Source organism: Homalodisca vitripennis, chromosome 7 (genome assembly GCF_021130785.1).
Source record: "Homalodisca vitripennis isolate AUS2020 chromosome 7, UT_GWSS_2.1, whole genome shotgun sequence".
Classification (NCBI taxonomy): Eukaryota; Metazoa; Arthropoda; class Insecta; order Hemiptera; family Cicadellidae; genus Homalodisca; species Homalodisca vitripennis.
In genome coordinates, this window is record NC_060213.1 from 46,139,565 (window position 1) to 46,200,512 (window position 60,948).

The 60,948-nt window shown below is 31.8% G+C and overlaps 1 protein-coding gene across 1 annotated transcript; it reads right to left on the reverse strand.

The window, feature by feature from the left end:
- Positions 1-40,923: 40,923 nt before the first annotated feature.
- On the reverse strand, positions 40,924-59,324 carry LOC124365804. Its single transcript, XM_046821828.1, has 9 exons — positions 58,994-59,324; positions 53,317-53,400; positions 51,596-51,691; positions 50,127-50,192; positions 49,814-49,880; positions 47,719-49,555; positions 46,881-46,991; positions 45,714-45,797; positions 40,924-44,633 (listed from the first exon to the last, which is right to left on the reverse strand). Exons 2-9 carry the CDS (start codon positions 53,396-53,398, stop codon positions 41,802-41,804), a joined length of 5,175 nt encoding a protein of 1,724 aa, XP_046677784.1. The 5' UTR covers positions 53,399-53,400; positions 58,994-59,324; the 3' UTR covers positions 40,924-41,801.
- Positions 59,325-60,948: the final 1,624 nt, after the last annotated feature.

Here is a 60,948-nt window from a genome sequence, read left to right on the forward strand (position 1 = left end):
TGCACTTTAGCGAAGCCTTTAGAGGGGTTAAACTAATTCATATATGTCTCTCCATCTATATGTCTTTCATATGGGTCCATAGAATTGAAATATTGCATTAATCTTTTTTCTATATAAGTAACATCGAGTTAGATTATAGTGCATGTTATTCTATAACATTCAAACGAACATTATTACATTGGTACTATAGCTAATTCTGATGATTCTAGTTGTCATCAGAATTAGCTTATTTTCGTTTGAATTGCGTTTTTCTAAACTCAGAATTTATAAATGTTTAAACAAACTGAGTATAATTATATGACATATTGACATTATGTACCCTTATATATTATCTAAAGAAATTATGCATGCAATCTCAGTGAAGCCTATTACGTAACACGTAGGTGCTTATCCGTATCTTCTTAAAATTGTATTACCACAATAAAATTCTGTATTGCTTTTAATGGAACACATCCATGGTGATTGAAATAGTTTTATTTTAAATGACGTTTGAAGTAAGGTCGCTGTGTAGATTCAGACTGTTCATTGGACTTAAATTTCATACCATTAACTATTGAGTTCTTTAAATAATAATAATTTTGATTTATTTTCTGTTTGGCGTAAAAATATTTTCTGGATTCCACTTATAAACTTGAAATTTTAGCACATTTCAGTTCTTAGCATTAAAGTAATATTTTAAAACATGAAAATGTTACACATTTAAAGAAGAATACTTTTATAAAGTATGACTATCCATAGTTTATAAGGCGTTATCAAAATAATTTCTCCAGCCACTTTATGATACCTGAGTACAGGGATCGCCTTACTCTGAATGAACGCATCACTATTTTATCAGCACAAGCCCTTGCAGGGTACCACTTAATTGTCTGGGCGAGAAATGGACCGGTCTCATTGCACTATGTTCGTTCATTTCCAACTTCTTTGTTTTTATGTACGCATAGAGATAACTTCGTACTAGTAAGTTTTTGGAAATAATCAATATCTTTTATAACGTCTATCAACTTTATTGTTAAAAGTTTATTTTTGGTGATAGAAGGATTATGAACGTAATGTAAATTTTCAAACATGTGAAATCAGTCAACGGTACAAGAAATCAGTAAAACAGGGTTTTTTTAGATAACACCTAAAGGTCTGTTCAGTTTATAATAATGTGTGATTTACTTTTAATAAATACACTTTTTAGAAATACTCTGCGTGGAGATGGCACAAGAAATGATTTTTGTGATTCCTCTTCTGGTCACAATCCTCTGGAACGATTTATGTCTTTAACCTAGATTGTGGTTATGTGTTGGGTTAGTTATCAGATTTCAGATCTTGAAACGAAGTGTTACTAATTTCTTAAATTATTACTGATTTCTCGTATTACTATAGTGTCTATTACTATATTACCGTAGTGTCCAAAAGATGTTTAAAATTTATATCAATGTTAATAATAAGCTCTAAATTTGTTTATTGCGAGTTCTGCACGCTTGTAAAAAGGGTACTTAAACTTAATATTAATATTTCAAAACTGTATTTGTAATACAACTTAAAGCCTAAAGTTTCATGTTGATTTCTGATATTCAAAACAGTTATTCTAGAAGTTTAGGCAGAATTAGTCGGTTACTATCAAGATCTAATGTAGTATTAGATTGAAGAGGTAGGGCACAACGTCCGAGCCAACTGTCAAAGTTCATATAGTGTAACTAATTTAGCTTCTAGTTGTAGTTATAACTAGTTGTTATTTGATCCCTGTTGTAGTTATAACTATAATTGTTGTTGAGCCCTATTGTCTGTGGATGGTATTACAATGAAATTGTTCAATTTTACCAGTAGATATAAAAATGTTGTGAATGGAAATTCGTTTTTTACGAACCACAAAAGTAAGAATTTGGTTGAATTTTAAACCAAAATTTTAAATCAAATGAGATATTTATGACAGTGTGATATAAATAAATGTAATTTATTGTTATTGCACATAAAAATGAGTTATAATTAAGAATAAATCTAAAAACGTCATCTAGATATGAAAAACAAACTCACTACCTCCAATAAACTACTTTCAAGAGGAACCTCTAAATACAATTCAACAGAAAACTAAAAACGTTTTAAATATATTTTAACTAATACGAAAACACAGAATATTCATAACATATAGAACCAGCAACAAATTGCAGAAAACACTAAACCGACTATTGTCAAACTAGATATTTATTCCAGTTCAGATGCTTGCATATTGAACTGCAATGTAAACATTTTTACATAGGTCAATTGGAAAGAATATTTAAACCCCGCTTTAAAGAGTACATTTTCAGCCCTTAATAAAACTTACGTTTTCAATTCGCTGACCATCTGAATAATTATAACAAATTCTTATACAAGCTGGCAAATAATATAGAAATATTACATCATTGCTACAACGGACAAAGATAAAATAGATTACATATTATTATAATACAATAAAATTACAAATAATGTAATCCTATAGTTGCAGTAAGGTTTCATGACGTCTATATTTCTCTGCCATGTTACAAAGAATATCATGTCTATTTGAGAGTAATGAAACTAGAATAACAGTGACACTGTTGGGATAAAAGCATTATAGTGTCAGAAAGTCTTGCCAACTATCCATCACAGTTTTCCCCACAGTGACCACAATAACCTGAAATATCCAATGAGTTACTTTATGACCTGAATATTTACTATTGACTCTACTTTCCTTCAAAAATAGACCATAGATCATAATATTAATGAATAATGATTCTTATTGGCAATAAATTGGGATAAAGTGAAGTATTATTTTATTAGAAATCATAATACTTAGATAATTACGTAGAATATTTAGAACTCCAAAAGTATATAAATCGTCGTTTAAATGTTCATTTCGTCATAGCGGCCCTACGTTTTTTTAATAAGCTACCCTTGTCAATAAAAGAATCGGTAGGTCTAAGAACTTTTATCAGTAAGGTAAAAAGATGGTTGTTTTCTTTGAGTAATTTGTAATTATTTTTAATTATTGTAATTTAGAACAATAACATTTAAAACTTTATTATTGCTAAAATAGTTTTGATATTTTTTTTTAAATTATTAATTGTATTGCTTTATTAAATATAACAGTGTAGTGGTGGCTGTATAATTTAATGTGTTTGTAGTGTGATACAAAGAACAGACGTCGCAGTGAGCGGCTCTGTGTCATTCAATTAAAAATCTGGACTCTAGCTTTTTGTTGTTATTTTTTTGGCAATCTGGCCACAATACTTGTAAACGTGGCTAGTTCTTATTCCGTAGAAAGAGTTTTTGTTTAGCTTAAATATTTGCTGGTATTAAAATGTATGTATATTGTTATGGCGAGAGCTTACAGAGATCGAATTCCTGTCACTTTATACTTTAAATATTATATACTTTCAAAGTTAATTGTGTTTGTTTATTTTACTATATTTTTTACTAAGCTTCAAAATTGTCACATTTCCATTCTTTTATGATCCTACAATAATATGGAACCAATGCGCATTTTAAAATGTGATATTTTAGAACTATCTCATCTAAAGCCCCTTTCAAAAAATTACCAAAGAGGCTTCTTCTATCAATTACTATTACAGAGCTCTACTATAGTGACAACGGGATGTTTCATAAAAAAATTTGTACAAATGTTGGGTTTTATTTTCCCATTTGTCAGCATTTCATACGGCTAAACGTTAAAGTGTTTTTTCTCTGTTCTTCTTTGTTCATTTGTTATTTTGTCATTTTACCTTTAGGCTTGTTGTACAAGTGAGGAAGGATCCAGATTTTAAGTTGTCAAATGTAGTTTTTTACTGATACGAGAACTACGGAAATTATTGTACTTAGCAGCCTGTTATCTATTAATATAGTAATCAATACATCCTTCTGAAACAAAGAAACAGATTAAGAAGAAAACTCAAATAACCTCCCTCGATGCGTTCTCCGTTTATTATTCAGAAATGAGCGCGTTAGCATTTCATACACGTCAGCCCCCCGAGGGTCGTACATAATTGTGCCTCCACAGAAGTAGAATAGTTCCATTTATGCCGTCTTTCATTTTACAACCCTTCATATCGTTAAATAAAATTTAATTGATGTGTTAAACTATTAAGAGAACTTTAAGAAACTTTAAATATTGCTTTAATAATCCAGATATGTTTTACAATGTTCTTAAAGCCCTTAATGCAAGAACTATCCTAGAATTTTTTTTAATTATGAAAAAGTTTATAAAAATAAATTTTTTCGTTTTCCTATTTATTTCAAGCATGTGTCAGCTTAAATAATTTATAATAATATATAAAGTTTATTTAATTGTGAAACCATAAGCTAATGCTTATTGATATGACGTGACAAACCGATTTGAGGCTTTTTTTCAGATGAGATTCGACGCTGTAGTCTGTTAACTTTGATATACATACAAAAATTTTAAGCCAGCCGTACTGGCAGCCATTTTGATTTCAACTCTATAAGAACATGGTAAACTTGAAACACTTTTTTATCCTATCCACACCTATGAGTTAATGCTTTTATAAGGGTTAGCTTTTAGGATATCAATAACATGTAAAACAGTATAAATTTATTATGTATATATTACAATATATATAAATAGAAAGGTTTTCGAATGACTGATCGACAGAAATGATCATTTCTTATAACAGGCTGTGAATGTATTTCTTAAAAAGATAACGTTTCTAAATTGTTATTTTTTATTTTGTTTAATAAAATGGCACACGTAATTCTTTAATATCAAAAGTTTAATACTGTCTATTAATGTTATATATATTATAATGATACTTTTTAACTTTCATATATTACAATAAACACTGACTTGTACATAAATGTAAGTTGATTCACCTTTTTTTATATTGAATAAAATAACTTATATTTGTGGTAGTTTCAAAGCATGATAAACGTCTCCAACAAATTAGTTCAAATTTGAAAATTCTATGACGACTTAATGTAATTTTAGAAAAACATACAATATGTATTAAAATATATAGTGGTAGAACTGAAACACGATTAAAATAAACTTTTGAAAAGAACTAAATAAGTTCATGCATAGTCATTTAAAATGAAAGTCCGGTAAATAAAAAATTAGACAAATAACTTTACTTAGCTACTAACTTAACTAACGCTCTGCATCCAATGGAGACACATGCACCATTACCGTAATTTTTTCTATGTAGAAATAAACCTTCATATAATTTGTGAGACTCTAGATAAATTCTTTTTCAACATTTTGTGACAAACAGAATTATGTATTGTATTGTATGTATTGTATTATGGAAATAAAATACATATGTTAAAACTATACATATATATATAAACTATAAATGGAAAGGCAGTCATAGGGCTGATCCCCAGAAGAAGTTATTACTTATTATAACGGGCTGTGAATATATATCTTGAAAAAATACCTCTCTAAATTGTTAAATGGTTAATTTTTTTATTTTTAAATAGTAAGAAACACTCAATTCTGTTACATATAAGTTTTTATAATTCTGTTAATTTGATACATATTTATTGTTTTAATAAAATTAAGATATTACAGTTATCAGTGACTTCTAAATAATAATTAGTAATAAATATTTATACATTTTTATTATTATCATTTGTTCAAGTTTATATAATTGGGTCAGTATTATTTTAATTTCCATCTTGTATTTCCGAAGTAATTACTTCATATTCATTGTCATTATATTTAAAACAAATTAAATTATGTGTTTAAGGTAACTGAATTAAAAAATAAAATTTCTTGAATGAAATATTGCTAAATACCTTCTAAATACAGCATTTATTGTCGTTTTTATCTCGTTTTTCATACGATTTTTAAAATGTTTTTGTTAAATTTAATTTATATTTTTAAAAGTCAATTAGTGATTCTTCAGCAAATTTTGTATTAAAATCTGTTTTATGTAACTTATTTTTGTGATTTGTAAGACCAAATGTAATTGAGTAAAGGTTATATTTATAAATACAAGGGCTAATTTCCAGGACTAAATCACACTATGGCTTTGTTAGTTAGAAAAAACCTAATTAATTTATTTTTCATTCTTTTTTAAATCCCGTCAGAACAAAACTATTACTGTACTCAAACATAAATTTTCATTAACCGTGCTAGAATTTTAATTTAAAATCCGATGAGCTTTAAATACTAATATTTAATGATGCTGTAAGTTAATAAATTTTACGTTGGATTCATTAATATATAAATTTGTAGTTATAAATTAGTAGTCCATAACCAGCCAAAAGAAGCAGCTATAGTAACTTTTTTTGCTTATAAAATTTGTAATTTTGTTACGAAGAAACGATAAAATCTATTTCTTAAAATTATTCTTATACAAATATTATTTTTTATTATTGTTACTAAAAAATTTTATAAAATCTATTTCTTAAAATTATTCTTATGCAATTATTTTTTTATTATTGTTACGATGAAAATAATAAAATATTTTGCTTGAAATTGTTTTTATAAAAAATATAATTTACGCAGGTCATGAATAAATAAAACCATATCATTCCCTGAAGCTGCAACTCAACATCTATATACTGAAACAATTTATATTTTTATCTTCAGGCATTTTTATCGATTAAAAGATTGCCTAAGTGTTCTACTTTAAATTTCAGTAGTTTTACGTAGAGTGATAAATATATTATAAATATTTTTGTATTCTGGGAGGTTAGTTAGAGTGCTCCAAATTCAATACGAAAAAGTTTCAAATCCAAACTATATTGCAACACCTCAAATGTTGAATTTTTAATATTTTATTTCATTGTTATAATAATTTTAATGAATATTTTTTTACCTCAAAAATCTTAAATGTTTTTACTTTGACACGAATACTAATTTATTGTTATTGGAAAACTAAATCTTAAAGTTATTATGAAATATAGAATCACGGATAATATATTTGCAAATGTAATCGTTATAATCGAAGATGCTCTCTATAAACCTAAGCTCTATCCAGTATATCTTGCACTGGACATAAAACTCCAATAAGTTAATTCACCGAACTTTATATACTGTCAAGAACTATATAGTAGAGATATGTCAACCGAGATTACTCCTACGGGCTGAAATATCTCCAGGAGTCTGATTTCTCTTGACAGTTCTCTGAATAAGTTGGTGGTTTTTTATTTACGCTGGTAATCTTCAACGGATATAGTGAATCTGCATTTAGAGATGCATATTTAATTTCTCTCGTAATCAATATACTTTTAATTATGGTAGTTAATAATTTTTTCTGCCTGATAGTTAGAAAGTTAAGATAATTATCTGAACCATTGTTTAGTTATGATACCTTAGGTGAACATCGGCCTGTAAATATGTTTAGACATATTTGAAAGACCTAACATATTGCAGTATTGTGAGGTAAGTGGTTTATTCAGTCAAAATGTTGAGATAATCTTCTGGTCAATAGCGGTTTCATTGTGTAAGGTAGATTTGCTCGGTGACCGGTGTTGAGTCAGATTTATTCAACTCGACAAAGGAATCTTTTTCTGAAAACGAAGTTACGATAAATCTACATAAAATACAGTATAAATACATCTTATTCCTCTTGAAAGTATTTAGTATTTATAGTAAGTATAGTATAGTATATAGTACAGTAGTATTTATAGTATATATATATATATATATATATATATATATATATATATATATATATATATATATATATGTGTGTGTGTGTTCTTATAAATTACCCTTTATACAATTTTTTTTTCGATAAACTATATACTTCTGTATATGGAAGGCAAAGATCTCTCTCTCTCCCCCCCCTCTCACTCCCTCTCTTTCTCTCATGGTTTGAACAGAAAAAACCATAGGGCCAATCAACCATTCAACCATAGGGGTTGAAATGGAGTTGCAACACCTAGATGAACTATGCTGTGATTTTTAATTTTCCCATTTGTAGAATGATTAAATTTGGTACACACGTGCCTCACGACTTAAACAGAACAAAATCCTGTGACAAGCCATCTATAGTGGTTGGGACATGTTTGCAACCATAGAAGAACCATGTTTTTTTAACTTTACGATTTGCTAAAACGATTAAATTTTACAAATGTGTACCTGGAACTATCAACAGAAAGAGACAAATTTCTTGCAGATCAATCCCCCCTATGGATTGAATTGTTAGAATAACCAAATTTTTTTTTTCAAATTTCCAGTACATCCTATAACAATGAAATTGTGCACAGATGTGCTTTATCTTCTCGATAGAAAAAGAGTGGGTTTCATGAATATCAAACAGCCATAGGATATGAAATCGGTTAAAGTTTCTTAAACTACATTTAAGTTTAAATTTTTGTATGACACGAACCATCAAAAAATTCTTATCATATTGTTAAACTATGATTACTATAGTATCAAATGAACTATAGATACTTATGAATTAATATAGATTTTAATTTAAGTATTACTGTGTTTTAAAATAATGTATTAGTAACAGTATAAGACAGATGTGGATGAATTTTGAAGTAGAATGTCAAATGTAACGCAATGAGTGGAAGATTTACACTTCGAGCATCATTTGTCGCTGCTGTTGTCTTGAGAGGCGAATGGTTGATCATTAACTCTTAGAAGAAAATATATGTTGTCCGCTCAAACTATTTTAACACTCGGCACCAAAATCAGTTGCCGAAGATTTGAATAGCAATTTTAAACAGACACTTGCTGATTCATTGATGGTAAACAGACAGCAGATGTACACAGCATACTCTGTCATCCCCTCCCTGGATAGAGACAGCCAGGTATATAAACTGGATGAGAGAGAACGGTGAGTTTGAACAGGACAGGTGATCGATCTAACCTGTCAAATTACTCTAAACACATTAATGTCCACCGATGACAACTTTCCGGGCTTGCGTTGGTGGAGAAATGTATTATCGAGTTAATCCTGCACTCAAAATGTAATTGAAAACCCAACACTTGAAGGCTGAAATTGTTATTTATTAGCTGTGCGTCAAATAGCCTATTAGTCGAGGGGCTGCAAATAAGTAATTTATGCGCCTTTCTGTTTGTCACGAAATGTTAAGAAAGAATTGATCTAGAGTCTCAAAAATTATATGAAGGTTTTTTTCTACATATAAAAATTACGGTAATGGTGGATGTGCCTCCATTGGATGCAGAGCGTTAGTTAAGTTAGTAGCTAAGTAAAGTTATTTATCTAATTTTTTTATTTACCGGTCTTTCTTTTTTAAATGACTATGCATGGACTTATTTAGTTCTTTTCAAAAGTTTATTTTAATCGTGTTTCAGTTTTACCACTTTGTATTTTAATACACAAGTTATATTTTTCTAAAATTACATTAAGTCGTCATAGGATTTTCAAATTTGAACTAATTTGTTAGAGACATTTATCGTGCTTTTAATCTACCACATATATAAGTTATTTTATTCAATATAAAAAAGTGAATTAACTTACATTTATTTACAAGTCAGTGTTTATTGTAATATATGAAATTTAGAAAGTATCATTAAAATATGTATAACATTAATAGACAGTATTAAACTTTTGATATTAAAGAATTACGTGTGTCATTTTATTAAACAATATAAAAAATAAAAATTTAACAATGTAGAAACGTTATCTTTTTAAGAAATACATTCACAGCCTGTTATAAGAAATGGTAATTTCTGTCGATCAGTCATTCGAAAACCTTTCTATTCATATATATTGTAATATATACATAATAAATTTATATTGTTTTACATGTTATTGATATCCTAAAAGCTAACCCTTATAAAAGCATTAAATCACAGGTGTGGATAGGATAAAAAAGTGTTTCAAGTTTACCATGTTCTTATAGAGTTGAAATCAAAATGGCTGCCATTACGGCTGGCTTAAACTTTTTATATGTATATCAGAGTTAACAGACTACAGCGTCGAATCTCATCTGAAAACGCCTCAAATCGGTTTGTCACGTCATATCAATAAGCATTAGCTTATGGTTTCACAATTAAATAAACTTTATATATTATTATAAATTATTTAAGCTGACACATGCTTGAAATAAATATGACAACGAAAAAATTTATTTTTTAAAATTCTTCATAATTAAAAAAAAAATTCTAGAATAGTTCTTGCATTAAGGGCTTTAAAGCTGTATCTTAAAGAACATTGTAAAACAAATCTGGATTATTAAACAATATCTAAAGTTTCTAAAAGTTCTCTCAATAATTTAACACATCAATTAAATTTTATTTGACGATATGAAGGGTTGTAAAATGAAAGACTGCATAAATGAAACTATTCTACTTCTGTGGAGGCACAATTATGTACGACCCTCGGGGGGCTGACGTGTATGAAATGCTAACGCGCTCATTTCTGAATAATAAACGGAGAACGCATCGAGGGAGGTTATTTGAGTTTTCTTCTTAATCTGTTTGTTTGTTTCAGAAGAATGTATTGATTACTATATTAATAGATAACAGGCTGCTAAGTACAATAATTTCCATAGTTCTCGTATCAGTAAAAAACTACATTTGACAACTTAAAATCTGGATCCTTCCTCACTTGAACAAAAAGCCTAAAGGTAAAATGACAAAATAACAAATGAACAAATCATAACATAGCGCTGCGACACGCTATATTCTGGAACCACAAAATCCTATTCTCATGTCATGTTTACAACAAACATTAACATCTGGAAACGCACTAACATTAACGCATTATGATCGATGAAAACAAGGAATTTATCATCTAGAGTACTGACAATGATTAGCAAATGTTTTGCTTGGAACGAAAACCATATTTACTGCCGTCAAATTCTATTTAGAAAATATTCAAAGAGAAGAAACACTTTAATGTTTAGCCGTATGAAATGCTGACAAATGGGAAAATAAAAACCGACATTGGTACAAATATTTTTATGAAACATCCCGTTGTGAATTCTATGATAGAAATGTGTAATATTAATTGATAGAACAACACTCTTTGGTAATTTTTTTGAAAGGAGCTTTAGATGAGATAGTTCTGAAATATCACATTTTAAAATGCGCATTGGTTGCATATTTTTGTAGGAACATAAAAGAATGGAAATATGACACTTTTGAAACTTAATAAAAAATATAGTAAAATAAACAAACACAATTAACTTTGAAAGTATATAATATTTAAAATATGGAGTGATAGGAATTCGATCTCTGTAAGCTATCGCCATAGCAATAAACATACATTTTAATACCAGTAGATATTTAAGCTAAAAGTGAATAGTCTACGTATAATCATACAATCCCAATCCTTCAAAGCATTTTCGTTGGATAAAAAACATCTAGATCATGTTGGCCTGTCCAGATCATGAAGAAAATGACAATTGTTATTCTTAAATACAATTGTTTTTAAAATATTAATTACAGACTAAGTTGTCAACTCCTGTACGATAATAGGCATACCACAGGGCTTGACTCTGGGTACATATTTTTATATATTTTCTAACAGCCTTCTAATATTTTCCGTTCATAATGCTTTGTGTTAAGTGTAATGGTTATGGATTTCTGTGTTAGATCTTTTGTATTGTAACCTCAATTATGTAACTGGTTAGTTACATACTAGAGAATAAAATCTGTATATGAACCGGATGCAGGCTTCTAGAAACTGAGATATCGTTTTAAATATCACACGGGAATGATGTTCTGGCACTTCAACGTTCTCATCAGCCGTTTCAAACAATTATACATGAAATTATACGTTTTATGATCTGCCTCAGTAACCTACCTGAAGAATATACATACTCCAAAAAAGTACTACGCTATTTTACTACTACGGTTACTGTTTAGATTATTTTAAACTGTAAGAAAATCTTGGACTGACTAAACTGTTTTACATATAAATTGCACAATAACTGTGCACGAATAAATTACGTAAGTGCAGATACACCAGTGGATAGGGTTTATTACAAAATCCTTCTTCATGTGAAAATATAATTATGCAAAAAGTCTCCAATTATGATTTCTAATAAAATAATACATCACTTTATCCCAATGTATTGCCAATAAGAATCATTATTCATTAATATTATAATCTATGGTCTATTTTTGAAGGAAAGTAGAGTCAATAGTAAATATTCAGGTCATAAAGTAACTCATTGGATATTTCAGGTTATTGTGGTCACTGTGGGGAAAACTGTGATGGATAGTTCGCAAGACTTACTGACACTATAATGCTTTTATCCCAACAGTGTCACTGTTATTCTAGTTTCATTACTCACAAATAGACATGATATTCTTTGTAACATGGCAGAGAAATATAGACGTCATGGAACCTTAATGCAACTGTTGGATCACATGATTTGTAATATTATTGCATTATAATATGTAATCTATTTAATATTTGTCCTTTGTGGCAATAATTTAATATTTGTGCATTATCTGCCAGCGTGTATAAGAATGTATTGTATTTATTCAGCTGCTCAGCGAACTAATAAGGTTTGTTTTAATAAGGGCTGAAATGTGCTCTTTAAAGCGGGGTTTAAATATTCTTTCCACTTGACCTATGTAAAAATGCTTACAGTGCAGTTACAATATACAAGCATCTGAATTGGAATAAATATCTAGTTATCAATAGTATGTTTAATTTTTTTCTACAATTTGTTGCTGGTTTCATATATATATATATATATATATATATATATATATATATATATATATATATATATATATATAAAACCAGCAACAAATTGCAGAAAAAAATTATATAATTAATATCCCGTGTTTTTGTATTCGTTAAAATGTATTTAAGAAGTTTTTAGTATTCTGTTGAATTGTATTTAGAGGTTTCTCTTTATAGTAGTTTATTGGAGGTAGTGAACTTGTTTTTCATATCTCGATGACGTTTTTAAATTTATTCTCGATAAAATAAATCTAAAATATACATATTTTACATTATACATATTAAAAATACATACAATACACACACACACACACACACACACACACACACACACACACACACACACACACACACACACACATATATATATATATATATATATATATATATATTGATTCATATTGTATTCATATTGTTTTTATTTTATTAATATCGAAAAAGATAACCCTTAAAAATGGCTTTTACTTACAAATATGGATAGAATCATAAATGTTTTTGAAGTTTTAAATGTTCTTATTAAGCTAAAATCAAAATGGCCGCCAGTACACCTGGCTTTAACTATTTCTTGTTTGTCTCAGAGTAAACTGACTGTTGTGTCAATCTCAAAATAAGAAGTTAAAGTAAAGAGAAAAGTTACTCTATAATGGAAATTCTCAGTCAACCAAATATATGTACATTAAACATAGGCAGTGGTAAAACGAATGTATTTTATCATTAATGTCTGGTGAATATAATATTAAACGGTGAATATCCTGAAAATCGTGGTGTTACCAAATTCCAGTTCAATATCCGGCAGAAGTTGTTCCATCCCCTTAGGCCGCGCGCTACCCCATAAATACTGTGTGGTGACAATAAAGAAAGGACATTCTTAAATGCTGAAATAAAACTAACCTTCCGTGTCGGATCATTGCATATTCCTAATATTCTTGGCTTTAGATTTGTACTATTTTACTAAAACAGAAAGCGAGAAAATACATATTGCTAATTTAATGAAACTAATCCAATTGCTTTAAGAATTAGATGTACTCGTACCAAATTTGACCGATATTTTAACACTTGGTTGTTTTCCACATGTGATTATATTTACATTCATTTTCCAGTTGGTATCATAAATAAAGAGAAATTCCTAAATTATAACAGTTTTATTTACTATTAATTCGAGATTAATATGTTATAATACTATATAACTGTTACTCCCTTTCGCTTCCACAACATAGAAGACCGTGTCAATGTTGAAGAAGGAGAAGACGAAGAAGAAAAACAATCTACATAAAATAAAAAACGAATCATATTGGTGTATTAATTTAAAGATACGTCAAAGGTTACGAATATGTTGATAACCTTACTATAGAATTGCCAATAACTATTTTACTTATAATGGCGCCCTTTTCTCAACCTGAAGATTTCCAGAAGAAATGGAATATATATATACACTTTTGCGTCATTTGCAATGAACATTGGATTATCCTGCAAGCTAAGGGAATTTTTATTTTCACGATAACATACCCATAGTGTCATCACAAATAGAAGGAAAGTTGAACTTGAACCATTGGAAAAGTTTTCCCAAGTATTTTCAAATGAGTTCACTATCTCAGGTTCTTCCAGGAAGTGGTCTTCGTCCAAAGATTGGATCACGGAAAGGAATGCTCGGAACAAACACATTAGGAGCGAGACACTCCAGTGAGCTTTCAGGCCATGTTTGTGTTGCAACGCGGGAAACAAACAAACAAAGCCGGGCTGCAAACAATGGCTTGATCTAGTGTGGTGATTAGTTTGAAAGGACTTTTCAACTGGGCGGTGGAGGCTGTTGCTATTTCGGAATAAACACGTTCAACATCGGTCATGGCGTGGCGTAGCGTTGCTATAGTTTGGTAGATTGTGTGATGATTGGTAGATATAAGCCGATCACTTAGGATAATGCTAGAGAGATAAGGAAATACAACTTTGCATAGGGAAATGAAATAGCACAAAATAGCTCAATTTTCTTTTTCGAAAATTTAATATATTATAAATGAGTATCAATTAATCCCAACACATAATATCCTGTTTGATCCAGTACCCGTCAAAAGGAAAATTAACGATCGTTTTTGTAGGCATTTATTGAAAACAACCTGTAAATGAAAAGTGTTATATGTTTTATTTATTTTCTTGTCATTATAGAATGGTCATACATTTTAGGATTTTGCTAACTTCTTATTTGTATTCAAATATAGCCATATATTATGATCTACAGAACTTTAAGAATGTATTTCACTAAACTCGTATAATCTCCTATGATCGTCAGATATACTAGGTTTTTGTAACCCAACCTGATAAAAATACCCTCTGCTCCTAAGGAAAAGAGAATTGTTATTTTTCGCATTCTCTGTGTGTTACTTCCAGCCCGTGAGATGTCCCACTAAATTGGCATTCAAGTGTCACTATAGGACTTCTTGTTCGCAACTCTGACCTCATTCTCTTTACAACTTGGAAAACTTAAGATTAAGGAAATAATCTTGCACGACTTATTGCATTATTTCTAAAACTTAGGAGCAATTAAACCTCTACTGTTTTTATGGCTAAAGAATATCACCTAACTGTTGAGCATGCATTTATACCATAGTCTAATTACTTTTCACTGTGTTTGGAATTTACTTCGTTTATTGGTATTCAAATATGCTTACGCAACATATTCCCGTAAGAAAATACAACTTGAGATATGCTTGTGATTGGCTGAACGTTAGTAAAGCCATTACTGTTGATAGAACGATTTTCTATCAGCCTGTCCGTATATCTGTCTCTCCACAATATAGTCCTATAGATTTGAATTTTTGCAAGAATCTTCATTTATACATAAGCAAAATCGAGTTAGAAGATGGTGCATGTCACTCGATGACATTCTAATGAACATTATTACATCGTTATCATTGCTAATTTGTTTGACAACTAGAAAATCGCAGGATACTTAAATTAGTAAACAAACTAAGTACAACCATACGGCATATTGACACTATGTAACCTAATGATTGAGCCATAATAATTATAGAAGCTATCTCTACAAAGCCTATTACATGCCACCTTCTTTATATTTTACTGCAATGGTAAAATTCAATATTTTTTTTTAACAGAAGACATCCATGGTGCAAATTAGGAGTGATTGAAATTGTTTTATTGTAAGTAACGTTAGAAGTAAAAGTCGTTATTTGGTCTGTTGATTGTCCTTTAATTTTGTGACATTAAATATTAAGTTCTTTAAATAATAATATTTTTTATTTATATTCTAATTGGCATAAAACTTGTTCTGGATTTCTCTTATAAACTTGAAACTTTTGCACATTTCTGTCCTTATAATTAAATTCATTCCTGGAACATTAAAATGTACGCATTCTAAGAACAATACTGTTATAAAGTACGTCTATCCATAGTTTATAAGGTATTATTTAAATAATTTCTCCAGCCACTAGGTATATGATACCCACTCGGGATATATAGGGATCGCATTATTCTATATGAACGCATCACTATTTTATCAGCACAAGCCCTGCAGGGTACTACATAATTGTCTGGCCGAGAAGTGGGGCGGTTTCATTCCACGTGGTTCGTTCATTTCCAACTTCTTTGTTTTATGTAAGCCTGAGGATAACTTCGTACTAGTAGGTCTAACCCGTCAATTGTGCTTAATTTTAAAGACAAATATGAATTTTGTAAGTCATCTTTTCTAATCCAGTATAGAAAAAAGAGGTTATTTTAATCAGTGTATTTCATATTTTTTTAATATTTCTAATATTTCGATTCCTGAAAAATTTTGGTAACAATCCTTATCTTTTTAACATCCACATTCTTCTTCGATAAAATACATGTATAAATGTCTAACAATACACTCTAAACTTGTTTATAGCGAGTTTTTCACGCTGCTAAAGAGGGTACGTAAAGCTAATGTTAAAAGTACTAAATTTTATTTTGTTACAACTAAAAACCGAAAGTCTCAAGAGTAAAAAAATGTCAGCTGTCAATTACTAATATTATAAACTCTTATTCTTTTAAAAGTTTAGACAGAATATGTCGGGATAATTTTCAAGATCCAACGTATTAGATTAAAGCGGGAGGAAACCACGTCCATGCTAACTCTCGAAGATCATGTAACATTACTATTTTAGTTTCTAGTTGTAGTTATAACTAGTTTTTGTTTGTTCCCTGTAGTCCCCTAGTATCGTTGGTAAACCAATTGTCTGTGGATGATATTACACAACATTTGTTAAATTTTATTAGTAGATTTAAAAAAGCTTGTGTATCAAAATTAATTTCTATGAAGTTAATCAAAAAAGTAAATGTGTGGTTGGAGTTTAAACTCTTTAAATCAAATAAGACGTTTATTATAGTGTGATTTAAATAGACTTAATTCATTATATTTTACTCATACAATCGTGACAAATATGTTAAAATTTATATTTTTTTCTGTCATCATTTTCTACTAATGTTATATTACAATGATTATTGTCTGTTATTATAAAACAAAGGGAATACAACTTTTTTCATTTCTCTCATGTTTAGGTTTCAATGAGAGGATTTATTGCATATTATAATGTAATAACATTGCAAATCATATGATCCTATAGTTGCAGTAAGGTTTCGTGACGTGTATATTTCTCTGCCATGTTACAAGGAATAACATGTCTCCTTGTGAGAAATGAAACTAGAATAACAGTGACACTATTGGGCTAAAAGCATTATAGTGTCTGAAAGGCTTGCCAACTATCCATCACAGTTTTCCCAACAGTGAACACAATAAACTGAAATATACCACGACTTACTTCATGACCTGAATATTTACTGTTGATCCTTTTTTATATACTATAATTTATAATAACAACGAATAATGATCCTTACCTGCAATACAGTGGGTTAAAATGAAATATTATTTTATTTAAAATCGTGATAGGTGACTATTTGCATGATTCTATTTCCCATGAAGAATAATTTTGTAATAAACACTATCCAATGGAGAATCTGCACTTTCATAATGTATTCTTACACAGTTAATAAAAAAACTATGGGATTTCTAATAGTTATCTGGGCATTATCTCGACAGCAATTTTAGTAGTAAAGTAGAGTAGTTCTTTTTAGGAGCATTCATGTTCTTGAGATAGGCTACTGAGACAGATCACTGGACACGTGATTTCACATTGAACCTGTGATTTCTTGCATAATTGTTTTATAAGGCTAACGAGGATTTTGACGTTCCAGAAAATCATCCTCGTGTAATATCTATGACGATATTATTTCAGATTTTAGAAGCCGGCACCCGGTTCATATACATATGGTAATTTCCAGTATGTAAATTTCCAGTTAATATTAAAGATTTGCCAAGAAATTCGTTATTAGTTAAAACTTTTCTAGATCAACAGAATACGATCAAAATTATTTTTCAAACAAACTCAAAAATGGCAATATTAATCACGTGTTTCCAAGAGGCATGGTCCATCGAATATACTGCCTACTCACTCAGTGTAACCCTAGTTACAACACGAGTTGCTAAAAGGCACCATATAAGTGCAGCTGATAATTCCATGTAGCTGTTTTTTACTAATTGTTAACGGTAAGATTAGTTTTGAATCAATTCAACACTACACCGTTAATTATTTATCTAATTAGTATCTGATCTTAATACTAATTAGATAACCTAACGTTGGTTTTTTACGTTTTGAAAAAATTATGAACGGTCGTTGGAAAATAAATAAAAGACTGGAGCCAGAGTCGAGCCTTGTGGCACTACCTAGTCCTTAATAAGCATATTACGTAATACTATAATGGTTTTTTGATTACACTGTATAAAAATAAAATTCTACTTTATAAGTAATTTAAATCTTCAAAAATGATGATGGGTACATCTGTCATCCTCATCATAATCTAAACAGGTCAAAATATGCTCCACAAGTTCTGAGAAATCAAATAAGATTCATATTTTGCAAATAAATGCATGTTTTCTTACAACCATAAGCCTTGATAAGTAATGAAGTTCTAAATGTCTTCGATAAATAACATTCTCTATTTAAGAATAATACTACACCTATACAGTTTTAACTTCAAATCTGTTCTGGTATAAAAGATATATGTTTTGTGTGTTAAAGTGCGTACGAAGATATCATTACATCGTACTTTAATTTTTTTATTGTTTCAAAGTTAATGGTGTTTATAATAATTACTATAATTTTTACTAAGTTAGAAATGTATCACATCTCCATTTAATCTTTTTCTTACAATAAGATGTGACCAGTATGAATTTACAAAATATGATTTTTTAGAATTATTAAATTTACAGCCCCTTTTCCGAAATTGCAAGTATTTAATTTCTATCAGTTATTATAAAAGAATTCTATTATTAAAGGCGCAACAAGTTTGGTGTATGGAAAAAATCTATGTACCAAAATTGGTTTTTATTTTCCTATTTGCTAGCATATCCTACGGCTAAACATTAAAACTTTTTCTGCCTCAATATTCTCTAAATAGAATTTGGCAGTAAATGGTTGAGAGGATTTTTTCCAAACATACAAAGTGGCTAATCTTAGTGAGCCTTGTGATCTAAATTATGTATTCCATAGCCTTCATAGATCATAACGCGTTAATGTAAATGTGTTTTTACGTGTTAATGTTTGTTGTAAACTTGGCCCAAGACTGTGTTTGTGGTTGCTCGTTAGACAAGTCTGACTAGTTTGTCTCAGCGCTATGTTATAATTTGTTTACTTAAAATATTTTGTTATTTTACCTATAGGTTTTTTGTCCACGTGACGAAGAATCCAGATTTTTAGTGTTGAAACGTAGTGTTTACTGATACGAGAAAGATAGAAATATTTCATAGCAACCCTGTTATCCATTAATATAGTAGTCAGTACATTCTCCTGAATACAAAAGATCCAGAAGAGAAGTCAAATAAGCTCCCTTGATACGTTCTTAGTATATTATTCAGAAACGATAAGCATTTTCATACAAGTCGACCCCCACGGGTTGTATATAATTGTGCCTCCAGAGAAGTAGGATATATCCATTTCACGCAATATTTCATTTCACATCATTCGACATCGTTAAATAAAATTTATATATCATTCCTGTGAAAAATTACTATTTAAAAGGTGATTTTTGATAGAACTTTTAGATCTTTCTTCAACAATCCAGATTATTCAACGATGTTCTTTGTGATACTGTTTTAAAAACCTTGATGCAAGAAGTCTTCTAGAAGCTTGTTTTAACTTTAAATTTTTATAAACTAGTTATAAAATTTTGCACTGTTCTATTCACTTTCAGAATGAGTCAGCTTGAAGGATTGTAGTTAATAATAATAATTATAAGGTCAATGTGACTTTTTTATCCATATGCTACGGTTTATTTATATGACGTGATCAAAACTATTTGAGCCACTACCAGTAGTTAGGTATAAAGAGAATGGTCACAGCTAAAATAAGTATAGTAATCATTGTACTTAGATTCATACAAAGGTGGTAATTCGACGACGTTGACACAGGTCACCTACAGTGTTAATAACAACACAGATAGTTAATTTATCTTTAACCTTTTCGCACTTTAAACTGTTCGATTTTCCAGAGGTCTCTTGCCAACAAGATGTCTGTGAATCCTACTATGATCGATTTAATCACATCCGTTAGTAAGATTTGTGAAAGCGGAATATTATATGAATAAGAGTAACTTAATTGTCTCAGCGTATATCATGCACTTGTGTTAAAGTTTGGACACCATAACCATATGAGGAAGAGTGTCTAGCTTGATTGGCCTAGTCAATTGGACCGCTGTTGGAGAGTTGATACGGATGCACTGATCCTTCCTCGCAAATCTCTTGTTTGCCAAATTTTAGAATACGTCTTTTGGTAACCAGAAAACTTTTTCCCATTAACAGACACATACAAAGATTGTCTGTAAAATCCCTAGATCGTTCGTTTCTAAGCGAACTACTTCCAAGAATGTCATGTCCTTCAGCTCTGACATAAAAATATCAGACCTGACTCTTCCGTACAGTCTGTTTAACAACACAGTGAAGAATTCTCCCCATTGGATTATTACGACTGTGTATTATTATTTTTGAGATTTCATACCTTACTGTTCTTACCACCGCTTAGAATTCGTTTCGTGTGCATTTTCTGTAATTATATTTTATTCTAGTACTCTACATTACAGTATTTCTTTTGTCACGTTGTATAGTCTTACACATAATTTGTTAGTTACTTATTGGTTATTACTACATTATAGGCCATTTTGTACTGGATTCAGAGTATAATTTTGGCAATTCGGATATCATTCATAACAAGTTAACAAACACAATTATAAATTCTAAGAAGTTTGTACCCATTACTGTGTAGGACCAGAATTCAAGTTGTGATGTGGCAAACAGAATTCACAAATCAGGAAGCAATATTCAAATTAGGAACTGGACTGGGAGTACAAATATTCAACCCACTAGAGGTCCGACGTGTATGCAATACTAACACGCTAGTTTCTGGATAACAAACTTTGTATGCATCGACGACCACCTTTAGCACTTCGGGAATTGTTCTCAACTGTTTATTTTTAGAAGAACACGACAGTTAAAAAATTACTAACTTCTCACTAACTTGAAATTGGCATTTTTAGAATCATAGCAACAGGCTTATTTTTGTCAATGTCTTGACAAGTATAAATTCTACAGGTTATTTATTTTTGTAGCACAAACTGCTGAGGTTTGGAGAGTGTTCGAATGGTGCTACAAAGTCAAAAGAAATTAATTGAATCTGCAAACGAAAATATTTTAATATGTTTTAGCAATAATGTTCCGCAGAATTTCAGTAAACGTTCTTTGGTTAATATAGTATAAACCCTTCTGCCAACGTCGGGTAAAACTGATGACGTGAAAATTTTATTGAAACGTTGGCAACACTGTCACATTAAGAGCTTATAATTTTAACGTCTCATAGATTAGCTTTATCTAAATTCAAAGGGAAATGTATCTAAATTCAATTATTGACAGTTCAGTATTAAATAGAACCTATAATTTAGAGGTGTCAGGTTCACGTGGTAAGAAGTGCCAAAACTAAAATGTTCAGATTCACGCCGTGTTGGGTGTTGTTGTTATACGGTCTTATTATATTAAACTCCGATTATTTTTCTAGCACTAACAGCTGTTTCTATGCTTAAAGAGAAGTTAAATACGTTTTATAATGCTCGACATACGCGCTAGTTCTCGTTGCGTTTTAAGTAACTCAGAACACAGAGTAAGAAACTAGTTAGTAACATATCTAAATCTCACTCAGCTAGTACACATACTAAAAGGGATCATTATATTTATAAATGTAGATTTTTAGATTTTTCTTCAATCCAGTTAGTACCTGTTAAATTTTCAAAATATTTATTTGTATTTATGTGTTGTTTTATATAGGTACTTAAAGTTATGATATCGTTGTTTTACCTCTAATAAACTTTCTACTGACTTTTTTATATTTATACTTTGAAAGGTTCATAATGGCAGTATTTTTCAGTGTTACCTCTTTTATTTACTTTATTTTTATTTATTTCTTAAGAGTTGAATCAGTTATAAATTCTACATATTTATTATTATAGTCTACTCTTTAGCATACCCATCGGTAGATGAAGCTATTATTCATCTTAGTTATTCACAGTCAAAATAAAAAATCAATTGATGAATTTATTATTTAGTACGTTTTATTCCTTTGAAGTTTCATTGTCATCGCAGGATCCCAGAGTAAGAGTGAGGATTGTAACGAACTTGCTGACTTATTCACTGTAATATACGTGATTCATGATAAAAAGGTCTGGAAACCCCCATTGTTCTTGGCCCTTAAAGGACCTTTACGTTTGCTTCAGGAGTGACCGGATTTTCAGGGTACACAAGGTTGGTGGTATGGGCTTTCTTTCGAGATCCCATGAGGAGAGAACAAGCTTTATATGTTAAATACCTTAGAAGAAAGGGATGCTAGCTCTAGTCTGGCCTCTTCATGTCGAAATGTGCAGTCTGAGAAATGTACAGTACAATATTGCGTGTTTGTGTCAGGCAAGAGGGTAGCCAGCGAGGTGGTCCATGGGGTCTAGACCCCCCATTTTGTTTCCCTGGTGACGTTCATGGGGTCAGGCAATCTATTTGTAATTTGTATGTATTATTTGACATTTATATTATGTTATGACAAAACTCTTTAACAAGTTAAGCGTCAAGGAGACTATAGATGACCATGAGTCTATAAGGAAAGAAACTCTGAGTGAAAGGAATGTAGAGGACGAAACAGTAAAACGCGCTTGTTTCAGACGAGCTGTGAGCAGGGCCATGTGTTTCTGTGCGAGACACTAACACACTCCGGCTACAAACAATACCTTGATCTACTTCTAAAACATCTGGCCTACAAGGTCTTGTTGGTGCTATGGGAATACCTCATAAGGAAACCACAGTTCTCTGAAGCATTAGGCTATGCTTAAATACAATATAAACTCATCATTAAACATTGCATTATCATACTTAGTAATGCAAGAGTTTAGGTCAACTATTTTGAAACACTATTTTGTAAGTACTGAGGATAGGTATAGTACGTATAAACCTATATACGGTGCGGTAAAGCGATGTCAGTTGGTAGAGTAATAAACAGTCCAGCGCACAATCAAGAGTTACGAGTTGCCGCGCTATAGCGCATAGAGTGAGCGTATTATGAGCCCGAATTCCAACCACACCATTGACTTTTATTAGCGGTGATCTGGATCATAGCCAATTGGGACTCTAAAAAAGTTTTATGGAGGAATTTTTCAAGCTATTTCTTCAGGCTCATCCAGTTACAACAAATAGTTATAATTATTAGCTTGCATTCGTGAAATAAAACTAAATAAATCGATGGTTAAATGTTCCTCGTCAATTAAAAATTGTCAACTTGCAAAGCACACCGATGACTTATGCGGTCAAACTACACGTAATGGGAATATCCGTTTTAAAGAGAAAACTAATTCCGTTAGCAATTTCACATCATTTGACGTTCCAACATTTTTTTTATGTTGGCAATTATGTTTAAGACCTATGCAACCATAAGGAATTTAGATCAGTTGTGTAGACAACGGGTTTGAGTTTAGAGTGTATCCCTATTAGAACCAATTATTCATTACGATGAACAAGAATTCGCCATTTAATTGTATACTTTAGGTTTCATTGGTGTTTTAGCAGTCGTGAAGATACACAGATTTAACGTGATGCAGTAATGTTATAAAACTAAAAATAATATCTCCAAACTTGAGAATCAGCATGTTTACAACAGCAGTGACCCCAAAAGATGTAATGACCGTGTTAAGTCAACAATGGTGAAGTACAACACTTCAGTATTGACGTTCATTGTGTCTGTTTCCATAGTAAATCCATCCCTTGTCATCTGCAGTACACTGTAGACGACAGGGTATATACTTGAAATCCTCGTATATCCTGCAAGTTCAATATCGGACAGGATGGTAGTCTCCACCCTCCTCCCGGGTCTACCACTGTACAAGGACCTCTGCTTAGAAATATTGAAGTAAATATATCTGTTGTTTTCATAAAACTGCCATGTATTGTTAGTGTCTCGAGGCTATTGTCTTATAATACGATATTATGGTGGAATTCTTTATTCCAAAGTTCCTATAGTAAATTTTACTATCAATTCTAGACCTAAAGGCAATTTTAGATTAATTCTAAATCTCAAGGTCATTTCTATAATGAATTCAGATACTTGAATAAATTCACATTTAAGGCAATAAATTAGCGTTTGAGAGGTTAACTTTTGTTGAATTATTTGCAGATCTAAAATTATTTGCAAAAAAAATGTAATAATAATATATTTATTATCAAAACATATTACACAATTTCTAAATGACACTTCTAGGGATAAAAAGATTATATTATAATCCACAAGGGGGACACGAATTGAATCAAACCTTGCCAGTGCTTTTAGTTTGTTGCGTATAGTTTGTTTTAATTGTACATAATTATCTGTTATTGTTAAACTAAATATTTTAATAAAAAAAAACAGGTAGATTACGTAAATGTTAAATAATACTAAACTAAATTATTGTAAATTCATGCCATTCAGGTTGCCGTGGGTAGACGATCTATAGTAGTTCGTTCGTTCTTCTTGAAAATGCACACTATAGAAGCGGCGCAATGCCGAACTTAACAATCGCAGAAGAGATTTTCATAGCGACAATAACGTTCTTAAGTATTTAAGTGTTATCTGAAGTTCAGGTGAGTCAAACTCTGATTGTTGTGCTCAAAAAGTTTTGAAGCAAAATGTTGTGGCATCTTATAATTAAGCTCAAAGACAATTCTTCTAACATAAGGATATAAACCTTATACAATATAAACGTGAAAACAACTGTATACGTATGGTTTTATTTACAGAAAATACATGTTTTAATATTTGTCTAAATTAATGACAAATAAAACTTTTATATTGCAACGGTGGCATGATTTGTACAATATGTAGAATTTTACGATAGGATAATGTTTGGACATGTAATTTTCTTGAATAATATTTTATTACAAATATATGTTGTTCATATCTTATAAACAATTACAAAACATGTTATCTCTCAAAATACATCATACAGTATTGCTAAAAGTCACATTTTGACTAAATTTGATGCATTCAATTCAATTAAATTCTTTTTATTGCATAAGGTACACAAAAGTACATCGCAATCGTCAATATAAAATAAATCTAAACTTAAGCATAACAGTGCTATCAACAAAATCAAATTTAATAGTAGTCAAAAGAAAGAAATAAGCACACAAAAACAATTATTTACATTAAAATTTAAAAGCCACTGTCAGAGAGGAATTCATTTACATTATAAAAGTCCTTTACTATTAAGTATCTCCTCAGGTTCCTTTTAAAAATTTTCAGCTCACAAACCTCTTTCAAATTGTGAGAGAGAACATTATAAAAAATGACACCCGCGTGCATCACCCTAGTCTCGTGCAGGGATAAACGATGTGAGGGAGTACGAAGCAAAGTGCCGTGCCTTGTTGGGTAGGCATGAGTGCTTCCCACTGACGGGATCTGACACAGATGCTTTCTCACATACAACTCTAAAAATGTAAAGGGATGTCATTGTTAAAATGTTGAGATTCCTAAATAAACCGCGGCATGAATGAAGATTTGGGACCCTGCATATGATCCGTACAGCTCTCTTTTGGACCAAAATGCATGTTCTGCAGGAGAGGCTCCACCCCAGATCTCAATCCCATACGCCAACAACGAAGCGAAACACCCGTGGTAAGCAGTCACCAACCCATCTCTGTCCATAAAAGTACTCAAAGTTCGTAATGCAAAACATACTTGGCTCAGTTTACCACACAACCTAGATACATGAGTAGACCACTGCAATCTACTATCGATGGTTACACCCAGGAAACACGTAGACTTAGATGGTTATAATGAAGTTTCATTTATGTTAATCAACAAATCAGAGTGTTGCTTATTTTTTGTTAGAAACTGAATATATTTCGTTTTCTTAGCATTCAACGTTAGGTTATTTTTCGAGAGCCAACTCTGTGAACATTTAAGAGGGAAGAAGATGCGGTCCACGTCACTATCTGAGCCACCGAGAAGAACCCGCGTATCATCCGCGTAGAGTACCAAATTGGCGTCCCCCATGCACACATGAATATCGTTAATGAAGAGGATAAAAAGTAATGGGCCTAAAATGGAATCCTGCGACACCCCATACTTGTTCTCAATCAAACCTGATTTCTAAAACCCAACTTGAACGAACTGCTGCCTGTGAGACAAATACGATTGTAGCCATGAAAGAGCTACGCCTCTAACTCCATAACCTTCCAGCTTAGAACACAATATGCTATGGTCTACACGATGAAACGCCTTTGAAAGGTCGCAAAATATTCCCAAGGCTGCCTGGCGTTTTTCTTGGTGGTCAATAATTTGGTCAACAAGAGAAATCACTGCGTCAGCCGTTGAATGATTCTGTCTAAATCCACACTGATTTGGGACCAGTACATTGTGGCACCAAAAGGCAGTCAAACGAGAACAAACGAGCCTCTCCAACACCTTAGATAAAGTAGGCAAGAGAGACACCGGTCTGTAGTTGTCCGCAGATTCCCGATCGCCTTTCTTAAAAACTGGCACAACTTTAACTATTTTGAAACAATTTGGGAAAACACCACCTGCAATTGATTCATTGAACAGAATACACATTTTAATTAGAAAACAACCGTAACATTGCTTCAACAACTAAGTGGAAATTTCATCAACACCCGAAGACTTTTTGGTTTTCATTGATATGATGCTTTATTCTATCTTATCCGGTGTGATTAGCATAAAAAATAAAGATTGAGGTACTACTATTCCATGTGAACAGGCTCCACTATCCAAACGCAAGCCATTAATTGGTTGCACATCACAGAAGACTGAATTAAATATGCTAGCAACTTCCTCAGGTGAATCAACCGCAACTCCTCCATTCAACAAAGCAATATTTTCTTGTGGTCTCGTGTCTCTAGTTTCATGTTTGATAATTTCCAAACTGTCCTTTGTTTATTGTCGCTATCGGAAATTGCTCTAGATGTTAGTAAACGTTTACGGCAGTTTACAAGATTCCTCAAAATAGTACGACGCCGATTGAGCAGGTGATTCAAATCTGGATCACCAAAATCCCTAACCAAAATTGATAGATCTCTGTTTTTGGACGCCATCTCCTTAATTTTGTAATCAAGCTCAAAAGTTGCATTGTATTTTGTTTTAGGCTTCGACTCTTTAAACGGGAAGGAGACTGAAAAAGCTGTATTAATTAAACTCATGAATGTTTCAAACTTTGAATTCACATCCTCTAATGTTGATAAAACGGACCAATCCGTTGAAGCCAGATGGACTTGAAATTTTGAATCTGGTTCTTGGAGAACACTCGTTTTAGAATAGAGACCGTTTCTACCCTCAGACATTTGGTGAGATAAATAATTTGAGAATGATGATCGGACAATCCATTAAATGTCACCTCACATCGGATGTTACTTTGAACATCTGTAAAAACATTATCTAGGAGAGATGCACCGGTTGCATTTATTCTTGGCGGTTGGTTTAAAATTTCCCTCATGTTAAAGGAGAAAAATACTTGTCGTAATAATATAACATTATTTGCTAAAAAGTTCAAGTTAAAGTCCCCACATATTATAGTTCGTTGATTACGCCTTAATAGGACCAGTCAACAGCTGATCCATTTTAAGCAAAATATCGTATTTTTTAACAGGGAGGACGATAGCACAAACCAAATTAATTACTGAAGTGTCTAAGAAAGACTGATCACCAACTTTAAACTTTAATTTTACAATTGCGCATTCAAAGCAATCTTCATTTGAAAATTCAATTTCCAGCTCGGCTAGCCGTGTTACAGAGAAATCAAATATTGAGTCATTGTGTCTAAAAATGGCCACCCCACCGCCCGCGGAATTTTTTCCGACAGAAATATGTTACACATGAATACTGTGGGATTACCACCGACTCCCCATCGCCCAACCAGTGTTCAGTGAGGCAGATTATATCAGGGGCCCGAGCCCACGACAAGCAGAGTTCCGAAACCTTGTGTCTAACGCTTCTTATATTTTGGTGGTATATGCTGAATCCATCCCCATTACTGCTACCAGCTGTTGCAACTAAGATAGAACAATTCTCAAACTCATCTAATTTCGATGAATTCCCCTCTGGCCAGTTTTGACTAAAAAATCTGAATCATCATTTACGGATAAAGGCAAATGCGGAAAACTATTCAAGTCCGATAACTTAAGTCCATCCTTGGTCATTAATGTCGGAAGCGCTGCCGGATCCCGGGTCGACGATACTGTCGGTCCGCCCTCCACCGGTGCACGGCCGCAGTCCCCAATTGCCTGAGGATGTGTCGCCGACACGTCCGTGTTCTGGCACATCTCACCGTTCAGCTCAGTTGCAGAGATTTGCTGTGTTTCAAGAGCCAGCTCCAATGTGTCCCCTGTCGAATATGAAGCGATCTCATGGGTAGGAACGTGGTCTTCACGATTCACATTATTCATGGACTTCAGCATTTCTCCACATAGCATATTTTTGCCAAGGCCATTTAGGTGTTGGCCATGTCAATGAATAATTTTCTACTGAAAGTACTAACGTCCACAATAGGTACTCTTTCTTGTTTTACTATTTTTAAATTTTCATTAATTCTTTTAATTTCTCTATTAATTAGTCCGTTAGGAGGGAGATCATGTCGGTGAAATAAATTTACCACTAAGAAATTTGTATGTCTATTCATCTTCACAAACCGAGTGAATTGTTCCACCTCGGAGTTCCCTGGCGACCTGCTATTTTCGTTAATGGTACTGACATCATTAGAACACGCCATTATGACAACAGCGTCACAGCGTTGAAGGCAACTCCTCACAGTTTTTTAGTACTTAATGAAGAGGAGCGCCAGCGTTTGCACAAACAAACACACCCGAATGTCTGTTCAGATGTTTACACAATTTGTTTGTCAAATTTAGTGCACGGCTATCTCCATATACATCTACAAGTTCAATAGTATTTTTCTTCGATGAACTGTATGCCCTGGACTCGTGTCTTATTGAACCACTACCGAGACCGACTGATGTTTGGATTGTGTTTTTATTTGAATAGTTCTTTCCTATACTTGATCTCCTCTGTAAGTTTGATGGGAAGAACTCACTTTCTTCTTCCTCGGACAAAACTGTCAATCTGTTTTTAATTTTCAAAAACTCACGATATTTTGGATTTTCCTTAGCTGCTATAACTCCTTCCTCCATTGTTCGGATAGTGAAAATAATTTTTTTCTGCTTCCTCTTATAGTATTTTGCATTGAACACAATTCTCTTAGTTGTCTGTTTGTAGTTATTTATCTGAGGATTTAAATTCTGTTTGGATGGACGAGTCACATTTAAAGACGCTAGACTTCGCCAATGCTTGAACGTTCACAACTCTGTGCCTGTTTAACTCAACGTTCGCTTTTTCAAGCTGCCTGGTCAACTCCTGTGCCTTATCCACCAAACCAGCTTGTCTACTAGTTAGTTCACTAATCCGACCCACTATCTCATCCTTAGTTTTTAAATGCATGTCTTCAGTCTGGCACTCAGACGCTGCACTTCTTTTTAGCACATATCAATTGCGATATTAGTGAAGAGGATGGCAGGGCACTATATTGACTGATATCTGTCGTTAAGATACTACCAGGAGATGTTATTAACGGGCTAGGTGACAAAGTCCTCATTGTAACTGGGTGATCGCCAGAATGTTTCTCGTTGCAGATAGCTATTAGTTTTGTTTTTGTTGAATCCGTTCTCAACGATGCTCCACAGGTACGACCAAGACAACTCCAGTTTATATCACTATTAGCATATTCCCTCCTTTCCCTATATTTATGATTCATAAAAACAATACATCTTTACCACTTTGTGTTCAAGATTAAAGTCCATGTCACGTACTAAGCTAACTATAATCAATTATTAATAATAAGGATTATCTACACACGCTCCAAAAGTTACAATATTTGAACCTTCAACTTATCTGAAGACTTTCTCAACACAGTCATGTAGTGCAGGGATAGTATCTTCTAGATTGCAGGCGGATCAATCTGACTGTGAGACTGCGCGTGAGTTCTAATTATCGTTACTTAACAGTTAGTTTCGCTGCGGAGGTCATAGATAGCGAGGCGTTCACTCCAGGTACGAAGACAGCAGAGCGCGTGCGCCAATCTAAATGAGTGGCAACGGGACCTCGTGTACCATTTCCAAAAATTTAAACGGCCTTGAAAGGTTGTCTCATTGATATTGTCCGGTAAAATTTTGTACGGTGAAGGATAGTTCAAGTGATTGCACTATTGCACACGCGATAAGATAACACTGGTAATATTACTGTAGGACAGGACTACCAACTGAATGTTATTCCTTGCGTATTTATAAGAAATATGTTATCTTTTCAATATTCATTAAAGGACATTGACTTAATAATTATAACATGAATAGGAACACCCCAAACTACCTTATTGAACTATTACCACATTAAATAGCGTTAACAGGTCACGAGTCACAGACAAAGAGTTATATCTATTGAAAGGAATGAGGAAAAAGAGACTAAAAACCAAGAAAGTATAGACAAGACGCGATGTTGCTCCAGAGATACTAACAAACTTTGCTACAACCAACAGGTTGATCTATTCGTGGCAACACGAGGGCTCTTGTGCAATGAAGGAGGAGAGAGAAACTGTAGAACAAGAGAGTAACAGACAAGACGCGATGTTGCTCCAGAGACACTAACAAACTCTTGCTACAAACAACAGGTTGATCTATTCGTGGCGACACGTGGGTTCTTATGCAATGAAGGAGGAGAGAGAAACTGTAGAACAAGAGAGTAGCAGATAAGACGCCATGTTGCTGCAGAGACACAAACTCTGGCTACAAACAACAGGTTGATCTATTCGTGGCGACACGTGGGTTCTTGTCCAATGAAGGAGGAGAGAGAAACTGTAGAACAAGAGAGTAGCAGATAAGACGCCATGTTGCTGCAGAGACACAAACTCTGGCTACAAACAACAGGTTGATCTATTCGTGGCAACACGTGGGTTCTTGTCCAATGAAGGAGGAGAGAGAAACTGTAAAACAAGAGAGTAGAGACAAGACGCTATGTTGCTGCAGGGACAGTAACAAACTCTGGCTACAAACTACGGTTTGATCTATTCGTGGCGACACGTGGGTTCTTGTGCAATGAAGGAGGAGAGAGAAATTGTAAAACAAGAGAGTAGAGACAAGACGCTATGTTGCTCCAGAGATACTAACAAACTTTGCTACAACCAACAGGTTGATCTATTCGTGGCAACACGAGGGCTCTTGTGCAATGAAGGAGGAGAGAGAAACTGTAGAACAAGAGAGTAGCAGATAAGACGCCATGTTGCTGCAGAGACACAAACTCTGGCTACAAACAACAGGTTGATCTATTCGTGGCGACACGTGGGTTCTTGTCCAATGAAGGAGGAGAGAGAAATTGTAAAACAAGAGAGTAGAGACAAGACGCTATGTTGCTGCAGGGACAGTAACAAACTCTGGCTACAAACTACGGTTTGATCTATTCGTGGCGACACGTGGGTTCTTGTGCAATGAAGGAGGAGAGAGAAACTGTAAAACAAGAGAGTAGCAGACAAGAACGATGTTGTTCCATAGACAGTAACAAACTCTGGCTACAAACTACGGTTTGATCTATTCGTGGCGACACGTGGGTTCTTGTGCAATGAAGGAGGAAAGAGAAATTGTAAAACAAGAGAGTAGAGACAAGACGCTATGTTGCTGCAGGGACAGTAACAAACTCTGGCTACAAACTACGGTTTGATCTATTCGTGGCGACTCGTGGGTTCTTGTGCAATGAAGGAGGAGAGAGAAACTGTAAAACAAGAGAGTAGCAGACAAGAACGATGTTGTTCCAGAGACACTAACAAACTCTTGCTACAAACAACAGGTTGATCTATTCGTGGCGACATGTGGGCTCTTGTGCAATGAAGGAGGAGAGAGAAACTGTAGAACAAGAGAGTATAGACAAGGCGCGATATTGCTGCAGATACACTAACAAACGCCGGCTACAAACAAAGGTCTGATCTATTTGTGGAGGCACGTGGACTTTTGTGAATTGAACGAGGGAGAAGAAACTGTAAAAAAATAGAACAATATAAAATATACGATTTTGTTACATGAGACTAACAACCTTGTGTCCTCCGTGATTGTGTTTAAGTATATTTTACAGGCATTATATATAAAATAAACCTATATATTTGAGGGTATATTTGTTATTATGTTATTTTCAGGCAATAGACTGTAAATATTACTGTAAGACCTTTGATGTTTCGTGACTAAGTGTTGTTTGACCTAAGGTAGAATGTTTTAAATTTTTTCGTTCATTTATAACTTTTACAAAATGTGCTATTTCCTGCGGGTATTTTATTTTTAAATCTCCCTGTGATCAACCTCTGAGAATTAAGACCCTCCACATTTTTAGTTTTATAACGAATTTATCACTTTTTTAATGTCTCATAAAAGGAGACTATAACTTGAAATTATTGAGTTCGGGACGTACCACCTTAAAGGAACCAAATAATAATTTTTAATACGTACAAGAGTAGCCTATATTAAATTACAAACTTTCTTAAATGCTTTATTTTCTTATTTATTGTTCATCTGTAACTACCTTAAAACTGGGCTCGAAAATGGGTCCATCAACCACAGTAAAATAGTAGACTACTAAAACATTAACAAATAAATACCATATTAAAAATTAAGACATATAAATTTTACGTAGTGATAACACTTTCTAAATCATGTCAAAATCTTGAATTTATAACTTATTACCCTAGTTATTTCCCAATTGCAATGCATACCAGTTCAATTTATGTTTTAATTTTCTTTAGGCAAAAATCAGAAAGAAGTGCTTTTTGGCAGCCCTTTTGAATCAGATCACACAGTACAAAACCAAGAATTTTAATTTTTTTACTTGAGAAGAACCCCTAATACTGTAAATGAAATGATAAGCACGAGTTAGTTGGTGTCGTTAATTTTCTGGCACAGTGGTACAGAGTTCGAGAACACATGTGAATAAGTGAGAGGTACGTATATTCGTTAATTATCAGTTATAAAATGAGGGAAACGTTCGATAATAATATTCACACTTCCAGTACTGGTACAATAGTGTAGGCTACAGTTCGAAAACACCTTTGAATAGTCACACGCGTATTTGGTGTCGTTTATTCGCATTTATGAAATGAGAGAAACATTCGAGTATAATTTATTTTTAAACTTACGGTACTCGTACAGGGGTCAGAGTTAGAAACACCTTGTGAATAAGTGAGGCCCTCGTGTGTGTTGGTCTCTTTAATTCTCTGTTATAAAACGAGGGAAACATTCCAGAATAATTTCCCCACGCGTGAGAGGTGGTCGTCGATGTATGTAAAGCGCGTATTTATAATTCAGGAACGAGCGCGACACTTCGACCCTCAGGGGTCGTACATATACGTTTCCAGTGAGTAAAGCGGTTTTACTTCATAACGATATCTGAAATACGGTTTCCGTATTTGATATATCTGTAAAACGACTACAATTATGGAATCATTAATGAACTGATCTAATTTCACCAGTTAACCTTTCTGATATATAATTGTGTGTATAAGTTTTGAATAATAACCCGAAAGTACCTAAAAAAGGTACGTTTTGAAATTAAACCATGAATAATGAGTTTCATATCTCGCCATGTTTTCAAAACATTATACAAGTCTTTGCTGGAAGGTTTTGTTATATAACACATTAAAATCCGATCACGCTATTAAATATTAAGTTTTAAAAGCCAAAAACATAGGATGGAAATATTAATTCCTACTAATCCCGTTTTGACTTTTTACAGGATTAATTGTTTATATTGTAAAATTTTATTTTAAGAAATCCTCCAATTGCTGAGTTTTAATTTGTGTGGAATGACTTCGAACCTTCAAATCCAAAAGAACATTCCTTGCGCAACAAAAGACGCCACTGCGACTGGATTGTGCAGTAGTATTAACAAGGTTATACAGCCAGGAACCGAGCGCCACAACCCTTTTCATTGTATTAGCTCACAAACTTCGTGTTGAAAATATTAATACTAATCCCATTTTGACATTTTAAAGAGTTAATTAATTGTTTATATTATAAAATTTTATCAGAAGTAATCCTTCCATTGCTGAGTTTTAACTTGTGTGGAATGACTTCGATCCTTCAAACCCAAAATAACATTCCTTGCGCAATAAAAGACGCCACTGCGACTGGATTGTGCAGTAGTATTAACAAGGTTATACAGCCAGGAACCGAGAGCTACAACCCTTTTCATTGTATTAGCTCACAAACCTCGTGTTGAAAATATTACTACTAATCCCATTTTGACACTTTAAAGGGTTAATTAATTGTTTATATTATAAAATTTTATCAGAAGAAATCCTTCAATTGCTGAGTTTTAACTTGTGTGGAATGACTTCGATCCTTCAAATCCAAAATAACATTCCTTGCGCAACAAAAGACGCCACTGCGACTGGATTGTGCAGTAGTATTAACAAGGTTATACAGCCAGGAACCGAGAGCTGCAACCCTTTTCATTGTATTAGCTCACAAAATAGTGTTTCCTGATATCACTACAGAAGTTAAACATCAGCCACGCTCGTTTTGGCAAGGGGTCAAAATGGGAAGGTTTACAAATTTATCTAAAACATCATACGATAATTTATTTCTCAGATTATATTTTTGACACTTAACCATACGCCATATGTGCAAATTAATAGTCATATCACTACCAGCCAGTTGAAAAGACTAAAAGTTACGATTATTAGCTGATTAGGTTTTCATATAGTTAGCCTACTTGACACTGATTCCACTTATTTACTTGTCTGATGACAAAAAATTGTATGAGTAAAACTATTTTTTGATGTTTTAACCTGTTCGATACACCCTCCTTTAGACTACCAACAAAACTAGCTTGGCTGGCGGTCTATATCTTACTTCGGGTGAATTGCTCTATCGACTTCAAGAAAAAGTGGGTTGTGTGCTTAAACAATCCAATTGACCCTCGGCACCCGTTATAACAGAAATGACATAACGGTACGCAATGTCTATGTAATACCTACCAGTCACGGAAAAACCTGTGAAACATAACTAACTAAAACAGCTTTTCACATACTTTTAAAATAGCCTAAATGCCAATCAATACATAAACAAATTTTATAATAACCCGGATAGGACCGTAGTAAAACTATGACTGATCAAATAATAATTTTTTGGACTGTTAATAATAAATTTTTCTGTACTCCAATTTCAACAAAATCCACCAAAAATGGTTTTTATAATTTGCGCCAAGAAAATTTGTATGCAGTACAGTTCTCGAGTTTTTGAATGGAAAAAAGATAATGCGTGTCATATTAACTCCCCATATCAAAAGTAAACAGTTTAAGTATTGAACACAGTGGTTTTTTTAGAAATTATTTTTTTAATGAAAAAAAAAAACGCAACATGGTATTAAAAAGTTGATGTTGATCTGAGGCTAGAAGAAACAGGCATATGTTCATTAATTGATTATTAACTAGAGGTTTAATTGAAATTACTTAAGTTTATTTTGTAGTTCGCTTTGTTTTAATCTTAAACAATATGCATTACGAACAATAAATGTAATTTGTAGATGGTACACTGGAGCAGCGCAGGTTTAGGACCAGTTTTATATATGAAGTACATGAGTACTTGTGTACATGGAATAGGCTGCAGTAGTTGCCACACCAGTAAATGCAAATTCATAAATTTATATATATATATATATATATATATATATATATATATATATATATATATATAAATATATATATATATATATATGTATGTATATATATATGTGTATATATATATATGTATATATATGTGTATATATATATATATATATATATATATATATATATATATAAGTAAGGGTTCTGTGGTGTAATGGTAGCACATTCACCCGGCAAGTGAGAGATCCAGGTTCGAGTCCCGGCGGAGCAAAATCAAAACAAGTACAAAATCACAAGTAGTTTTTGTGATTCAATGTTTATTGAAATTATATATAAAATCCATATATATATATATATATATATATATATATATATATATATATTATTTATATATATATATATTATTTATATATATATATATTATTTATATATATATATATATATATATATATATATATATATGACAATTCTTTATTATATAGTAATTTGCTGCTTCTGCAATGCATGCGTATATAAAACTGTTCATGTAGAAACATTTTATGAAATAAATTATATGTCGCGTTAAGAAAACAATTACCTAGTAAATTAAAACCTTGACAACAACAAATGGCTGGTGAGGCACTTAAGTAAATGACCTGTCATTTATTGGTGAATAGCATAAGTGAGTGACTGGTCATTAACGAGTAGAGTTTGTAGAGAATACAACTCAATTTTGGGAATTTTTCTCTTTATAATCCATTATTGTGAATAGAAATAATTTTTTTTAGCAAAAACTTAAATTCCAAGTAGTCTACTTTAAAATTTTGTTCCGTACGCTGCATTGGAATTTTCACGCATTTAATCTCATTAACAACAGGTGTCCCGAGGTTCTAAACGAATAGCCAACAATACAAAAACTGAAAAAACAGCAGCTCTCAATGTGGGCCATGTCTTTTCACAGTAAATCTGCTCTAAAGCAGTTATTTATTATTCGATTTAAATAATTATTAAGTCATTAGATTTCTGATAAAATCTTCTAAAAGCTGGTATTCTTGATAAAAACTACTGGTCAAACTAAGAAAAAATAATTATTTGATCAGTCACTGTTGGAAGTGTAACAGTTTTAATGGCCGCCATTTTGAAAATACTAAAGATAATTTTTTAAGTAACTTACCTTGTTATCATAATGATTTGAGCTAAACTTGGTGTAATTTCATGTTTTAGTTGTTAATATTTTAATTTGTTTATAAAAAACATACAGACAGACAGATGGGAAACTAAGTATCGGAGATCCATGTTCGTATCGTGAAATATGTTTGTCTTGACCTAAGAAATAACGTGGTATACCTTTGTCCAGAGTTACGGGATACTCTGTGTGAGTGTGTATGTATCACGTATCCAAAGAATGACAAAAACGGCCTATCTCCGACTCTCCTAGTCGTAGTCTAATGTGTGACTGTTAGTTCGTTTGAGGTTATCTTTGTAAAATCAAGGCAACTCAGACACCAAGTTATAACCTTTTATGTCTGAAACAGAGTATATCTAACCTACCCTGTCATGCAGACTTCGTTTTCAAGTCATAAACAGAGCTGACAATAATCATAGCAATATTATACTTTCCCTCTAAATGTGTTTCCTACTGCTAGTGAACAAATGGAGTCTATTAAAAAAATGTTAATTGCCATTGGTCAGTATGCACAGTTCTCAGTACGATTGTTTTATAGGTTAAAAGAATATTTTACTAGTGTACTTTGAAACCATTTGTTTAAATTAGATCCACTGAATGATTCTACAAACATAACCCAGACTAAAATTGAAGATCCTTTTCATATTGGTAGCCTTCAGAACACATATAAAATTAATTTATGGATCGTTTCCTTTTGTAATGAATTTATCACCTCTTGTCATTGTTTCAAACGACACCCTAATTTTCGAAAAAAATTGTCACGTGTGACAATAAGCCGAGTAACCCTTACCATCTACTTACCACTTTCTTCACCAAAGATAATCTGTTCTAGGTTATTAATGTCGTGTAAAGTTGTTCCTTATGGTCAATATATCTTATTTATTTTAATTTTGGTTATAAAAATTAAAATTTTGAGAATTCAATATCGGTATGAAACTTTTTAATGCTACAAACATGCATTGCAAAAACTTTCTTGAAATGCAAAACACTAATTTATTCATTTTTATTTTTTCTATGTGCAAGAACTTTGAACACTGCTCTTTACTACTTCATACAAAACTACCAAATTCAAGATTGGAAGATGATTACATATAAAGTCCTATCTCCAAAACGAAATTAATTATAAAACATATTGTATCTGAACATCTCACTTAGATTCTCTTATATTTTTCACGTCTTTCATCACAAACTTGATACGACTTCTTTCACTACCCTTTCTAGTGTATAACTGAATTGAAAAATATTGTGTAATACAAATTGAAAAATATCTTGATTCAATGTCAAGAGACACCATTCCTTAACTCCTGGATTCAATAAACACTCTGCTTGCAATAAATGTGTTGTAATCTGGAATTCTGCTCCGTAAGCAAAGACTGCAAATTGATTAAATAACGTTGTAAAAATTGGTTTTAGGAATTTCAAAATTTTCATTACAGAAGTTGTTCCTCAATAGTTTTACATAGTCTGAGCTTAAATAATTCGTCTGCAAGATCACATTTGTGCTTCCTGCTGTCACATAACATTTCAATTTTTTAACTTGGTTGTTGTAAAAAGATGATTCAAATGTACCCAACAATAGTAAAATCTTGTAACTTATGTATTTGGCAAAAATGATTCTAATCTCAATTATACAAAAAGTTATCACAAGAGCGAAATACAGATGATTAAATATTTTGAACATCCAATGAACATTTGATCTGGAATTCCACAAACAGCAGGAAACATCCACCAAGTTGCCATAGCTTGATGTAAGTCAAACATTGCAGGAATAACTTATGTTAGGAAGTTTAAGTTTCCAGAATTAATTTTAATGCAATAGATAGTGGATCTGACCATGGAAGTCTTAAAGTGCAACAGCACAACCATTTACAATATCTGAAACATACCTATACTGTACTGGTAGGTACAGTATAGGTAATCTTAGAGGTATAGTAATCTTAGAGCCGAAGAGAGGCATCTCTAACATTTATCCATTAAGCATTTTTGTCAAGATAACAAGCTGTGGAAATGCTACTTAAGCAAGCTGAAACGGTCATTGAGATTTTAACGACCAAAAATATGAATATTAAGAGCCCAATTATAAGAAAGAGCTATTACACCAAAGTTTGAATGTATGAAAGAATTACCAAATTTAAATTGTATTTCTTGGTTATTTCAATGAGTATAATTTTGTTTGTACAGTTCCAAATTTTCAAGGTTTGATTTTTACTTAAGTACAGTATATAAAATAATTTCATTTTTAAATCTTTATTTTTGTGATGTCTAGTAAGCTTTTAAACAGTTACCAGACAAGATTTATTTTTAAACAGATTTGAAGAATGAATTCCAAATAGCGTTATGCTCAGTTTTGTTACAACAATTTTTTTTCTAACAACTTATTTTGTTCAGTAAGGGATGTATAATCATTTCATTTGATGTATCAGTGATGCATTGAAAAAAACATCCACTTCTTTCATCACATCTAAGACTTGTCTAAACCATTTTCTTTTTTATTCCTGCATATTTATATCACCTGCCATTCATTAGAACATTATGGCTATTTTGTCATTACTTTGTGTACCATTGCGTGGAATAACAATATTTTACAATTAAGGTAGAATCCACTTTTTGATTTTCCCTTCCAATATGGATACTGAAATTATTATTAACACAAAAAATAGACAAGCAACAATTGAAATGTACAAAACAAAATGTTTATTGTACAGGTAAATACACAAAATACATTAATATTTCTTTAGTTCAGGTGAGAATTCAATATAAACAGTATATTTACAAAGTTATACTATATAATCATTAACAAAATTATTTACAAAGAGAAATGTACAATACAACTTATAAATAAATTCTTCACTCACAGTCAACGGTGATTCTGTTATTTAAATAAAAAAATACATTTTCAAGATTAAAGAAAATTATTTTAATAAAGCTGTTGTAAAAATTAAGTAGACTATAAAACATAAAGAATCTAAACCCGGAAAATCGCTTGACTTTTAATTGTACAATTTTCAATATTTTCTTATAGCACAACTGTTTTGTTTAAAATGAATAATTTCTTAATATATAATAATAAATAAACGAAACTACCTTCAATTTAAATAATAATTTTAGTAACAATATTACTGCATGAACAATAATAAAACAATGAGAACTTGCTATAATATAGTAACCTTAACAAAATGAAAATATGATAATACATTCAAATAGAATATATATATATATATAATATTTGTCCATAACAAACATAACTGTAATATAGTAGCCTACATAATTAATGAAACAAAATTTTATCAGTTATAATACAAGGTACTTTTTATGTTGAACACTTCCGCATAAGACAGCACACATGAACTCGTTTACAGGTCCAGAGCTTCATTATATGACAACTCCCAGCATCTTGATGTCCTTGGAAGATATTCCCTACTTCGATAGAGGGGGTCCGGATGTCTTGTGTATGTAATTTGTTCCAAATTTAAATACCCATATTATATAGAGTGACACTGACACACAGTGTCATAGCTCTAACAAATTCTGTAACATTTGGTCTATTTGATTAGCTACTAATTTTAATACCTACAAATATATTTTCAAACTACGAGGACTTGAGGACTTAATCTGAAAAGAGCGTATTTTTTAAAAATATTTTATAAAAATGTCATATGATGACAATACAATTATTTTCTTTTAGTTTGTTTCATGGGGTTTTGTTTGGATGAAATTGCGTTCTACTTGTTCTAATTACTTTAGTCCAGAATTACGTTCGAAGTTTGTTGTTTACGGTTTGTATACACCAAGTATACTAAAGAATTGTTGGCTAATATACATTCTTTTATTATTTTTGGAGATTGGTAATTAACAATGTGAAATGTTTAACTAAGAGGGATCTAGTTTAATATTTTATCTAAATCAAGTGCTATCACTATTTCACAAATACTATCTACCAAAAGTGTTACATTAAATAAAGACAATTGATTTACGATTTGAGTTTGTTGAATATATTCATGTAGATACGTTTAAAAAAATACAAGGGTCACAATAAACGTAAACACGTTCATATAATAAAACTGTGTTTCAATTCTTCTGTCACAAAAATAGGTAAATTCAAATGAGTTTCAACTAAATGAAATGAACATTAATTTAAATCATTTCCTACTTAGTAAAAACTCAAATTATCTTAATTGTACATTTGTTAAGTCTGAACTAGATTTAATAACACAGTAATAAATTGTTATGTTGTCCGAGTTTTCATATGTAAAAATTCATAACAATTATAAAATAAATATGTCCTATCTTTTAGGTTTATTGACTTGTGTATTTTAAAGTAATATACATTTTTAATATAAATAATTTTCAAAAAAGGTATCTTTTATTTGTTAAAGTTTATTTTTTTAATTACATATACATTTTTTCTTTAATAATGTGCATTATCAACATTGTTGGAATGATTATCCATAACATTCAAATCATAATAACAAATTAACTTTGTTGTTTGTATGATTTTAGAACAAATTTGAATTTCATGTTCTAATCCATTAATGGATTATCTCTATTAATAATTTTACTTTACAACATTTGAAATAATTGATTAACATAAGAAGCCCAATACTGCTTTTTACATACAATTATGGTAACTTTATGGGCCTTTGGGTGATATCACTAACAAAAATAATACTGGCTATTCATTGTAATTGACATTTAGTTTTCTAACAGACGTGTCAATTCTTTATTCACCGGTGTCTTATGTTCTGACTATATCCAACAGGTTACCAATGTTGGATGTCAATTAAAGATTCAGTTTTTATTGAATGCAATTCTTCTTTGCCTTGATCAAAGTCAGTCATCATCGTAAGCAAATGCATACTAGACTGTTGCCTGAAATTTCCAGTCTTGGCAGACAGATCTAAACTCACCCCAGGAATGGACATTTCATTGTGTAAGGTGTTGAAGGACGACTGAAAATAAGCTCCAGAAGAGTATCCCCTTTCATGAACAGCTACATTCTGTAACCTATGAAGAACTGGCAACTCGGCGTCTTCCAACTTTTCTTCTTTAATAGATTCGACTTTAAATTCAAATTTTGGATCCACCACGTCACTACTCATTCCGTGAACTTTATTCATATGATGTCTTAAGCTCTGTAACTTGTAAAATCCCACTTTGCATATATTACAACTGAAAATTTGCCTCTGATCAGCATGAGTCTGTTGGTGTCTTTGTAGCGAATACTTCTCTTTAAAATTTTTCCCACACTGGTCACAATGAAATGGCTTTTCCCCACTGTGAGTTTTAAGGTGATGCTCGTATTTGTACTTTGCTCCAAACAACTTGCCACAATCTGAGCACTTAAAAGATATAGTACCCGGTTTCACCAGTCCATGGACGAGCATATGTCGATCTAAATCGCTCTTTCTGCGGTATGATTTAGTACACAAGTCACATGTAAAAGGACGAACAATTGAGTCTCCATTCGAGATGTAGTAATTCTGATGTAATATTTGAGTTGATTCACTTGTATTGCTTTCATGAGAGTTCTTCTTCAGCAAGTATGCCTTGAGCAAATTGTTTTCTCGCTTCTCTACTTCTGCAACAGTGGGAACTTTCAGGTCAAAATGTGTTAAGAAATGATCTTTTAAATTTTCTACAGAGATAAAGGACTGACCGCATTCACTACACATGTGGGTTGCTTTATCCTCTTCTGTGTTTATCTGGACCGGCACTTCAGTGTCAGCTGAAGTAACCTCCTCTGAGTGCACAGCCATGTGCTGTACCAGTTGATGGTTGGACTCAAACAAAGCACCACACATTGCACAAACAACAGGTTGTTCGATTTTGTGAATCAGCGAGTGTAAATTTAGATTTTCATGGCTCATAAATGACTCACCACACGTGTTGCAGACGTATGGTTTATCCAACAAAACATTCTCCTTCTTCACAACAGCTTGTGATTGATCTTCCGATGTAGTTGTCTTGGAGTGTACCAACATGTGTCGTCTCAGGTAAAAACGTGCCTTAAATTTTACTCCACAAACTGAACAAGGAAATGGTCTGTCATCAGTATGAACCAAAGAGTGAAGTCTCAATTTAAGCCTACTTGTGAAACTTTTTCCACATACATTACACAGAAGCGGCTTTACATCCATAGTTTCCTCTTTCATTTCAGTAACGTCTGTGTTTTCTATGCCCAAAAATGGGTTTGACTTAGTATGCACCATCATGTGACGTTTGACATGGTCTTGTGACTTGAACAATGTTCCACAAATTGGGCAAGGGTAAGGTCTTTCATCAGTATGCGTCAATGCATGCAATTTTAGACTTCGGCTTTTTGTAAAAACTTTCCCACAAATATTACATTTGTTAGGTTTCACATCAGAATGCACCACCATATGTTGGTTAAGGTGCACACGAGTTTTAAATGACATTTTGCAAACTTCACAACTGAAAGGTCGTTCTTTCATGTGAGCCGTGGAATGCAATTTTAATGCTTCTTTAGACGCAAATGCTTTTCCACACTCATTGCAAATTTCAGGTTTTTTATCATCTGGAAACTCTTTCTTTATGTGAGGCACTCTTGAATCACTCAAATCCGCAACAGACTTCTTCAAGTGCATAAGCATGTGCCGTTTCATACTGTTAGCATACTTGAGAGAAGTCCCACAAATTTTACACTCGTGTGGTTTTACATCATTATGAACTAACAAATGTTGCCTCAGAAGATCACGTCTCTTGAACGACTTTCCACACTGGTTACAATCATGGGTCACACACGCCTTAATATTGAGAACCTCTTCCTTCTTAATATTTTGAATCTCATGCATTCTAACATGCTTCTCATATAACGACTTCTTATTCAAGCCTTTGCCACAGACCTTACATATATGAGAATACCCCATCCCGTGTACTGCCAAATGGTCCTTCAATTGTTTCAACGTTTTAAATGAGTTGTGGCATTCCGCACATTTGAAAGGCCGTTCTTCAGAATGTGTAGTAGCATGAGTACGTAGACCTCTACGAGATTTAAAGCCTTTTCCACATGTGGAGCAAAAGAAAGATGTCTCGTCTGAATGTGTGAGCACATGTTCTCGAAACCTGTATGGTGATGAACTCAATAATTTACCACAAAACTCACACAAAAAACTTCTCTGGTAAATCCCAACTCCGTGAATTCTCATATGCTTTCTCCTTTTTTCGTTTCCTAGGAACTTCTTCGGACAGTAATCACACTTGAAAGTCCTCAGAGTCTGACACACAGGTGTCATGTGTCTAACCAGCTCCCGTTTGTAAAGATATCGTCTGTTGCACACGTTGCAACTGAATACTTTGACCGTCTCACACTTGGATGCCACATGTTCGTCCAACTTCTCCTGCTTGTTGAACCGTCGCAGACACCCCCTACACTGGAAGCGAAAACATGTCTTTGACTGTTGGTGCGCCTTAAGCAATGTATCGTTCATAAACATTTTTTTACAAACACATTTTCTAAACTTCCTGTAACGGTTGAAACAAGTCTTGTAATCGGCACTTGATTTTTTGTGTTTTTTCTTTGGCTTTGGAAGACGCAATTTAACAGCAGAGAAGAAGGGTGAAATCTCCCCATTCTGCAAAAAATAAAAATATTCAACAACATTATATGAAGAGTTACATGGTTTGATATTAATACACAACTTATACTTCCACATTTTTCATATTATTAATTACTGATAAAATCCTCCGGACCTATCTAAATTACAATGTATTTATCAGATACTGAACCAGAAAAATATGAATTTTGATTTCTGACTTTATTTGCATCATGTAAAACTACAGAAAAAAAGTAATAAACATTTTTGTTGCCATGGATGTGCACATGCTATTCTACAGAATAACTCTGATGTGCCTTGCAAGAAGTTCACTAACACAATGACAAACAGGTACTAAGATTTGTTGCATCAGCTGTTGAAGATTTTACAAGTTCTCTTTCTCGAGCATTATGTATGAGTCAAAGATTATAACCTTAAAGCACTGACAAGTTCTTAATCGTTTCACTAAGAGTGATCTGATAAGGTACAGGAAGCACACATAAATCATAGATGGAAATATGTCCCATCAAGTCAGTTAGTAATGAAATATTATCTATTTTACTTCTCTCAACTTTCACTACACAAAGCAGTTAAGTCAAAGTATTTCCTTCATAAAACTTTAAATTCAAATAATTAAATTATGTATTGCTTAAAAATATCACATTGTTTAATTTAACCATATGCTTTAAAAAAATTAAAATTTGCTTACATCACCCTTATTATTCTGAAATTTATTGTAGCACTATCAGAAATCAACCTCAGAAATACCTCAAATAGTTAACACTATTTTGGTTGAAAGTAAGAAAAAATTAATAATAACACTAAAATGTTTCAAGTTTTATTACATTTTATTTTATTTCATTAATTTAATAATTACGGTTTACAATTATTTAATACCAATTAGTTTTTTTTTATTAGACTAATAAAACTAGAAGAAAATATTAAGTACAAAATGTAGAAAATTATTCCATAAAAGTCATTGACCATTGAGTTTCAAGATAAATCAATACACTTTCTACTGAACTGAGTACGGCACTAAAAGGGTTAAAAGTATAAGACTTCATTCTAGTAATAACTTTGTTCTGTTGATGAAATGCACTGAATGAATACTTTTCTTACCTTGTTGGAGCATAGTCTGCACTCCCCGTCTTCCAAACGGTGAAGAAGCACCATCAGTATCCTTCTTTCACATAGAGGCAGCATCTGAGAAAAACAATACAAATAAAACCTGTATTCCTCTTTTTTAAACTTATTTATTTTATACCTAAAAAAAAATTGGTTCCTTCAATCACTTCTGCAACGTTTTTGTGGAGTTTAGTGAATTTCTTCAATTGGTCTGTTCTATTAACACACATTTGGCTATAGGTAAAGTCTCAAGCAGTTATATGATTGCTCTTATCTCTTCCAGTGCATTAATAGCTCTTTTGACAATAGGACATACATTGACAATAATGATTTATTCAAAAATGAAGTTCTACTAAGGCTTTTTGGTTCTGACTTCATTTTTGTGTGAATACATTTTCTGTTAAATCACTCAATATCATGTTATGGATAATATTATCCAATAGTAAAAAAGTAGATACATAATTGTTTGAATAAATTGCTTTAACAAAAGTGTTAAATGCACTTTTAATAACATGTTTAAATTCCAATTAGTTCAAAATGAAAAATTTTACAAAACAGGATACTAAACTTAAACAAGTAAAATATATTTTTTTAAATAACCAAAATCAAATGTACTTGACTGTGAACAACTCTTTGTTACTAGCGTTTTATATTGGCCCTGTAATGTAAGTTATCTGGGTAGTTACTGAATTATTTATTAAGAAATCTTGCTACTTCTTTTGAATTTTTTTGTCTCTTTCGTTGTGGTAAAAAACTTACAACAGTATTTTGAATCCATCCAATTTTTAACCTTTATGATACGTATGTCGGACGTTGTGCAGCATCATATTTCGCCGCTTCAGCTCTAAGTAAGACAGCCTCCGAAATTATAATAACATCGCTTTGCTTCATTTTCAGCCAATCTGGGATATTTCTGATTGGCGCTGTGATCATGTAACACTCTCAGTAATTATTACATGACCGCTGAAGAACAATTATCATCTGTTGGTTTTTGTTGTAATCAGTTACCTAGTCTTTTTTCAGAGATGTCTGATAATTTTAAATCTAATCATACTTTACCTACTTTATATCATCAGTAACTGTGATGCAGATGGAATATTCCACTATTTTTTTTTCCTCTACACAATACTATGAATAATAAAATAACTTTTTTATGCTTGCCTGTCTTTCCTTGTAGTTTTCCTGTCGATTGGTACTAATATTAATATTCTCTTTTCCTTCCATTGTATTTTCTTCCATTGTATTTTCATCATCAGGTTCAGCTTTAATTTCCTTAAAAAAGTTAAATACATGTTAATTATTACTAAAATAAAGAGAAAAATAATTATGTAAGAAATAACTACTGTACCGCAGGCTATAGAAGATGGTGTGGTATTGCAATTGTAACGCTGTTTAAGATTTCTGTCCAAAAGTTCTTGGACCTAAAAGAATTTTTTGTGAGCAAGTATTTTTAAATACAAATCACCTAAATGTACTATAATATTCCAAAGAAATTAAGGTAACAATTGCAATGGAACAAACATTTATAATGCACACAAATGAAATTAAATCCAAATCTTTTGTTTTGTAAAAGTATTTAAAGTTAATATTATCTTATTTTTTCATTTTGATTACTCAAAAATAAATACAATACTCAATTGAATGGATTGTATTCAACATTATCACACTCAAAATTAACTGTAATAGACTTCTTTATGAGAAGTTATGCAAATGTGTCTATTGCTGTGATTTAAATTTGGGTGTATTATCTAAAGGTTAACTGACGTGGAACACTGAGAAAAGTTAAGTTTTTAGAAGTCAAACTGTAGTGTAGATTTTAGTAATTGATCAAGCTCTTTAGATCATTACCAAGTACATGTCTTTTAAGAATGTCATAATATTTCATTGCTAAAACAGTTTGTAGGAATAGAGATAAATAAAAGTATTATTGTTTCCACGTAAAGTCCAAAGAAAATTGTAACTTATTAACAAGATATACACATTTAATTAGTTTACTTACTACAGTTTTGTCAGGTTCCATGACTGGCCCCGCATCAGGTACACAAGAAAATAAAGCATTTTGTTTGGAATTGGTAACATCTGTGTCCGATTTGTTGACTGGGTAAACTTCTGGCACACAAGACAAAACCTCTGATACTAAATTTGTAACTTCCATGGGTCTGTTGTCTGAAAGAGTTTCTTGTTCACTATGAGATAAACCCACTGATATTGCATTTGCAACTTCCATAGGTCTGTTGTCTAAAATAATTTCTGGCCCACTGTTCGACAAAGCTTCTGATACTGCATTTGTAACTTCCATAGGTCTGTTATCAGGAAAAGTTTCTGATCCACTACACGACAAACCATCTGATACTAAGTTTGTTGCTTCTGTAAGTTTGTTGACAGAAGAAATTTCTAGTTTATACGAAGACCTAGTTCTTCTTTTCGGTTGTACAGGTTTAGAAGTTCCTGATTTGCAAGAAATCACAGTAGTTTCTAAGTTACTTGCTAGTAATTCTTCCTTTTCATTAGAAGGTAAAGTTTCTAGAATAGGATTAATAACTTCTGAAGGTTTGATAATAGAAGTTACAGGTTTGCAAGAAGGCAATGTTTCTGACTCGCAACATGAAGTGATTTCTGGTTCACAAGACATCAATACTCCTGATGGATTTGTAACTTCTGTAAGTGAGCTGGTAGGAGAAGTTTTTGAATCGTTAGACGACAAAGCTTTTGATACTGAATTTTTAACTTTTCTACGTTTGCTAGAATAAATTTTTGATTTACGAGAAGACCGACTTCTTCGTTTGGAATTTGAAGGTTTAGAAGTTTCTGATTTGCAAGAAATCGTATTATATTCTAAGTTACATGAAGAAACCTTTTCTACATCAATAGAAGGCAAAGGTCCATCTATGAGATTTGTAACATCTGCTGGTTTGATAATTGAAGAAGTTACAGATGTACGAGAAGGAGAGATTTCTGTTTCACAAGAAGGCAAAACTTCTGATGGATTTGTGACTTCTGCATGTATGCTGGTAGGAGATGTGTTTGGATCGCTAATCAACAAAGCCTTCGCTACTGACTTTACAACTTTTCTACGTTTACTAGAATAAACTTTTGATTTACGAGACCTACTTCTTCGTTTGGAACTTTTAGGTTTAGAAGTTCCTGATTTGTCAGAAATCATAGTAGATTCTAATTTACATGAAGGAAAATGTTCTAGTTCAATAGAAGGTAAAGTTTCGGCAATTGGATTTATAGCATCTGCAGGTTTGACCAAAGAAGTTACAGGTATGCAAGAAGAAAATATTTCTGGCTTACAAGACAACAAAGCTTCTGATGGATTTGTAACATCAGCAGATTCTTTGTCTGGAGAAGTTTCTGACTCATGAGATGACAAAGCCTTTGACAATAAATTTCTCTTTCTACGTTTTTTGGAAGGAGATATTTTTGATTTGCGAGAAGACCTACTCCTTCGTTTGGAATTTGCAGGATTAGAGGTTCCTGATTTGCAAGAAATCATAGTAGTTTGTCCATTACAAGCTACTCGTTCTGTAGAAAGCAAAGCTTCTTCTTTGGAATTTAAAACATCTGCAGGTTTGATAATAGGAAAAGTATCTGCTCTGCACGAAGAATATGTTTCTGATTCACATAAAGAGGAGTTTTCTGGTACGATATTAATAAAACCTGAAGTTTTAGTAAGAGGGTGAGTTTCTGGTGCTGATTCACAAGAAGGCAAATTTTCTGTTTTGCCACAAGGCACGTCCACAGGAATACAAGCAGATGAATCTGCAGGTTTAAAATTAGGCACGTAGTCTGATTTTGAAGGCACATGTTCTATCTCTCGAGAATGTTGTATTCTGAAACAAAAAAGTAAAGACTACACAACATATATTAATATATATATGTATATATATATATATATATATATATATATATATATATATATATATATATATATATAGGTTAACAATGGATAAGCTGTAGTAAAAATGATTTTCTTATTTCCTTCATTATACATATATTTATTAATAATGCTATTTTATATGTGATAATATAAAATAGGCCTTCTTAGTAATAAAAAAAAACCACAAGTCATAACAAAATACTGTGCATACCTGAGCATATTGGCAAAAATAGAATCACCATTGTCACTTAGAATGTATTCCTCCTCTTCCTCTGGGCCTATGGGCAAAAACTTAAAATATAACCTTGTTATTTCCAGACAGCTTAAAACACAACACCTACAGCCTACATTAGATCATGACACATTTTCATACTGAAAGTCAATATTTTTTTAATGCAATTCTGATTAATATATTACTTACCATCTAACCTATATTATTATCTATATAATATTAATGATATTTTAAATTGTAGGTAATTTTTTATTGTAATTATTCAAAAGTACTTTTTAAATGCATACAATACCTTCATCTCCCATAAGTTCTTGAGGTAGTTCTCGTAATTCATTTATATAGCATCCAGAAAGTGTGTCTGAAAAAAATATTCCAATTAAAGCAACAACTTCGAAAAAAATTAACTCTTTTACATTAGTACAAAGATTTTCTGTGATTCCTAAAAGTGTGCCAGAATTACCTACTAACCTATCTAAGCAGGCACGCACACACACACATAAATATAAACGTTCAATTAAATTAATAATGTAACTAGCGGAAGGTTTTAAGGTTCTCAACTTTGCGCTGAAGAAATGTACAAAATCTGGTGAGTAAATAGGACTTAACAACACAAACTGAGTAGATTGATTATGTTCAACCAACTGGCAAATGGTGATCAATTAACTTGGAGGAAACTATTGTGAGGAACCAATCTATCAACTTCCATTATTGACTTATCACTTTGGTAAAGTTACGGCTCTGTTACTGGGTACTTTTTTCTTATTATCAGCTCGCTGTGTCCATTCTGTTCCCCTAAATTCAGCATTTCAAAGCTTATTATATAAAATAGTAAACAAATTATATTTGAAAATCTCATAAAAGCTTAGACCAAGTAAAACTTATTTATACAAAAATCCAGATATAAAAGAATAGACCATAAATATCCAAATTGTATAAGCGAACAATTACTATAGGCCTACACTAAATTATTAAATATCAATTTTCAAGTTTACTTTTAAGGTAAACAGCAAATGTAATAACTACTTGACCTTATCACACTACTGTCCAATAGATGGACTAGTGTTAGATCAATGTAAAACGCCTCAGTCTAATAAAGTGGATTGTTCACTGTTGCTATTACATTTAAGTTATTTATTGCACTTCCAATAATGCAAATGTTTTGAAATCAAATTAAACAATTCAGTATTGACTACACTACATGAGAAAACTACTTTCATGGTCAATGCTTTGTGCATGTCTATTATCAATTATTTGTTATGTGCATTTAGCATGTTTTGCTTGCAGCCGGTACATTTCAAGAAGACAGCATAACATTTTGTATGCATGTTAAAACAAATGTATGTAATAACAACATTTTTAAATGAAAGAGGCTTAATTTTTTTCTAATAATACACTTCAAAAAATCAATGTTTTATTTCTAAAAATGTAATTAATGTAATGTGAAGCTTCATATATTGTTATTGTTAGAAATCACAATTAATTACCTATAATTATTAATATTTAAGTTATCTAAAATGAATGACTTAAATGGTGATAGTTTAAATGTAAAACTTTGAATTTTAAACAAAATATGCTTTGGCAGTTATAGTAAAAGATTTTGTTATGTCAAAATAATTCAAAAAATTTCACAATTTTCCCTCTGATTATGTTATTTATTCCAGGCTCTCTCTAACTGTACAGATCTATCTATAAAACAAGAAAAAACACAATATGGTACCTAACTTCAACTAGTAACATTAAAATTAACAGTAAAACACTCACTAGGCATAGGATCAAAATCCGTCTGTGAATCTGAAGAATACAGCAAAACCTCACACAGACAAGATGGATCCATCATCTCTTCGGATAACAAGTCATCTGTAACAATAACCAGAATTGGAGCGGACATAATAATCTATTACAATACTACAGTTATATTTTTAAAACCATCAATATTCAAAACTGTTTGATGATAAAATAATGACATCAGTTTGTTTAAAGCTCGATGCTAACAATTAATAAGTGAAAGTATAACAGGATTTAAGTTATTTGCTATTATTATTTGTTAAAAGTACTGAAACTGTTTGTTAAAGTATAGTGATTGTAAACATTAAAAATCCGGTTATCCTTTCTAATACAATTTGATGATACTAACTGAATTATTGTGGTATAGTTTTAAATCTTGAACCATATAAAGCTTATTGTGAAACCATTATGTCACTGAGACCTCATCTAATATATTTTCTATATATTAGTATTTATGATTGTTTTCAGAAAACTTCAAGGAATAATAATTGCAACTAGGATAATATAGTCAAAATGTATGTTAGTGTATTATTATATTTCCTTGTTACTACTTAGACTGTGATTTTGCACATCAGTAATGACTGGACATGGCATTTTTTTTAATGATCATCCTTTCTCTTTTTTAATTTGTTGCATCTAAACTTTTCTATTTAAAACTAAAAAAGGCACATAAAGATATTCTGGTTTAGTTACTGTGGTATAGTGTCATATTGTTGTAATCTTTTTACATAGAGCTTCATTCGCAACTTTTTCAAACCTTATTCTTTTATAATTTTACTGAGGTATTGGAAACCAAAAACCGTTGTAATTACACGAATTTTGTGTTGAAAAGTTTTGGAGTTGATTTGGGGCAAGTCATGTATGATATTCTGATTTTTCAAATAATACTTGTAGACCAAGTATGTCTTTCGTCTTATGTCTTTAGAGATTTCAATTTGTTTTTGGTTGGTGGTAATATCTAAAACTAAGATTGTAAGGTTGTCTGCAAAAGCTAGACAATCTACTTCGATATAAGTTCCACGTAACTATATGGTTGATCCAAATTATTTTTTTACTTCTTGTATTTGCCATTCCTGGGTTAGTTTAGAAATGGAAACACTTTGTCTTTTTATCTAACTCCAATTTTTATTTCAAATGGTTCAGAAATTTCTTCCATGAATTATACATTTGATTATCAGTTGGTGTTTCTCTTAATAATACTAGAGTTTTAAGGTCCAGGTCCTGTTTTTTTTTCTATAAGAAAAAGAGCATTGGAGTTAGATGCCAACTGACTAATTATTGGGAATAGCACTAAAAGAACCATCAACCATGTTCGAGCGATGAATAAAAGAAACTAATCAAAGGAACTTGAAGTCAAAAATATCTTCAAAGTAAAACCAAATTTGAGTTCTTCCAATATGTTTCCTCTACCTAAAGATGCAATTTTTGTGTTAACCATAAAGTGTCTCAACAGTGCCATCACTCGATACTGATAGGGTAATTTGCCGCGCACAGAGCTGCTCCATAGTCAGCATATGTGTAGTGTGTTTCAAGTCCATGATGATCAAATTTAGCAATATATATATATATATATATATATATATATATATATATATATATATATATATATGTATATAATATATATATATATATTCTTCAATATCTCTGTTTTCCTGTCTAAGCATCCTTAAGTAACTTGTCAAAGTAATGTGCCTTACCTTCACTTGTGGATTTCTGATCCTGTTGCTGACTGACATCTTCCACATAATTTATATCACTTTTATGAACATTGGTTATCATTTCTGAAACAGCATGAGATAATCATGTGATAAAATTCAAAGTTTTATAGTCCAAGTACCAATACCAAAATTACACAGAGAAACATACAATCTTATTGTGAAATTCACAGGGGAAATCCTTTTTTAAGAAATAAATTTATATTGGCTACTCTATTTTTGGTGTAGGTTGTACCTATTAGGTGGAGAAAGGATCAAATATATTATCAAATGATAAATATTTTTATGAGTAAAATTTTTTTAGATTTTGAACTGTCTGACATAGCTTATATCAGCCAACATGATAAAGAGACTGAAAGTCGTATTTCAATCAATTAGCGCTAAATGATATATAAGTTCAGGCAAGACCAGAAGAGTAAAGTAATAACAAGGTAATAATACTGTTGAAATGATAGTTTTACAATTTTCAATTCTTAACTACAAATTTACTAACACTTAGTAGCTTTAGTTAAATTTATAAAGGCTCATGTAATTCCTTCTGGGTAAATAAATGCGTGACTTATTAAGCTGACAGACTCAAATTTCTTCCTTGTGTGACCCAACATCTTCTTTAGCATATCTGCGAAGTATATTTCAACTATTCATATTTGTTTTGTACAGTTTGTTTTATTTAGTAGCTAACACAGTAAAGGTCAAATAGTATGCAGGTTTAATCTTTTTTATTTAGTGACAAAGATGACAATTAACATAGATTTGTAAGGTAGTAAACAACAAGCAAAACCTAAACTAACTATTACCTAATACTACTCAGTGGGAGCTTATTTATCAACAGCACAGCACTAGAACTGTCAGCGACTATTCGCATTATCGGCCGGAGGCTTCATATTCGGACCATCTAGAATTTTTATGTGTTATACATCTATCTTTTTTGTACGCTGCCAACAGTGGAGGGCAACACCCAAAGATGCTGCTGAAGCCCCCAATGAAGTGTTTTCATTTGTAACCAGCAGTGTAAGGACTCAGACTTCCAGAGTCGTACATTAAAGTGCAAGAAATTTTCAATTGTAACAATTTGTTTTTTAACAAAAATTTTGGTCGCAGTTCTGTGCGGTACCTTTTGATTTTACACTTAACCTTCAAATATTTTTAAAATACTTCTTGTAAAATCTCAAAAATTATTTCTATGTGTTCTGACAATTACAGCAATAAACCACTAATTTCGGCTCCTGAACAACTTTATTAAACATTATTAAACCACTTTACAACGCCAATGTAAAAAAACAAGATGATGAAACGTTCATTTCCAAAACAACCTATGTAAATGACTCGATCACATCACAGGAAAAATAGTTCCAAAATAAACAAATACATTATCACTGGAATCAATAGCCTTGAATTCACAGTATACAAATCGTGATGATTGTGGTAAAGTGAATACATGATACATCAATTGCCACTAAAGATTGAATAATTTTAACAAATAACTTGTCATCTGTAGGTCTAAACATGATTGTTAAATTATTGACCACATTAGTAAATCATTATTTTGACACTGTTAACTTATTGAATTCTTTCTTCAGAACAAAAAAATATAAGGTTTAAAAGGGTGGGAGTGACAAATAACAAAGTTGCAGAACATTAAAAGTGGAACTACTTTTCTCATCCAGAGAAAATTTCCCCGTTTTACATCTGCGCCATGCATCAAATAATCATGTTGTGGCCATTAGTCAGCCTGATACTGGTCTTAGCTGAAATGTGCCATAATTATCTGTAACTTTCAGCAATTTTGAGAAATAATGTGAACAAACAATTTATATTAGAGAAAAACTAAACACGACTCTAACCATACCTTCCTAATTTTGAAAATACTTACAACCTACTTATTTAAACATTTGTTAGCCTCCAATTTCAAGATTTAAAAACAAAACATGACCACATGGCGAATTAACAAAAATCTCACTCACAAAAAAAGATGTTTAATTCAGTTAATTTAAAGAAATTAAATTTATTTTCCTTTAAAAATCTTTCAAAAACACATACATAATTTTTCAAACTCCCAAAACTAGTTGTTGGTATTAGAGTTGAAAACACAATAGTTCAGTATTGGACCTCATGGTCAAGATACGAGAGCCCAGTGATAGGCCTACATGAGATACTAAGTTAGTTGATGCTGTACCGAATTGACCATGAAACGCTCAGATAAGCTATCGACCGGCAAAACACGGATAACGAAAAGCACATTTATACAAATAGAACACAAATATGATACTTTCATTTTCAATATTAAAAAGGGGTGACTTCCACCCCAAATACAAGGAGGCTTCTACTCGTAAAATTATTAATATACGTTAAAATGTTTACAATAATTTAGAAATTACTAGTAGTTGAATGGGTTGACAGTAATGCCTCCAGGCATCATGGAGCACCAACCAAGCTAAGCATGGCAATGAATGAAACATATCCCTTGAAATAATACTCATTAGTAAAATATCTCAAAAGGGCTGAACACGAATGCTTGAGAGACATTACTCTCAGTAGCAAAAGGACAACTGCCACTACACTCGGCTGAGTACACAAATAATTCAATAATTACATTACAAATAAAAATAAAAACAGCATTTTTTCTGCCCAATTCTGGCACAATAATTCTACCTTACTTTAAAGTGTACTAAACACAAAACTTGTATAGAACACTACTTGCTTAAAATTTTCACGAAATATAAGATTTTCACCTTGCGATGTGATAAGAAGGTTTTAGGCCATACCGCTTCTTATCTCTTCCAAACTGGTGAAGATTTTTAAGCGCTCACACGATCTGAGCTTGATTAGTAATTTTTTCTTTTCTCTCAGCATTGCAGTGCCACACTAGGTGTTAGGGCCTACTATAGACCTCACTGACAGCCAGGAAAATTTTTGATTAATACTTTCACGTATGATTTGGCATGAGAAAATATTGATTACAAATGTACTTAGCCATTAGTGCTGGATTTGGTTGTGCCTTCAAGGCATTGTTTTTACAATAAGAAAAGTATAACTCGAGATATCTAAATTCAATCTCAAACTCCGTTAGTGCTCCAATCTCGGTGGGTCAATTAATCAATTAATTAAATAATCAACAAGGTAAGAACAAATTCACACTTTCCAATCTATAATAAATATGCAATAGACTCGCCATCACACCCAGGAATGTGTTCGCTTTGAATAAGTTCTTCGGTAAAAATAACAATGATTTTCCAACACTTACAGTAGGCTAATTTTTATGTTTTTCTTATCTTCTAAGGACTACCATCATATTAAAATAAGAAATAAATTAAATGACCCGAAATAGCATAGTGGCAAACAAGGTTGAAGCAAAAAAAGAAAAAATATAAATAAACTTCACCGTTAAGAAAAGAAAATTAGGCTAAAATGGTGAAAAACAGGTGAAAGTAGCAGACAATTCTTAGATTACGGTACCCTAAAACACAGCTGGTATCTAGACCTAATCTTCTTGCTCAAATTATCTGCCGTTCATTCATCTAAATTTTGACAGTGTTGTTATCTCCTCCTCTTATACCTACTCTCCTTGTACCCCTATCCAAAAACAATAATTCTTCAGTTTCTTAGCTCGATGGACTATGTGGGATAAAGTACAAACATATATGAAATAGTCTATGTTAATAATTTTAAATGTGTAAATGTGAAATTAACAACCGGAGGGGCAAAATACAAGTTTGATTACAGTAACCTAGATCTATTGATATCATCCTCCTGAACAAAACAATATAAGGATACGCGAATATTTGGATACATAGCAAACAAAAATGAAATTGGGGAGATTTTTACCCAAAGGCTAAATGATGTTTTTGTTAGTTTAGAGCTTCTGAGAATGATAATTGGCATGTTGAGAATGATATTGACCTAACACAGCACCAAAGGCGACAAACAAAGAACATCCCACGAGATAGTATCTAGTCCATCACTAAAAGATAAGATTCTAGAAGGTCTGAATATGAATGACCACTACTGCTATGTATGAAATACAACTTGAAAAAAGCAAATAAATAGGCCTAGGTATTGTAAATTCACCTAATCACCATAACTTCATAATATCATGCAAGAAAAATAGTTCCATTTTAACATTGTTCAACTAAGTTGTTTGTCATTTTCACCACCTTGGGTTGTTTAGTTCAGGAGGACAATTGCAAATAGGTTAATACTGTGAATCTTGTTACTAGTGTGGATTAAAAACAAATTTGAATATAGGCCTAATGCAAACAAGTTTAATCAAACATTCTAAAAACAATAAAGCCTCCACTGCCCATAGCAACTGAATGCGTAACCACCAAATGCCATAACCATCCAAATCACGGCAATGTTTTTAGACTCAATAATGTATGGAAACATAAAGGAAAGTATAAAACACTATTTTATTTTTGATCGGAATTTGATTTTTTGGTTAGGGTACGTACTGTCCCTGGATTGACTGCCACAATTGTATTTTAACCTCCCAAATTTAATCGTGTTAACTTAGACAACCAATAGAGGAGTGCCAATGCTTTTTAAAGTTGTTGAAATATGGTGATAGTAAACTTCGTGACAAATACCATTCCTGCACTAAATGTGCTGAAACAACAATCTTCAAAGAAATATATATCTTTGCCGCTGTGGCTTCAAATGGAACAATGTTGGCACAAGACCAAAATAAGTTTCAATGTTCGGAGCCATAATATCATAAGTCATGTATTCAAGGGGAAATATTTACTTTATAATATTACATTTACTAGATTATAAAGTCTTGGTAAGGATTAGCCTATCGGGCAAAAAGAGTTAAGGTCTGCAGTTTAATAAGCAGTCACCACGACAAATGAATCATCGATAATCTTGAGTATCATATCCTTGATACTTATAATTGTTTCAAACTACAAAAACCAAAATGTCAAATCAATTTATGTTATAGGCATTTCAAGTTACAGTATAATAATTCTGGTGCTTTTTTTGTAGTCATGTTTGTTTTGAGTTTTTTGAACAAAACACTAGGCTTAATTGATTTCTACCTTTAATTCTCGTTTGCATCTCCTCACTAAAAACTGGATACTTTGGATTTAAAGGATCAAGATCATTATCTTGTAGGCCCAGCCATTTGAAACATTTTTCAATGTTTAAAAACCCATTTTAATACAAAAATTAAAGTCCATTACCACTGCACATCTTGCCGATGTCATTACTCACTTCGCAACGATTTAACTTTGCTTGAATAAATTTAATTTTAAACAATACAGCATTTCTATTCTATAAAATAAAAACTAACATTGATTAATTATAAATATCTATAGATCAAATGTTTTTATATTCCATAGTTAATACGATTTTCGTGGTGGCCGCTTATTGTATTACAGCTGAGGAAACTCAGGTCTATCAAATTGTTTACTATAGTTATTAGAATAGGATATTTACTATTTTAGAACTGCAGCTAAATATAACAAGAGCAATCCGATATTACATTTTCAAACATGTTTATAACATTACCATTTCCTGTACTGTTATCATATCTGGGCATGGATTAAGTTAAACAAAACCATACATAACCTCACTGTCCTTGAGCACATAAACAAAACAATCCTTTTATTTCATTAAGAAGTATTTGATTTTATAAGGCAAACAAAATTTAGATACTTACTGCGTTATAAAATAAATTTACATATTTTGTTTTAACTAGCCTACTAGAACAATCCGCAGTTTCAGTAGACTAATTTTACAACACACCAATCAACCAATCACTTTTAGACGGACACGGAATTGGATTAGAAATCCAAAATTTTTATGACGGTGACGGCAACATAGAATGGAACAATGGAACAAGAGAACAGATAAGAGGAACGGAATGGGGACAGAGGAATATGGAGACTGGACTGTCTGCGCTGGTCTGACTTGCTCTCAGGATTGCCAACACTCGATCAATGTTAGTTACCATCTCTCAATACATTTGACCGTACTTTTTTATCATCATATTAATTTAATTTCTTAATAATTAAACCTTTACTGTTTATTTTGTATTCACTGTTACACCGTAAAAATAAATTAACCAATACTTTTATAAGCATTTTGGTTTATTATTGTTTCACAGTTAGAATTTCGATTTTCAGAGAATCAGCCAATGTAAAACAACTACAATAATTGAATCAACTAATTAACTTTCTGGAATATAAAGTATAATCTTGTTTCATATAAATATGATTAAAGCGTATTTTAAATCTTTATTGTTGGGACAAAAATGAGGTATGATGTTAATGAGTATGCAACATTTCCTGCGCCATTAAATGGTAGAAAAAGTGTTAGGAATGAATCTTCATTTTTACTATTTTATACTAAGTCTTTTGAACATCCTTATAATATGTTTTACTGCCCTACTTTTTATAATGTTTTGGATCTTAACATTTTTTTACGATGTCATGCGTGTTTACAGTGTAATATAGCAACAGAGAATGTAAATTTCAATATTTATATTTAATATCTATGTGACAAGTCAACATACTCAGTTGAATCATTGTATATCACTAGACTGTGTAACTTTTCACATAGGAACGCATTTGATAACATGTTTTAAACACAAGTAATATTTTCACTCTTCTTACTACCCGTGTGAATATAGAATTTTATTTAGAAGGTAAAAGTAAAATGAGTAGTACGCAATCTCCGCATTAAAGCAGAAATATATCAAGCTTTCAGTTGTGTCGGGAATGTTCTGCAACTACTTAGACCAGTATTGATGGATAATATTTAACATTCCCTTATATATGTGTATATTATATATATATATATATATATATATATATATATATATATATATATATATATATATATATATATATATATACATTGTTATTTACTGTACACGTGAGAAATCTTAATTTGAATTTGAATGTTTTTTTTAATTTAGTTTTCCTTGATCAGAGCCACTGTACTTTGATATTGAAAGTCGTTGTATAATATGTATTTTTTATAATGTCTAAAACATGTCTGTTTCGTCAAAAACATTTATACTCCCGCCTAAATAAGTATCCTAACTAGCTTTACTTTGTCCACTCCAAAATGATTCAAAAATACATTGTTAACCTTCAGCAGGTAATTTATTAAAGCATTTTTGCAAGCGACATTCTTCTAAAGATTTAAACACTCTGCATTACACTTGTTTAGCTGAATGAGAAATTTAATCTCAGCCTGTTTGTCTTCTGGTTTTCTTTACATTACGATTCCAATCTTTTTTGGTTGATTGCTTCTTTATTGCCCCACCTCCGTTTTTTTAACTGATTAACACTTTCAATTATACTATTTTTCAAACACATTAACCAAAATAAATTTGTATTGTATTGATCAAAAGAGTTCAAAACTTGGTAAAAATCTACAACTCACGTTTGGTTATGAATACAACATACCTAACTAGTCTACAAAACTGAAAATTTGTTTCTATGCACAAACGGCCCATAGTCCACTTCAAATAAACACATACATATAAAAAAATGATACAGCAATGAAACTTTGCAGGGATACCAACAGACAATATTTGGAAGCAAAATAAAGTATTCTTCGCAAAAAAGGCCCATGGCACCAAGTGCCTCTTTTGGAGCTACCGCC

Excerpts from the sequence above, each read along its gene's own strand:
- LOC124365804 (XM_046821828.1), bottom strand. The coding sequence starts at position 53,398 with ATGATAACCAATGTTCATAAAAGTGATATAAATTATGTGGAAGATGTC. Across the intron at positions 50,193-51,595 it reads GGATTTTGATCCTATGCCTA|ACACACTTTCTGGATGCTAT; the intron begins GTGAGTGTTTTA and ends TATTTTTTTCAG. Across the intron at positions 46,992-47,718 it reads TGGAACCTGACAAAACTGTA|GAAATTAAAGCTGAACCTGA; the intron begins GTAAGTAAACTA and ends AACTTTTTTAAG.